Here is a 70980-nt window from a genome sequence, read left to right as displayed (position 1 = left end):
TGCCCTTGTTCATGTTTGCTGTTTCCTTACATGATATTGCCTCTTCTTTTGTTTCCATCCAGGGTTCCAGCGGCTTCCACATTTATCTACCCATGTGCCTGATAGGTGCCTTTTTATTGTGGTGGGCTTGATGTTCGGGGGACTCTTTAGGGCCGGTGGACAGGAAGTCCCACAAATCGTCCAAAAATTATTCTTTCTCTGCCTGCTTCCACCCATCGTCTTGGATGCTGGCTACTTCCTGCCCATCGAACCCTTACTAGAGAACCTGGGCAGAGTTCTGTTATTTGGCTTTGTGGGTTCCATTTGGAATGCCCTCTTTGTTGGGGGCATTCTTTATGGAGTGTGTAAGATTGGCAAAGGCAGTACAGTACTTACCAACACAGGTCTACTGCAGTGCCTGCTCTTTGGATCCATCACATCAGCAGTGGATTCTGCTGCTGTATTTGAGAAGATCCAAATGAAAGAAATCTTGCACATCCTGCTGTTCGGCGAGTCAATCCTGAGCGATGCTGTAGCTGTGGTGAGTGACCGAACTGGAGTCTAAGTAGCACACCAGACTGATATATATGTATGAGAAGCAGACATTTTTCTGGCTAAAGTGACACTGGCACAAGTCAAAAATATATACCACACTCACACATTGTGCATGCTTATTTTTTTTCCAACCTATGTAACCATACATAGGTAGTACTTACCAACACAGGTCTACTGCAGTGCCTGCTCTTTGGATCCATCACATCAGCAGTGGATTCTGCTGCTGTATTTGAGAAGATCCAAATGAAAGAAATCTTGCACATCCTGCTGTTCGGCGAGTCAATCCTGAGCGATGCTGTAGCTGTGGTGAGTGACCGAACTGGAGTCTAAGTAGCACACCAGACTGATATATATGTATGAGAAGCAGACATTTTTCTGGCTAAAGTGACACTGGCACAAGTCAAAAATATATACCACACTCACACATTGTGCATGCTTATTTTTTTTCCAACCTATGTAACCATACTAATCTTGACATTTAAATAATGTGATATACTTTGTGAACTGTGGTCTTGGATTTCTGATTTGCTGTAATATTTGCATTTTAATTCATACAATATGTAACCAGCCCAGAGTTCAAATTTATTTTCATTATATTTCATGAAAGAAGTGCTTCACAGTGAGCAATACATTCTGTGCTTATCCCTTGACTGGATTTTAACTGCACCTTGACTGGTTGATTAAGACATTAGTTCATGTCCTTATCACCTGCCAGTCTCCTGTTTCTTAAACTATTTGACCAATATCCATTAGTTCATATCTTTTTTTGTTATTCAGTTTTTCTTCCCTCTTTCACTTTCCCTCTCATAGGTATTGTATCATCTTTATCATGAATTCTATGTTACTGCCTCAGTGACATTCCTGAAGATCTTCCTGGGAGTCATCGCTTTCAGTTTAGCTGGACTGGGTGTCATCCTAGTGGGATCTTGCTACGGCATCCTCACTGCCTACACCACACGCTTCACCTCCAATACGGGCATCGTTGAGCCTCTTGTGGTTTTTTTGTATTGCAACATGGCCTACCTGTCAGCTGAGATGTTCAACCTCTCTGGCATCATTGCGTAAGTTTGTTCAAGTCAGCTATATAACAGCCCACAGAAACGCCAAAGAAATAACACATTTTCAGATTGTGTTCTACATACAGAGTAGGGCTGGGCGATATGGACTAAACTCCATATTGCAGTATAATTTGAAGCATGTGTGGTAACGCTATATATTGTGCTATATTCTTTTCTTCTCTGTGTGTGTGTGTACATGTATATATATCAGGCCTAGGTGGCACTGGTGCGTCTAACATTTTTTTCTTTGGTGCACCAGCACAAAACTTAGGTGCACCCCAATTTTTCAACCGCATTGCTTAAAACATGTGTTTTACATGTGCACTTTTTAAAAAATTACTGTCCATACAGACAATATTGATTTGTAAATGATTAACTAACTAACTCCACCGTGCCCGCTTCATACTCTGGGGGGGAGGGCTGTGGCTCCCCACACCCTTTAGCAGATCGTTACATGGAGAAACCTTTTGAACTTAAGCGTGCTCACACACACAGGCGTACACATGGGTCCTTACGGTGGCCCCTAGAGACAAAGCATGTACAAACTCCAAAACACTTACAAATTCCAAAACACATGCAAAATACAAAACACGTACAAAATACAAAACACATGCAAAATACAAAACACGTACAAAATACAAAACACATGCAAACTCCAAAACACGTGCAAACTCCAAAACACGTGCAAAATACAAAACACGTGCAAAATACAAAACACATGCAAAATACAAAACACGTACAAACTCCAAAACACACGCAAACTCCAAAACACTTGGAATTTGTAAGTGTTTTGGAGTTTGTACATGCTTTGTCTCTAGGGGGCCACCGTAGGTCCTCGCTTACACAAACTATATCTACCTTGGCTGCTACCTTAAAGCATATTGTGCACTGTCGGTCCTGCGTGCTGCTCAATAACACTCAATATTTAGTATTTACTGTTACTTATACGTATCTAGGTTGTTCTCTCTATGTTGTCTTATTTTCTTGTTGTTTGTTTTTTCTTTTCTTCTTTTAACAGGTGATCCAACGGATTTTCTCTGTATCTTCTTTTTTTTTTTTTCTTTGCCTGTCCCATTTGGTTCTTTAGCCGTCAGAATTGTTGTCTGAAGACCAACAAGGATACCAAATGGATTTATTTTGCCAAATGGATCATCATGGCATTGCCGTATTGGTCCATTTGATCAAACTTTGTTGTTATTATTTATTTTATTTTCAGTTGTTACAGATGGGACCAACATGACTGGGGGATAGGAAAGGGAGAAAGAAAGAGAGGAAGGAAAAGAAAAACAGAAGGGAAAAGGGACAGTGAGAAAGGGCACTTACAAAGACAAAGAGAAAAAAAAAAATCTCCTGGATCACCTGTTGAGAGAAAAAGAAGAGAAAACAAGCAAAAAAAACAAAGCAACATACTAAACACAACACCATCACGTTAATCTAGCTAAGTGTGAACAGCAGTAAATACTAAATATTGAATGTTGGACAGACAACGTAGGACAGACAGCGCACAATGTGCTTTGAAGTAGCAGCTAAGAAAGGTGTAGTTTATGTCTACGAACAGTGAGCACCCGTGTGCACACCTGTGTGGATCAGCGCGCTTGTATACAAAAGGTTTCCCCATGTAACGGTCTGCTAGAGGATGTGGAGGGCCATAGCCCCGTCCCCCAGGGCATGAAGCAGGTATGGAGGAGATCCAGGCTCCAGACATCCAGAGGCCCCAGAGTGCGAGAGCCCAAGGAGGACCACCGGAGGGGCATCCGTGCCACCCTCCTGGGAAGGGCTGAGGAGATCCCCAGACGAGGGGTCACCCAGTAGCCACGGAGCAGAAGCCAGAGGGGGCTGCACCGGCGTGCCTGCCGGCTCTGCCGGCAGCCAGCTGTATCTTCTTTTACTGTTCCCCTTCCCCTCTGTTTTCTCTCTCCCTTTCTTTCTTTCTCTTTCTCCCTTTAAGTATAATTGCCTGTCCAGTTTTTAATAACTTAAAATAAGATAAAATAAAAAACAATGATAATATAGAATAATCAAGTGGAACAATATGGGATTGGCATATTTTCTCCACTTGAAAAATTAAATCAGTAAAAAAAAGAAAAGAAAAAAAGACAATTATGTTTTGCATATACATTTAGGGAAATTATATTCTATAAATTCCCAGTAGTTTGCGAAACTAATCTAATCTAACGGCACCTGAACCAATCCGGGATTTAGTGGCATGTATAGCATTTTCTGACACTATTTCATCAGCTCTTGTAGTATGTAGCAATCCATTTACTGTTTACTTTCAGGCTGTTTAAGATTGCGGGTATTATTGATGTTCCTAACAGAGGTGCTGATGCAGTTAGTCAGGAATGATGGATATGTAGCTTCAAGGACAATCCCTTGAAGCTCCTGGTGTAGGTGTCCTGAAGTGGGGGGAGAGCAATCCTGCAGCAGCGTTCTGCTGTACAGATCACTCTCTGGAGAGCTTTTTGGTCCTTCACACAGCTGTTCCCGAACCACGCTGTCATGTTCTGTGTGAGGATACTCTCCACAGCGCCTGTATAGAAGATCCTGAGGATCTTTGGAGAGACCCTGAACTTCCTTAGTTGTCGGAGGTGATACAGGCGCTGCCTAGCCTTCTTGGTCTGGACCTGAATGTGGGCAGCCCATGTCAGGTCTGAGGAGATGTGGACACCAAGATATTTGAAGGACTGCACCCTCTCCACTGGAGCTCCATTGATGAAAATGGGCTTGTAGTCTCTGTGCTGACTCCTTCTGAAGTCCACCACCAGCTCCTTGGTCTTGCTGACGTTCAGCTGGAGGTGGTTGTCCTGGCACCATGATGCCAAATTCTTCACTTCGTCCATGTAGGCCGCCTCATCGCTGTTGGAGATGGCACCCAACACCACTGTGTTCTGTATATTATATTACTATATATAATAATATTATTATATAATATATTTTTAAAAAATTCTATTTATTACCATTTCTCTTTCCAGGTTAATAGCATGCTGTTTTGTGATGCGACCCTTTGTCCAGGCTAACATTTCCTGCGAGTCCGAAATGACTATAAAATATTTTTTGAATATGTGGAGCAGGTTTAATGAAAGCCTCATTTTTATTTTTGTGGGAGTGGTCACGGTTGCCGGACCTCAAGTCTGGAACTGGACCTTCATCACACTCACAGTAATTCTGTGTGTTGTTGCACGGGTCATAGGTCAGTCCTCTTGTATTTTTGCATGATTTTTTCAGATGTATGCATACTTACATACAATTACATACATACATACATACAAGTATTCACATACTTGTTAACCAAAAACTAGAACAGCTCTGAAGATTAAGTTTGTTATTTCCCTGAAATCTTATGAGATTTTTTAAAGCTAAATTAAAGACCCACTGTTCACCCTATCCTATGTGTCTTAATTCTGTGCTTGTTAGTTTAGTTTTTAAATTGTATTGCTTTTATTTATTTATCTTTTTTTTAATCTCAAATAACTGTTCAGCACCTTGTTTGAAAGTGTTTTACAGATAATGTTGTTATTATTATTGTTATTATTATTATTAGTAGTAGTATTAAAATACTTTTTTTTCTTGCAATCTAAATACACTAGACCAGGGGTCTGCAACCTTTAACACCCAAAGAGCCACTTGGACCCGGTTTCCACGCAAAAGAAAACACTGGGAGCCACAAATACTTTTTGAAATCTAAAATGAAGATAACACTGTATATATTGTTTTTTTTTTTTACCTTTATGCTTTGTGTGAACAACTAATGTAAGTAAGTAAAGTTTATTTATTACGCACTTTTCACAGACAGGCAGTCACAAAGTGCTGTACACAAATATTAAAATAAACAATACAATCAATAGACATTATACACAATGTAAAAGATCAAATGTAAATAGCGTAAAGAATATAAAATACGTAGATCAACAAAAGGCTTGTTTGAACAGAAAAGTTTTTAACTGCTTTTTAAAAGAATCCACAGAGCAACTAAGGTGTGTTGCTTATGAAATCCATGAAGTGCTACAGAGAAAATTACATTTTATTTATGCAATTAACGCATTTTGAACTCTTAAAGAAATATAACAAAAGGAAAGACACCCAGCTGAACTAAAATGATCCATGTAGCAAACAAAAACTGTTGTGAGCCGCCTCCCTTATATCGCCTTTGGGCTTTTGGAGCCTTGACCTGACTTTTAAAAAATAATTGGAAAAAAGCTCTATGCTGCTAAAAGATGAATAATAGATATTTGCAAAATTCTGCCTAAATATGTATTTTACCACGTTAATGTGTGTGGCGGGGCGTGGTTTGCAGCGCCGCTGCAGGGAGGCGGACGCACCTGAGCGGCACCTGCAATCACGCCTCGCCGCCTTAAAGTCTGTGCTCTCTCTGCTGTTGTGTTGTGGGCTGTGAGCTGAAAAGTTACAGCCGGCTGTATGCGTACAGCAACCGTGTGTGAAAAGCGGTCAATAAAGAGATGCTGAAAAGCATGTTCATGCAAACATCGTCGGGTCTGCCGTGATATGTTTACAATAAGACTTATGATCCCGAACTTTTGCGCACAGCATCTGCAAATCGGGGCGTTCATCTTCATGCAGGACTGTAAGCTGTCATCTGTGAGGCGTGAGCGGTGTTTGTTTTTAACATAGTTCACGGTGGAGAACAGCTGCCGACATAATGTGGATCCAGATCCATAATTGGCCTACCTGGGGTTGAAAGTCTCGATAAATGCACCGCGTTTCGGCGGGTATACCGGCTTAAGTGACTGTGACTCTTATTTTGAGCGTTGAAAAAAATAAGAGAATATAATTTTATTTTTATATTTCAAAATCACAATAATCTTCCAATTTAGAACTACAAGTTAAAAAAAGAACTAAACACAAATAAAATACACTTCAGCTAAATGCTTCTAATTTATTTTCCCAAACCACGCGGAGCCGCAAAATAAAGACTAAAGAGCCGCATGCGGCTCCGGAGCCGCGGGTTGCCAACCCCTGCACTAGACAGATTGCATTTAATCCCTTGTTTGTTGACACTTACAACATCACTGACATACAAAACCTGACTCATTTGTACACTGTTCTTTCCAGCTGTTGTTGGTGTTACCTTTATGACCAACAAATTTCATACTGTCAATCAGACCAAAGAGGATCAGTTTCTAGTTGCCTGCAGTGGCCTGCGAGGTGCCGTTGCCTTCTCTCTCGCTTTCCTGGATGATTAACACATTAGTTCATGTCCTTATCACGCGCCATGATCAGTCTCCTATTTCTTAAACTGTTTGACTACCAGTTCATATTCATTAGTTCGTACCTTTTTATTTGTTATTCAGTTTTTCTTCCCTCTTTCACAGCAGATGCCTTTGTGTCCAATTAACTGAGAATAAAACATGAAGGAGATTTTCCTGGCCTGGCTTTTTATAGCAGATAACCGCCTTAAAAATATGTGTTTTTTAATTTGACATACTTAAAAAAAAGTATTAAACAGCAAAAATTAAGCTTTGTTGTTGGAGGTCATTTTGGGGGAAGAGAAAAAAACAGCGGCTGACACTGTTGTATACAATGGTAGACTAGTGCGTAATAAGCAGACAAATAATGCAGAAAACAGAGATGTGAGATGGGAAACTGTTCTTAAAGTACATTTTGGTCGGAGAGGGACAAACCCTGCAGCTCAGATTCAGTGAGCTGTTGACTTTAAATCCAAACGGCGTGTCCATGTTCATGCCGTTGGGTGAGGCTGCGTCCACACGAACACGGGTATTTTTGAAAACGTAGATTTTTCTGTGTTTGGGCCTTTTGTCCACACGTAAATGCCGTTTGGGGTGTCTAAAAATTGAGATTGTTTAAAACTCCTGCCAGGGTCGAGATTTTCGAAAAAATCGTTTATTTATGGATGAGAAAAACAGATTTAGTCATGCAACATCAAAGGTGTGTGCCGTTTTTGAGGTTAAAAATCTGATAAAAAATAATAAAAATAATAACAAATGTCAGTTAAATAAATCATATAGGAGACACACACAGTGATATTTGAGAAGTGAAATGAAGTTGATTGGATTTACAGAAAGTGTGCAATAACTGTTTAAACAAAATCAAGCAGGTGCATAAATTGGCAACACACAAAAAAAGAAATGATATATTTAGTGTATATCAATGTGTGTCTCCTATATAATATATGTGACTGACATTTTTAATTGTAACAGCGATTCATACAGGAAAATAATGACTATTAATAAGGTTGCCCAAACTTTTGCATCCCACTGTATATAGGAACATAGTGAAGACAAGTTATTTAAGAGAATAAAGAGAGGTTAGTTTATTTTGGAGTAGAGCTCTATTTATTAAGAGAATTTTAAAAAGGCAGGAACACTCTTTAGTGGTTTGTGGGTGGCTCTTAAAAGAGCCGTTGTGGGGAAGTCACTCGGACTTCAAACAGGCTATTCCTTTGTATGCCAAGACACAGCTCCCTCCGCCAAGAAGTGGGCCATGAACTTCTCCCTCACCAGGTCAGCCTCTCTGGAGGAGTTGTTTGCTGCTACACGACCCTTATCGCGAGCCGTGGGGTTTTTTTTGTTTTTCTTTCTCTCACCCTCTCTCTCTTGCACTTGTTTCCCGCTTCACTTCGCATACGAGCCTTGTGCTTTGCGCTGGGAAGAGGGGGGAGGGGCGGTAGTTACACTCGCAGTAGCACAGGAACAGAGCCGGAGGGAGAGAGAGGAAGAGAACCAGGGACAACAACGTCACATTAGAAAGGCATAGTAATCATCCACAAGTTATTTTCAGTTGCAGATGATAAAGGATTCAGAAAGTTTATTAATGCAAGCCCATATGACAGAGAATATGCATGTTCTTTTTGTTTTCATATTTTAATTTATATTTAATTGTGTTGTGGTTTGCAGTGTTTTGTGTTGTTTCACTTTAAATTTGTTTAAAAGGAAAAAACTGAAAATTTAAATAGTTAAAAGTTGAAATGTGAATAGTTGGTTTTTGTATTATATGATTTATTTATTACATTTTATGTGGAGTGAATAAATAAAAGTATATTTACGGTGGCCCCTAGAGACAAAGCACGTACAAACTCCGAAACACGTAAAAACTCCAAAACACGTAAAAACTCAATAGCACGTACAAACCCTGAAGCACGTACAAACTCCAAAACACGTAAAAACTCCAAAACACGTAAAAACTCCAAAACATGTACAAAAGACAACAGAAGTGCTCCAAGATGCTAGGCGCAGTGTTGAGCTTTTGTTACCTAGTGGCTACACAAGCCAGGAAGTACCAACGACCAGATTTGGTGTGTGGTAGTAACAGGTAAATGAACTTTTTTTTTTTTTGCATAATTTTATATTATTCTTAATAATTAATTAAAGCAACAAAACAACCTGAAGAGCCGGGTCGGAGCCGAAAGAGCCGGCTCCTTACAGCTCGGCTCACTAAAAAGAGCTGGATGTCTCATCACTATCTGGTATGTGAGTATGCTGAATAATTAAACACACTTCAAAAAAGTATAGAGTGCCATTTTAACCCTTGTGCTCCCCTTCGGGGCAGCCCCAGACCCCGGGGGTCCCAGAGTACCCCACCCTCAGTAGAGACCGGTGAATGAAAATGTAAAAAAAACCAGAACGATCATTTGGGGTCGAGCAGTGCCCCAGAGCGAGTCGAATCCTTCTGCTCCCCTTCGGGGCAGCCCCAGACCCCGGGGGTCCCAGAGTACCCCACCCTCAGTAGAGTCAGGTGAATGAAAATGTAAAAAAAAAACCCAGAACGATCATTTGGGGTCAAAGAGTGCCCCAGAGCGATTCTAACCCTTCTGCTCCCCTTCGGGGCAGCCCCAGACCCCGGGGGTCCCAGAGTACCCCACCCTCAGTAGAGTCAGGTGAATGAAAATGTAAAAAAAAAAACAGCGATCATTTGGGGTCGAAGAGTGCCCCAGAGCGATTCTACTGGGTTCGTCAGGGGATCGGGAAAGAAAACGTAGCACTTGGGGACCATGCACAGAAGCTGCTGCGGCAGCATGGGGGTCATTGATACCCCAGTATATGAAAATGAAGCATAATCACAATAATGATAATAATCATAATAATAATAATAAGAAGAAGAAGAATACAACACACAGACAGTTTTATTTTATTTTATTTGAAATTACACTCACGATACAACTGAGGCAATCTGGAAGGCAAAATAAATGTCAACAACGGGGTTGAATCAGTTTTTCAAGACAAACGAATCTCAGTAGATATGTCAAAAACAGGTTTACATGAAAAAAAAAAGGTTTACATAAAAAAATATCAACAAACTGTCCGTGTTTCAGGCGCTCGGTGCTGTACAGCGCCTCCGGTGGCTGTGAATACATGATAAAAATATCACCGTAGGATGCATGCATTGAAGGAATCAGCCTTTTGTGACAAACGAATCTCAGTAATCTCCTTTGTAACACTCTGTGACCAGCCGCAGCTGGCCGATTTTCACCACATCCTCTCCCACCACTTAGTCCCCCTCTGCCTGTTTTCTGAGACAGCTGTCGGTGACAGACTCGGGCGAAACGTCCTCTTTGAAAGCGTACGCATGGATGGTGTTTCCGGACGCACTCTTTCCCGATCCTGTTTTACCGACCAGAAGGAGTCTCAGTTCTTCACGGGTCGCAGAGCCTGCGGGGTTGGGGAAATGATGGTAACATTTGAATCATTCTAGAAAAAAATAAAAAATAAAACACTACCTTACACTAGGCTATTCTTTTGTTATTTTTGTATCGAGGTTGACAGCAAGCAGTTTGTCCACATAAAGCGAGTACCACAAGCAGCACACAACCCTGGGATTGCACTTTACCTTTGTATCGACGTTGACATTGAGCAGTTTGCCCACATAACGCGAGTAGCACAACCGGCACACATCCCTGGATCCGGCCTTTGGTCGGCAACATTTTCGGTAAGCTAAGAAAAGGAGAAAGAAAAAAGAAGTTAAATTAAGGGACATTCAAGGAAAGTCTTTCATGTCAGATTAGCAAGTTAAACCAAACTGAAAATACACGTTGAATAAATCATGGCCCCAAACTGGTTGGTTGTCCCATGTGTTTCCACATAGCTGAACCCGAGGTCCTCACCAAAGGGGGTGTTCGCGAAACCCACCCTCCACAGAGCTAAGTGTATGCTAGCGAGGCGCTTGAGAACGATGTAGAGAGAGCAAGGATGAGGAGGAGGCAAGGAGTATCTGAAGTCCAACTGGAGGGCGGTGTTCACATAATAGGCAGGCCAAGCAGCTGCTCTTTCACTAGCGAGGCACATGAGAACGATGGAGAGGGAGCGAGAAGGACGAGGAGCAACGGAGAGCCCGAGGTCCAACTAGAGGGCGGTGTTCGTGAAACCCGCCCTCCGCGGACCTAAACATACGCTAGCGAGGAGCATAAACGGAGGGCCGTGTTCGCGTAATGGGCAGGCCAAACGGCTGCTCTTTCACTAGCGAGGCACTTGGGAATGATAGAGAGGGAGCAAGGAGGACGAGGAGGCACGTAGAGCCCGAGGTCCAACTGGAGGGCGGTGTTCGCGTAATAGCCAGGCCACACAGCTGCTCTTTCACTAGCGAGGCACATGAGAGCGAAGGAGAGGGATCGAGAAGGACGAGGAGCAACGGAGAGCCCGAGGGCCTCACCGAAGGGGGTGTTCGCGAAACCGGCCCTCCGCAGACCTAAGCCTACGCTTGCGAGGAACATAAACCGAGGGCCGTGTTTGCGTAATAGGCAGGCCAAACAGCTGCGCTTTCACTAGCGAGGCTGTTGAGAACAATGTAGAGGGAGCAAGGATGAGGAGGACGCAAGCAGTGTCTGAAGTCCAAACGGAGGGCGGTGTTCGCGTAATAGGCAGGCCAAGCAGCTGCTCTTTCAATAGCGAGGCGCAGGAGAAAGACTGAGAAGGAGCAAGGAGGACGAGGAGCAACGGAGACCTTGATGTCCTCACCAACGGGGGTTTTCGCGAAACCCAACCTCTGCCAATCTAAGCGTACTCTAGCGAGGAGCATGACAAGGATGTAGAGGGAGCAAGGATGACGAGGAGCAATGGAGAACCCGAGGTCCTCACCAAAGGGGGTGTTCACGAAACCCGCCCTCCGCAGACCTAAGCGTACGCTAGCAAGGAGCATGAGAACAATGTAGAGTGAGCAAGGATGAGGAGGAGGCAAGGAGTGTCTGAAGTCCAAACGGAGGGCGGTGTTCGTGTAGTAGGCAGGCCAAGCAGCTGCACTTTCACTAGCGAGGCGCAGGAGAACGATGGAGAAGGAGCAAGGAAGGTAGGGAGCAACGGAGAGCCCGAGGTCCTCACTTAGGCCCATTTACGCGTAACCCAGGCCCATTTACGCGTAACCCGGGCCCATCCGCCTAAGCGCTCACCTGCGAGGAGCAGGAGAACAGAGCAGAAGGAGGAAGGAGGACAGGGAGGCAGGGAGAGTCCGAAGTCCAACTGAGGCCGGTTTACGCGAACACTGCGAAGAAGGAGACATTGATGATGATGATGATGATGACAATGATGATGTAAAGTTGATAGTTGTTTCCTCCAGCGGATCCTCCAGTGGTTGCCATCGTAACTTACGAATGTGCGTTGGGGTTGCGAATTACCCCATCGCGATTACAAAGGGGTCACAGTGTACCCACGGAGCAGAGAGCAACCCCGGTCCTCATGAAGGCCGGTTTACGCGTAACCCGGTGTCCATCCGCCTAAGCGCTCGCCTGTGCGGAGCAGGAGAACGGAGCAGAAGGAGCAAGGAGAACTAGGAGGCTGTGAGAGTCCGAGGTCCTCACTTAGGCCGGTTTACGCGTAAGCCGGGGCCCGTCCGGCTAAGCCGTCCCCTGCGAGGAGCAGGAGAACCGAGGAGCAGGAGGTAGGAGGACTGGGATGTAGGAGGTGTCCGAGGTCCTCATGGAGGCAAGTTTACGCGAACACTGCCCTCTGCAAAGCTAAGCGTCCGACAGCGAGGCACAGGAGAACCGAGGAGAAGGAGGAAGGAGGACGGGGACTCAGGGACAGTCCGAGTTCCTCACTTAGGCTGGTTGATGCAAACACTCTCGAGAAGGAGACGACGATGATGATGATGATGATGATGTGAAGTTGACAGTTGTTGCTGTAGTGCTTGGGGGTCCCTCCAGACCCCAGTGTTTGCCATTGTAACTTACAAATGTGCATTGGGGTTGCGAAATACCCCATTGTGGGTACACTTTGACCCCATAGTAATCGTGGAGTAGAGAGCACCCCCGGTCCTCGCGAAGGCCGGTTTACGCGTAACCCGAGGCCCATAAGGCCAAGTGCTCACCTGTGAGGAGCAGGAGAACAGAGCAGAAGGAGGACTAGGAGGCAGGGAGAGTCCGAGGTCCTCACTTAGGCCGGTTTACGCGAACACTGCTGAGAAGGAGACGACGATGATGATGATGATGTAAAGTTGAGAGTTGTTTCCTCCGGCGGTTCGGCTTCCCTCCATACCCCATTGTTTGCCATCGTAACTTACGAATGTGCATTGGGGATGCGAAATACCCTATCGTGGGTACACTTTGACCCCTTAGTAATCGCAGAGTAGAGAGCACCCCCGGTCGTCGCGAAGGCCAGTTTACGCGTAACTCGGGGCCCATCCGGCTAAGTGCTCACCTGCAAGGCGCAAGTGAACGGAGCAGAAGGAGGAAAGAGGACAGGGCATCAGAGAGAGTCCAAGGTCCTCACTTAGAACGGTTTACGCGTAACCCGGGGCCCACCCGGCTAAGCGGTAGCCTGCGAGGAGCAGGAGAAAGGAACAGAAGGAGGTAGGAGGACTAGAAGACAGGGGGAGTCCGTGGTCCTCACGGAGGCCTGTTTTCGCGAATTCTGGGGCCCATCCGGCTAAGCGCTCGTCTGCGAGGAGCAGGAGAACGGAGCAGAAGAGGAAGGAGGACGCTGAGGCAGGGAGAGTTGTGGTCCTCACTGAGGCCTGTTTACGCGAACACTGCCGAAAAGGAGACGATGATGATGATGATGATGATGATGTGAAGTTGAGAGTTGTTTCCTCCAGCGGTTCGGTGTCCCTCCAGACCCAAGTGTTTGCCATTGTAACTTACGAATGTGCATTGGGGATGCGAAATACCCTATCGTGGGTACACTTTGACCCCTTAGTAATCGCGGAGTAGACAGCACCCCCCGGACCTCACTTAGGCCCGTTTACGTGAACACTGCCGAGAGGGAGACGATGGTGATGATGATGATGATGATGTGAAGTTGAGAGTTGTTTCCTTCGACGTTTCGGGGTCCCTCCAGATCGCCCAGTGTTTGCCATCGTAACTTACGAATGTGCATTGGGGTTGAGAAATACCCCATCGCAATTATTAGGGGTCACAGTGTACCCACAGAGTAGAGAGCACCCCCAGTCCTCGCGAAGGCCGGTTTACGCGTAACCCGGGGCCCATCTGCCTAAGCGCTTGCCTGCGAGGAGCAGGAGAACGGAATAGAAGGATGTAGGAGAACTAGAAGGCAGGGAGAGTTTGAGTTCCCCGCTTAGGCCGGTTTACACGTAACCCGGCGCCCATCCAGCTAAGTGCTCGCAGGAGCAGGAGAACAGAGCAGAAGGAGGTAGGAGGACAAGGATGCAGGGGGAGTCTGAGGTCCTCATGGAGGCCAGTTTACGCGAACACTGCCCTCTGCAAAGCTAAGCGTCCGACAGCGAGGCGCAGGTGAACAGAGGAGAAGGAGGAAAGAGGACAGGGAAGCAGAGAGAGTCCGAGGTCCTTGCCAAGGCCGGTTTACGCGTAACCCGAGGCCCATCTGGCAAGGTCCTCGCCTTCGAAGAGCAGGAGAACGGAGCAGAAGGAGGAAGGAGGACTAGGAGGCAGGGAGAGTCCGAGGTCCTCACTTAGGCCGGTTTACGCGAACACTGCTGAGAAGTAGACGATGATGATGATGATGATGATGTGAAGTTGAGAGTTGTTTCCTCCGGCGGTTCGGGGTCCCTCCAGACCCCAGTGTTTGTCATCGTAACTTACGAATGTCGGTTGGGGTGGCGAAATACCCCATCATGATCACTAAGGGGTCACAGAGTAGCCACGGAACACAGAGCGCCCGAGGTCCTCACTTAGGCCAGTTTACGCGAACACTGCCAAGAAGGAGACGATGATGATTATGATGATGATGATGATGTGAAGTTGAGAGTTGTTTCCTCCGACGTTTCGGGGTCCCTCCAGAACCCAGTGTTTGCCATCGTAACTTACGAATGTGCATTGGGATTGCAAATTACCCCATCGCCATTACTAAGAGGTCATAGAGTTTCCACTGAACACAGAGCGCCCGAGGTCCCCTCTTAGGCTTGTTTACACGTAACTCGGGGCCATCCACCTAAGGGCTCGCTTGCGAGGAGCAGGAGAACGGAACAGAAGGAGGTAGGAGGAGTAGGAGGCAGAGATAGTCCGAGGTCCTCACGGAAGCCGGTTTACGCGAACACTGCCCTCTGCAAAGCTAAGCCTCCGACAGCGAGGCGCAGGAGAACAGAGGAGAAGGAGGAAAGAGGACAGGGAGGCAGAGAGTGTCTGAGGGCCTTACTTTGGCCGGTTTACGCGAACACTGCTCTCTGTAAAGTTGAGCGTTCGCAAGTGCAGGGCAGAAACATCAAGGAGATGGAGACGTTGATGATGATGATGATGATGTGAAGTTGAGAGTTTGTTCGGGGTCCCTCCACACCCCAGTGTTTGTCATTGTAACTTACGAATGTGGATTGGGGTGGCAAAATACCCCATCGCAATTCCTAAGGAGTCACAGACTACCCACGGAACACAGAGGACCTGTGGTCCTCACTTAGGCCAGTTTACACGTAATCCGGGGCCCATTCAGCTAAGCGCTCGCCTGCAAGGAGCAGGAGAATGGAGCAGAAGGATGTAGGAGGACTAGTAGTCACGGAGAGTTTGAGGTCCCCGCTTAGGCCGGTGTACGCGTAACCCGGTGCCCATCCAGCTCAGTGCTCGCCTTTGAGGAGCAGGAGAACAGCGCAGAAGGAGATAGGAGGACAAGGATGCAGGGGGAGTCCGAGGTCCCCGCTTAGGCCGGTTTACGCGTAACCCAGGGCCCATCCAGCTAAGTGCTCGCAGGAGCAGGAGAACAGAGCAGAAGGAGGTAGGAGAACAAGGATGGAGGGGGAGTCCGAGGTCCTCATGGAGGCCGGTTTACGCGAACACTGCCCTCTGCAAAGCTAAGCGTCCGACAGCGAGGCGCAGGAGAACCGAGGAGAAGGAGAAAGGAGGATGCTGAGGCAGAGAGAGTCCGAGGTCCTCACTTACGACGGTTTACGCGTAACCCGAGGCCCATTCGGCTAAGTGCTCGTCTGCGAGGAGCAGGAGAACGGAGCAGAAGGAGGAAGGAGGACGGGGAGGCAGGGAGAGTCTGAGGTCCTCACTTAGGCTGGTTTACGCGAACACTCTCGAGAAGGAGACGATGATGATGATGATGATGATGTGAAGTTGAGAGATGTTGCCATGGTGCTTAGGGGTCCGCCAGACCCAAAGGTTTGCCATCGTAACTTACGAATGTGCATTGGGGTTGTGAAATACCCCATCGTGGGAACACTTTGACCCCTTAGTAATCGCGGAGTAGAGAGCACCCCCGGTCCTCACCTAGGTCCGTTTACGCGAACACTGCCGAGAAGGAGACGATAATGATGATGATGATGATGTGAAGTTGAGAGTTGTTTCCTCCGACGTTTCGGGGTCCCTCCAGACCCCAGTGTTTCCCATTGTAACTTACGAACGTGCATTGGGGTTGCGAAATACCTAACTCGGGGCCCATCCGGCTAAGCGCTACCCTGCGAGGAGCAGGAGAACCGAGGAGCAGGAGATAGGAGGACTGGGATGCAGGAGGCGTCCGAGGTCCTGTTTTACGCGAACACTGCCCTCTGCAAAGCTAAGCGTCTGACAGCGAGGCGCAGGAGAACCGAGAGGAAGGAGGAAGGAGGACTAGGAGGCAGGGAGAGTCCCAGGTCCTCACTTAGGCCGGTTTACGCGAACACTGCCAAGAAGGAGACGATGATGATGATGATGATCTGAAGTTGAGAGATGTTTCCTCCGACGTTTCGGGGTCCCTCCAGACCCCAGTGTTTGTAATCGTAACTTGCAAATGTGCATTGGGGTTGCGAAATACCCCATCGCCATTACTAAGGGGTCACAGAGTACCCACGGAACACAGAGCGCCCGAGGTCCCCACTTAGGCCTGTTTACGCGTAACTCGGGGCCCATCTGCCTAAGCGCTCGCCTGCGAGGAGCAGGAGAACCGAGCAGAAGGAGGTAGGAGGACTAGGAGGCAGAGATAGTCCGAGGTCCTCACGGAAGCCGGTTTACGCGAACACTGGCCTCTGCAAAGCTAAGCGTCCGACAGCGAGGCGCAGGAGAGCAGAGGAGAAGGAGGAAAGAGGACAGGGAGGCAGAGAGAGTCCGAAGTCCTCGCTTAGGCTGGTTTACGTGTAACCCGAGGCCCATCCGGCAAGGTCCTCGCCTTCGAAGAGCAGGAGAACGGAGCAGAAGGAGGAAGGAGGACTAGGAGGCAGGGAGAGTCCGAGGTCCTCACTTAGGCCGGTTTACGTGAACACTGCTGAGAAGGAGACGACGATGATGATGATGATGATGATGATGATGTGAAGTTGAGAGTTGTTTCCTCCGGCGGTTCGGGGTCCCTCCAGACCCCAGTGTTTGTCATCGTAACTTACGAATGTCGGTTGGGGTGGCGAAATACCCCATCATGATCACTAAGGGGTCACAGAGTAGCCACGGAACACAGAGCGCCCGAGGTACCCACTTCGACCTGTTTACGCGTAACTCGGGGCCCATCCGGCAAAGTGCTCGCCTTCGAGGAGCAGGAGAACGGAACAGAAGCAGGTAGGAGGACTAGGAGGCAGGGAGAGTCTGAGGTCCTCACTTTGGCCGGTTTACGTGAACTCTACCCTCTGTAAAGTTGAGCGTTCGCAAGGGCAGGGCAGAAGGACCAAGGAGAAGGAGACGACGATGATGATGATGTTGATGATGATTATGTGAAGTTGAGAGTTGGTTCGGGGTCCCTCCAGACCCCAGTGTTTGCCATCGGAACTTACGAATGTGGATTGGGGTGGCGAAATACCCCATCGCCATTCCTAAGGGGTCACAGACTACCCACGGAACACAGAGGACCCGTGGTGCTCACTTAGGCCGGTTTACGCGTAATCTGGGGAACATTCAGCTAAGCGCTCGCCTGCGAGGAGCAGGAGAATGGAGCAGAAGGAGGTAGGAGGACTAGGAGTCAGGGAGAGTCCGAGGTCCTCACTTTGGCTGGTTTACACGAACACTGCCAAGAAGGAGACGATGATGATGATGATGGTGTGAAGTTGAGAGTTGTTTCCTCCGGCCGTTCGGGGTCCATCCAGACCCCAGTGTTTGCCATCGTAACTTGCAAATGTACATTGGGGTTGCAAAATACCCCATCGCGATTACTACGGGGTCACAGAGTACCCAAGGAACACAGAGCGCCCGAGGTCCCCACTTAGGCCTGTTTACGCGTAACCCGGGGCCCACCCAGCTAAGCGCTTGCCTACGAGGAGCAGGAGAACGGAGCAGAAGGAGGAAGGATGACTAGGAGGCAGGGAGAGTCCGAGGTCCTCACTTAGGCCAGTTTACGTGAAGACTGCCCTCTGTAAAGCTGAGCGTTTGCAAGCGCAGGTTAGAAGGACCGAGGAGGTAGAGGAAGGAGACGATGATGACGATAATGATGATGACGATTTGAAGTTGAGAGTTGTTTGCTCCGGTGGTTCGGGGTCCCTCCAGACGCCATTATTTGTCAACGTAACTTACGAATGTCGGTTGGGGTGGCGAAATACCCCATCATGACCACTAAGGGGTCACGGAGTACCCACGAAGCACGGAGCACCCGAGGTCCTCACTGAGGCCGGTTTACACTCTCGAGAAGGAGACGATGATGATGATGATGATGATGATGTGAAGTTGAGAGTTTTTGCCGTGGCACTTGGGGGTCCCTCCAGACCCCAAGGTTTGCCATTGTAACTTACCCGATCGATGGAGGGTTACAGCCGATTAGGTACCTTTGTCCAACGCTGTGACGAGACCCGCTATAGCCGGGGGTCCGCCTGACCCCCATCCGCCCCCACCCCGAGCCGCAGCCCTGTTTCGCGACGAGATCTGGATCCGTGCTGCTGGGGTTTGCGTGACCCCCCCCCCATTTTGGTTTTTTTTTTTGGTCCAGGCTGCACAAGGGTTAAGGGATCGAGCGCCTGAAACACGGACAGTTTGTTGATATTGTAAAAAAATTTCAGCCACAGGGGGGCGTTTTAAAAACGCACTCCCCTATTGCGCATGTCCCTAATGGTATGCCCCCCGTACACCCACGTTTCCCTCTGTGGATGCCACGCCCATTTCAATTTTTCTCCTAGTTTCAGGCAGGCTCTATCACGTTCGTCCACACGAGGCGCTGTACAGCACCGAGCGCCTGAAACACAGACAGTTTGTTGATATTGTAATAAAAAATACAGCCACAGGGGGGCATTTTAAAAACGCACTACCCTATTGCGCATGTCACTAATGGCTGGCCCCAAATGTAACCACATGTCGCCTGCTTTCCAATCAACTACCTGAAAGTGTACGAATATACGCAGGGATACTTTCCTGATACCTTGTTTGCGTGAGTGTGAGAGTATGTATCCTTATGATTATAACCACGAATGTTTGTAACGTCTTACAGAAAGTGGCCTATGTAGGTGATATGTTCAGCACAACACACCCTTTAAGGGTAATCTCTTTCAATGCATGGAATAGTTTGCATGTATCAAAGAATCTATGCGTAGTGTTGTACAGCACTGGTGATTATGAAGAACATGCATTCTTAACCTTGTTTGCTTGCGTGACCATATGTATTCTTAGGAGTATAACCACAAATGTAACCATATGTATTCTTACGATTATAACCACAAATGTAACCACATGTCGCCTGCTTTCAAATAAACTATCTGAAAGTGTACGAATATACACAGGAATACCTTCCTGATAACTTGTTTGCGTGCTTTGAGAGTATGTATTCTTATGTTTGTAACGTCTTACAGAAAGTGGCCTATGTAGCTAATATGTTGAGCACAACACAATACAAATACAGTGGTTATTGTAGCAGTGTAAGCCTTTATTTGAACCCTGTAATAAATTTCAGAAGCAAAGAATCTCAGTCTCATGATTTCATTTGGAAAGGTCTACTTCTGCAAATGCGTCGCTAGATTACAAGAAAAAAAACAAGCAAGCGGAGCTGTTGTCAGTCCAAAACACAGACCGATCCTCCCTCTGTTCAACGTCTCTGATGTTTTCTCCAGTTCAGAGCAATCTCTCGCAGCTGCAGAGAATCAACAAAACAAGAAAAATGAATAACCTCTAAGTATCTGGTTGTGTTTCATGAAGTACATAGGCTTTCTTTATCCAACCAACTTTTCCCTATCCCTTACCAATCATTGTCGGTCATGCCTTTGAAAGCCTGCCCTTCGTAATAAGTCTTGGATCACAGATGCTTTATTCCCTGAAATAGTAGCTGCTTGAAACTCAAAGTCACTAAATGAAGCTCCTCTTCCTCACAACCATACACATGTATATACACATGCGGTTAAGATATTACGAGCATCAGAATAAGGCATATCCAAAGTCATCGACATGGTTTCGTGGCGAGCACCTTACTTTGTGTGCCTGTGGAAGCACCGGCTCGTCCTAACTCACATACACTTGAACCCAGAGGTGGTGCTGTCAAAAGCGAACGGTCATTTCTTGTTAAGTTGTTGGTTATTGTCACGATTTGCAACACTCTTCACTTTCTCTGAATGTATTCTCTACAAATTAATGAACGTTGCATCCAATGATTGTACAGTTTATTGTATTTTTGGAAAAAACACCACACATGCACAAAGAAAGACATTTTTATCACGAGTTTTATTGACAACAATAAAAGCGTACAAACAATATGTATCACTCATATTGTTTTTACACTTGCAGAAATCAGGGTTAAAGTGTCGTGTAACGTTGATTTCGTCTGCATTTTGAGGACTTTTCGTGTTCTCAGGTGCAATACGCTGGTGTCTTCGCTCTCGGAGGTGTCGTCGTTCTCGGAGGTATCCTCGTTCTCTGTGGTTTCTTCGCTCTCGGAGGTGTCCACGTTCTCGGAGTTATCAGTCCTCTCACCGTTGTCGCCCCTCTCAGCTGTGTCGGCGCTCACAGCCGTGTCGGCCCTCCCAGTGTTGTCAGTGCTCTCACCATTGTCTGAGATCTCAGCGGCATCGGGCCTCTCTGCTGTATCGGCCCTCTCAGCGGCCTTTTGAGCGGCCTCCAGGGCGCCTAGGCAGATGTAGCCTGTTATCTCTTTCATCATCTTCCACACAGGTTCTATATCCACAACACCTTCTCTCAAGACACGGGCGGTCTCGCTAGGACACTTAGCTGTAGGCTCGACCTTGGTCCTCACCGTGAAATCATAGTCCATTTCATAGGTGAACCACAGTTCGTATCCGTCCTCGGCTAATTCCACGTTGTCAGCATTTGCATATGATTTCGGATAAAGCGGATCACCTGAAGCTTTGCATAACTTATCACGAAAGTCTACGATTGTATTAGCGGTGATATAAAGATCCTTAGCATTATCGCAGTGGTCCTGAGGGTATTTGTGCACATAATGAAGCATAGCCAGACACCAACTGCTTCTGCCGCCAGTCATCAACTGTCTATACAGAAACCTGTTAGACATAATGACCTTGAAAGTCACAGTGAACGGATCGGCCGTCTTGGTGAATTCTGCTGGGCTCATTTTTATATATTTTTTAACATGAGTGGGGTTTCGGCTGAGGCTCTATTTCGTGAAAGAAAACGAGTCAAGTGTACAGAAAACAGAAAAAGTACCTTTCTAAGGAATAAGGTTTGGTATGCACATAACTTGGGTTTCGCGACCCATGAGCCAACCAACTTTTCCACCGCAACCATCAGTTTGAGACCCAGGTCCTGTCATTGGAATGGTCCATGTACGGACGCAGCTGAAGGTATACGAGGGTGTGATTCTCTCTGTAGAACGGGTCACTCTTCATGTGTAAGTTTCGCTCCGGGTTTGTGTGCAGATCGACAATTATACTGTCATCCAGCACCGTCTTCCGGAAAAGAGGTATCGCGGAGTATGCTACGAGCAACATCAAGTTTTCTCCCGTGGAGATGCAGGGTTTGCATCTTTTTCCCCGGGCCTCGGCGATGAGCTCTGCTGTTTCGTAGGCCTTTCCGTGTAATAGCCTCTGAACCCTTACGGAAAACGCCGGCGTGGTCATCTATCACTTTTGCCAGTTGCGGATCCAGGCTGTCTAGATCGAAGTGGGAGTGTGTGAACAGATGGCAGAGTTTATGCCACGAACACATACTGTGCTTGGCATACACTACAGGAACCTTGTTGGCCCTGAACACAACATCCATGTCGGCGTACATGATCGCGTTCCCCTCGTTGGTGTCCAGTGACGTCGTGTACTGTTCTTTACCGTCTTGGCACGCTTTACGCCAAAGTTCTCATATTACCCCCGGGGCATGATTAATCACAGCTATACGCAAATGATCCATCAGGTTCAGATCCGCCGTGTAAAGGTGTTTGTAGCTGGCAGGAGGTATGGCGTCTGGTATGTCCTCCAAGCACAACATGACGACATTACTTTCGTCTTTGAAGTTGAACACCATCTTCGTCTCCTCGGTACAGGGTAGGTTCAGGTGAGAGTACGTGATCATGACAGGGATTCTCTGCACCTCCAACTCTGCAGCCTGAGCTTTGAGTTTGGATATATAAAGGTAAACTCCACCGAGCAGGATAGTTCCGTCTGGGATTCCTGTCTTCCGTGAAGACCTGATGAAGGCCACAAGCCGAAACGCGTTGGTCAATTATTAAAGTTGTTCATCTTCCCTCAAGTGTTGCTGGAGTTCCTGCTTTGTGTCTTCCGTACAGCAACCCACGTGTGACACACGAGGTTCGTAGTCAGCTTTCGATAGCTGTTGTCCAACCGAAACCCTGGAAAATTACGATGAAGAAATTCTTTAACCTGCTCAAAGTAAGAGGTATACGAAGTTGCCATTTCAGCTTTAATGTTTAGGGGTTTTTTTGTAGGTTTTGTGTGCGTGTGCACACCCAGAAAGGTACCGGAGAATAGAAACGCTGAGTGCACTGTTTATGGCGAGATGTTAGATAGTATTGCAAATAATACTAATATTTACGTTGCCTAGAATGCGGGTGTGCGTGCAGTGCCAATATATGTAGAGTTACACGGGACTTATTACTCGTTTATGACTATCTCTGCAGGCACAACTTCACAGAGGATGAACCGCACAACCGACGAGCGCGAGCGCATCTGTGCCATGTCCGAGGATTACAAACCAGAGCTCAGGTGGAAGATTACTGCGGAAACAACTATAGATGACGGTCACGAGGAACGATCGTCGTTCACAGTTAACGTGAAGCCACTGTGCCGCACGGAGGAAGACTGTGATCGGCAGAAGATAGCTATCTCTCTAACCCAGCGTCACGCCTGCTTCGAATACAGATGGAGGGAAACCTGCGCTAAGATAGAAGATTTACTCGATCGACTACATGCCCTTTTGAAAGAGGCAGCGGATACCTATCATGACCACATGTCTGGTCACAAAAGCGTTCACAGCACATGATACCCGAGAGACTATAGACACTGGAGAGCGCAACTGGGACCCATTGTGTATTTTCAACCGCATCATTGCGAATGGCCGATACACTGTGTCATATGTTCAATCCGATCGAGATACTCACTATATATAATATCATGTGAATACCTTAGTTTGTACCAGGATTACATGTAACTGTTGTGGTGAAAAGACTAATGTCGATGATTAAAGACTTATACAAAAGACACACTTGTTGTTCACATGTATTATATGGTGGCTGGTTTGGTGAACTGGGTCTCGGAAGTAAACTAAGGGAATCGTAAAAATCTCTCAAGCGAAAGACATCCTATCGGATGTGGTCTTGGGCAGTACGAGCGTTATTCGAATACATTTATGTTTTATTGGTATAGGATTCCACAGAAGTGTTGGTATGACCTACCTAGTGTCAAGATCAAGGTCTTTTTAGGAATACAACTGTGGGTTCGCCTGAACTCATTTTCATGTTTCCTGTACCACATAGGTTGCATTTTGCCTTGAGGCGACTTTTGTTGTGATTTGGCGCTATATATATAAAATTGAATTGAATTGAATTGAATTTCAGGAAATACCAGTATTTACAGCGTCGGACATCTGTATTGTCGTGTGTATCACTCGGTAGTCATAACAGTTAGGCGAATGGCTTCCCCGTTCAACTCTGGAACTCACAGCGGTCGAGACTCAGACATGCTCCAGCATGTGGGTAACTCAGTTGGTCCTGCTTTCAAATTCAATCCCATGTGCGAGCTTTACCGAGAATTCGCTTGCAAGAGGGTAAAGGTGCCCTATTTAGAGGATAATTCCAAGCGCCGCCTAACCGATATAGTAGATTTGGGTCCACCTTGTAAACTCAAGACAGTAAAACCAGATGGAAACTGTTTCTTCTGGCCCTTTGCCACAATGAGGACAGTCACGCTAAAATTAGGGAAGCAATTGTGTCATTTTTGAAAAGTAGGATGGACTCGAAACATGGCCACATTGCACCTGAGGGCATATCCAGCTCCGACTACATCAACACCAAGCGTATGGATCGATTGGGCGTTTGGGCGACCGAGGTTGAGATACAAGCATTGTCAGACATGTTACAGTTACCGGTATACACGTACTATAAAAACCGATGGTTGCGCTTTACTTCCCGAGACGTGATATGGGAAAAGGGTATATATATATCTCAATAACAACGGTGCACACTTGGTGTTGTGCGTGAAATCGAAAAATGGTTGCGCTGCATGTCGCGACTCCTACGAAGGCGATGCAACACCTGACTACAACGACGGGGCGGCCGAGCCGTATCGCTATCCTACGTCTCGACCACCCGACAAAAGTGTAACATTTCACTTCTATCTTCACGTGTCTTCACAAACACTAATACAATGGGTGCGGGAGAATCAAGAGTCCGTGTCACAGCTGTGTTCTTACTCGTAGGGCTCACGATCGTTAACGCTACCCTTAGCTTTAGGGGTCCAGTAACGTATCTGACGGATTCCGGATCCTACAGGTGCTCCGTCTTCGAGGCGGTTGCGTTTGACTGGATCTTGGTTCACTTCGGACTGTTGTTCCACGTTTTTCCCGTAGTTATAATAAGCTGCCAGCAAAGTGTAACCCTCCCCGAATCCGACAGGGTCCTTCTCAGATGAGCTGGTGTTTCAACAGGCAGAGGCCGGGGTGTCGCTTCGGCGAAGAGTGTGGGACTGTCATTATTCGGCTTCAAGTTTCTGTGAACGACAGGTGGATTGTCTGACGCCGATCTCGGGAACACTGTGTCTTTATTGCACGTCCTGGGATTTAGATCCCTGTCAACAGGTGGTGCTCTGAAATCTGTAGGTTGTACAGCCCCGCTTCTGTGAACAACAGGCGGATTGTCCGACGCCAGCCTCGGGAACACTGTGTCTGTATTACGCATTCTAGGTTTTAGATTCCTGTGAACGACAGGTGGCCCTCTGAGGTCTGTACGCCGGTCTCTTACCTCGCAATTCGGATCTGATCTCAGTTTTAAGCCTTCGAGCTTATCACAGAACTTGATCTGATCGGCGCTTTGAGTCTGGTGACATTGCAGTTCTCTGATCATGTCGTAGTCTTCTTTGCCATCTGAAAGCTTGCTCACATTCTTCATACAATAACGTACGAGCGATTGCATGTCTGGGAACATAAGCTGGTGAGGCGACTGCGCTTTAGACAATAGGATGTATCGTGTGTACGTGTCGTCTGCACCGATTGCGTATTTCAATGTGGTTCCCTTGCCTCTGATCAACAACTAGAATGTATCGACATGTATCAAGAAGTCGAATGCAAATCCTTGTGAACCAACTGTACTTGACACGTAAGGAAGTTATCGCTTCGTTGCGATCTTGATCGACTAACCACCAGGCAGAGCATCTCCACTCGATCTCTTAGTTCAACCGAGGTTTTTTCAACCGCAAGTATGCCCTGCTGCGCAGATCTCCAGCTTCTTAAGAAAAGCAAGTGCCTCACGCCAAAAAACTAGCTCATGTACACGAGTGTCACTTCGGGAAATGTAAAGTGTTGTTCACTCGGATGTCTTCTCAACTGCACGCAACTGCACGCAATTGTATCTGTATGTTGTTAGACGCTGCAATAAACAGATGCCTTTGCAGACACAGAGACTGTGTGGTTAATGATTGTGCCCATCACATACCCTTTGCGTTTAGTTTATGCTCTTCTTAACTGTGTACAATTGTATCTGTATGTTCTTAAACACTGCAATAAACCGATGCCTTTGCAGACACAGAGACTGTGTGGTTAATGATTGTGCCCATCACATTTGAATCTGTATGTTGTTACACAGTACAATAAATGAATGTTATACAGAATGTAACTGACATTCACCATTTTAGAATAGTTTTTATTATACACAAATATAACACTTGTAGTAGAAATACTTGTGGTTCTTTATTATACACAAATATGTTGGATGCAGTAGCCAAACTCATAATGGCAATACTTGTAATGGCAATACATGTACTATACTTGTAGTAGGTTTTTTTATGTATCATACACACAGATAAGCTGTTAGTTTGTCAATCCATTCACAGAAACTTCTCACGGTATGTTTGGTGTTACATTCTGAACAAGCTTTGTTCACACACGCGCAGGTCGCGTGACCGCATAGCATCATGTACACTCTGCGCTGGTTACAGTCAACGCAGGTAACATCTGACACGCTGCTGGTGTGCACCGGTCGATAAAATGCCCATTCTACCTTACACATAAAACACATTCGTGACACATAATCAGGTAAATCCTTGAAAATTATATTTCCACAAACACATAATATTTATATATAAGCTAACTGCAAAACTAATGTCTCTCTTCCCATCTGGCAGGAGAAGAGGTCTCGCACTGAAACTGCTCAAAATTCTCCAAGTGCACAGGCCTCTGGGGGAAAGGCAAAGAAGACTCTTGGTAGTCTTTTAAAAACCAGTGCGGCCTCTTCAGCTTTGCCTCTGCCACTTGAAGATGTCGTGGAGGCAGAGTTGAATAGTTACCTGTTGACCCCTGTCATTGACGGAGAGGATGATCCCTTAGCCTGGTGGAAGGTGCACACCATTCACTTTCCACGACTGTGCAAGATGGCCCGCAAATATCTGTGTGTGCCAGCCACAAGTGCCCCCTCAGAGCGTCTGTTCAGCACTGGAGGGAATATAGTGACCTGCACTCGCTCATCCTTAAAGCCAGCAAAAGTAGATATGCTGGTCTTCCTAGCAAAAAACCTGTGAGCTAGGATGATTATGGCTAGCTGAGCCATACTCATTGTGCACTTTAGTTTGTGCTGTGTTGCTGTTACTTACTGCAGATAATCAAGATGTTCAGCCAGTTTTAATTTAAAGGCGTGTTTGTGTGTGTGTTTATACAATTGCTATTATGTTTGTACTTTATGTGTAATGTTACTGACTGCAGAGATCAGTAAGATGTGTGTATTTTTTATTTATTAGTTTTATTTATTTAATATTATTTTTTAATTTAATGACTGTCTAGTAGTTCACAGATGTCGAAAAACTGAGTGTGGTAAAGCCACTGATTTTTTTTATGTATATTTCTGCAATCTGCACATTGTACTGACTTTCATTTTAATGTTTACACCAGGGTTCCTTGTCAGCACTTTATGCTCAGATGTTTGTAAGCTAAAAATAAACTATTGTGTATGTTCAAATATACTGTTGTGATTGAAGAAGTTAAATAAAAATGTCAGTCATCAATTCATGCATCACCTCATGTCATCATAACAGAGGTCTGTCTTCCAGGAAAGAACAGTTTAAAATTAATGTAATATAGTATTGGCCATACTATATGATGTATTGCTTGTCTTTGTTTAATAATACAGAAGACAAAGACCTTAAAAAATAATCGCATATCGCATCGCAATCGCAATATTGGGGCAAAAAATCGCAATTAGATTATTTTCCATAATCGTTCAGCCCTACCATGGGCTGGAGGAGAGGGGTCGTGTTGGGAGGGAGGAAGAGAACCTTGATGAACGAGAACTCCTCCAGGATGACGTCCTCGTCACCAGAGGGGTGGGCGGGGGCGTTATCGATGATCAGCAGGCACTTCATGGCGAGATCGTTCTCCTCGAGGAACTTCTTGACAGCAGGGCCAAAGACCAAGTTGACCCATTCGACAAAGAACTGTCGGGGCACCCAGGCCTTGGGGTTGGACCTCCACATAACCTCGAGCCTGTCCTTTAAAATTTTGTGTTTCTTGAAGGCACGCGGATTTTCTGAGTGGTACACTAGGAGTGGCTTGACCTTACAGTCCCCACTGGCATTAGCACACAGGGCGAGGGTAAGACGGTCCTTCATGGTCTTGTGGCCTGGCATCTTTATTTCCTCCATGGTGATGTATGTACGCCGTGGCATTTTTTTCCAGAAGAGGCCAGTCTCGTCACAGTTGAATACCTGCTGGGGGATGTAGCCTTCTTGATTTATAAGTTCCTCAAATTTTTTAACAAATTCTTCTGCAGCCTTGTGATTGGAACTTGCTGCCTCGCCGTGACGCACAACAGAGTGGTTGCCAGTCCTCTTCTTGAACCGATAAAACCACCCATGTGATGCCCTGAACTCTGGGGAGGTTAGGGGTGCCTCCTGCGAGGACGTTGATGCCGTTGGCTGCTCATTGGAAGCTGCCTTACTTACTAAATCATTATAAATTGAGGACGCCTTCTCGCAAATGATAGTCTCTGTGAGGGTATTGCCAGTCTTTTCCTTGTCTTTAATCCAAACAAGGAGAAGCCTTTCCATCTCGTCGTGTATGGGGGTCCTCCTTTTGGACATGATGGTGGTGCCCATTGAAGGTTTACCTGCTTTGATGACTTCTTTTTGTTTTAGAATTGTTCCTGTGGTCGAAGGATTTCAGCCATACTCACATGCAATAGCACTAAGTTTCACACCTCGCTCATATTTATTAATAATTTCTCTCTTTGTTTTCATCGAGAGCACTTTACGCTTCATCTTCAATTGCTAGCTGCGTGGTTCAAGTGGAACAGCGAAGTGCAAGTACGGAAGCGAAGGGGTCACATGATTCGGAAGGCATTGTGGGCATTGAAGGCTCAGCCAATCAGAGCCAGCGGATTTCGTTACGCGGGCATTTTGCCGTAACACGGGCAGAAATATTGCCGTTCAGTGCCTTCGTAACTTGAATTTTTCGTAAGTCGGGGTTCCACTGTATTCTGCATTAGCCAAGTCAGCTAGCATTAGCATCGATCCACCTGCAGCCTGAACCCACAATGTACACACAATGACCCGCATCCTTTACCGAGATGTGCGAATGACCGAACAACATCCTGTGCTGTGAGGTGTGCCGTGCACATTCATTGTAATGCGTGTTTACTAACCTGAGGCAGTGAACCTGCTGTCAGCCTGGGTAACAAGTAGACAAAAACACAATAATCTTCTTTAGACCGTGAACACAAAAGACACACATGCTGTGCTGGCGTTAGCTTCACAACAGGAAGTTCTTTCTGTGAAATTCTTCTTCTGCGCTCCAAAACACTGCTCGGTACCACCATCGCGCTCTGCGCCCTCTAGTGTCCGGATGTAGAATTACATTTTAAGACCTGAAACTCACAATCCAACAAGCGGCGACAGGTTTTTGCAACGTTTTTAAATTACCGTAACTTTTGAACCGTTCGCTCAATTGAAACTAATCCAGTTGTTTCTGAAAGCAGAGACTCTGCGTTTTCTCTGTATTTAACTTTAGCGTGAATATGCATAAACAGTTTGTTCAGCTGATAGAGAAGTCACATATGAAATTACCTGATACTTGTAAAAACACCAAGGTTAGCCGCTTTACTGTCGCTGTAGTTTCTCCGTAGCGTTATAACGTTATAACGATAACACAGCCCCCCACTTCCCACTTCCTCTATGGACCACCACTGTGCAATACCAATTCCATGTGCAATAACTCAACTGTATATACATAACACTATTTATTACATATTACTTTCCTTTTCTTTCTTAAAACTACGGCTTGTATATTGTACATTTTATATATATATATAGATATATATATATATATATATCTTTTTCCCTATGTTAATACTGCCCATATGTACATAGCGCTGCAGAACTGTACCCCCCCCAGCATGTTTACACTGAGTAGGAGATGCTCTGTATCTCATTGTACAACTGTATAGTGACAATAAAGGCATTGTATTCTATTCTATTCTATTCTATTCTATTCTATTCTATTCACATCTGCTTTTCACGAGCTGCTGTCTTCCAAGGAAAAGCATTTACAATTCCTTATCAGCTGTCAAAGGGTTTCCTACAGCTCGCCTCCTGCCTCTTCACAGCCAGGGAGCTTCTAACGACCTCTGACCTCCTGTAGTTTGGAGGTATCAAAGTAACCCATGACAGTAATGTTTATGCTGAGAGATGGCTTAATATGATGGAGTTGGTTCATGAGGAGATTTACTTGTTTGAGAGGAATCAGTAAATATGGTGAAACTTGAGTGAATGAAACTAGGTCACCGGGTTTTTTATACTTTTTGTTTCTTGTGGTTATTAGTGACTCCAGGACTCGTGCAGCTGTTAGTAATCACAGCAAGTTTCACAATCCCAGTTTTAGTTTTCCACTCACCCTTTATTTACAGACAGACATCAGGAACATTGTCAGCTCTGTTTTGCCTGTTGATGTTTTTGTTTTCGCATTTTTGGGTTTAATCCTTTTAAATAAACTATAAAAAACAATCCATGTGTCAGAGCCTTGTTTGTGGTGATTATTGTAGATTCAAGATTCTTTATTTGTCACATGCACAGTTATACAAGTACAACACGCAGTGAAATCTATCCTGACACGCTCCTCCACTGTGCAAAAGGGACAGAAGAACATTATATTATATACATTAAGTATACAAAATATACTTTGATGTATATATTATATACACTGTAGGTGTTGGAGCTGTTATCGATGAAACACTGTCCTTCTCCCTGCCGTCTCTTGTCATGAGATCCTCCACCGATGGGCCAAAGTAGGCTGTCATTCCCAGAATAGTCCCAGGTCTCTATCTTACAATAAAACACAGACCTATCTCTCCTTCCTCCTCCTCCTCCTTCATCCCCTCTGAAGATCCAGAAAAGGGCATCAAAGAGTCTCCACTCCCTGTCAAAATTAGGGCTAAAAAGTTTTCTCCCCCAATAAAGATTAAACCATAAGCTGGGAGGACTGGGTTTGATTGCTCTCGCTGGTCTGATCGAGCATCCCTGATGTTTCACACTGGTTACCAGTTCTTCAGAGGGAAAAACACAGGTGGGAACAGGAGAGGAACAAGGCACAAGTCCACACTCCCCACTCTGAATGGCACACACAAGATTCTTTGAATCCAAAGAGAGCTTGCCTGCAGTTGGCCACATCGTTCCTCTACGTGGATTAGATGCCATGCATCTATGCACTAAGTAACACACCAGTTTCTCGGAGGGCATTTTGACCTTCCCCTCCAATTTTGCTCTCATTAAAATGACACACAAACTGGGATTTTTCACCCAGAGAGCTTTAAAATGTAAAATCTATGGCTTAATTATGCTGCAGAATGTGTGAGGCAATCAATGTCCCTGTGTGAGACCTTTTTGGGGTCTTTTTTTGCATGTCTAGGTATGTGTTCAAAATAAAATGGGCCTTGGAGAACTAATATAAAAATTTAAATGTCCCTTCCTATAAAAAAGCCCCTGATCTATACTGTGGTCTCCAACAACCCCACATGCCATACGTGTCACATCAGGAATACCAAGAGTGGACAACAGAAAGTTGTCCACAGGAACCTGCTCTTGCAGGCTAATTTCCTGCCTGTTGAATTTGAGGGTGAACCAGAGATGTCTTTTGTCAGTGAATCAGAACTTGGCCAGGAGCAGAGTGAATCTGATGTCGCTCATCCTCAGGTTGATTGTACTCAGCGCACAGCTCACTGGATACCTGAGATGACCAGTGATGGTGTCCCAGCTCTTAGAGGGCCCCAAGACAGTGACAGTGTTGGAGACAGTATCTGTGTGCAGCTTGATGCTGAGGAACATCAGGACAGTCACAGTGCTGACGATGAAGTAGCTGTTCATCCTGAAGTAGACGATGAGCAGCAAAGTTTGCAGTAAGCCAGCTGAGGAAAAATCACAACCAATATCTAAATAATCTACAGCCTGTGATCTGAACACAGCACATCCTGATCGTGTTTCACAAAGTTTTGCTGAATGAAAGTGTCATCATTTTTGTTTTCTTGCAGATTATCATTGTACAGGTGAGCTCTGCTGATCTCTCCACCTTCTTCCACTTCTTGACACCTTTAAGTGACATCATCCAGGTGTGTTTGTGCTGATGCCTACAGGTGTGTGTGTGTGTGTGTGTGTGTGTGTGTGTGTGTGTGTGTGTGTGCAGGTAATTCCCTGGAGGCACTAAAGCTGAACATGATGAATGTTTCAGGCTGCTGTGATGTTGGTGTGTAACATGTTCTAATCAGGCCCAGATACAGAAACCATTTTAAAAGACAAATTTATATTTTACAGTCTTCTTCTAAATCTTTGTAAACAAACTGAATCATTTTTTAAAATAAAGTTTGTTTTATTTTGAAAATCATCAGAGTGCAAACTGATGACGATAAACATTATTTTGAAGAGTCTTTAAATACTGACGACACTGATGACATCATGGGGTGTGACCTCTGTGATTGGGTACTCTGTGTTAGCGCTCAGCTGCTGCTACACTTTCAGTCAGTTTACTCTCTCTCTCTCACTCTCTCTCTCTCTCACACACACACACACACACACACAGTTTAACGGTCAGAGAGCTGCTGATGAAGATGAAGGAGCTGCTCCTCTTCCTCTCCTGTGTCCTCTGTGTCTCTGCCTATGGTGAGTTTGTCTCGGTAAACTCTGGCAGGCAGGCAGCAGCTTATTGATCGGTGTTTCATTTCAGGTCTGCACGGTGACGTTCATATAAACGGCTGTTCAGACTTTGATGCAGAGGACATGTATGGACTGGATGGGGAGGAGGTTGCCTACGCAGACTTTAACAACCACACGGAAGTCTACATTCTGCCTCCTTTTGCTGAGCCTATGATTTACCCCGGAGCTTATAAACAAGCTGTGACTGAGCTGAAGGTCTGCAGACACAACCTGAAGGCTCTCCGCGCGGTGATGAAGGACTACCCTTCCAATAACCGTAAATACAAACATTTAATGTCTGTCTCATCTCACCTGTGTTTATCTGAAATGATCAGCCATGAAGTAATCAGTCCAATCAAACACAAACTGATTAAATATATGAAATCATTCCACCTTAAACACATTCAGAAACCCAACACTGACATGTTTCTATTTGTGTTTCTATTAAAGATCACATTTTATTTTTCTTCATTAGTTTCTCTGAAGCTGAACAGAGTTCTGTCTGTGCTCGTGTTTCTCTAGTTTACCTTCATGATTCTGACGTCAGGCTAGTTTCTCTCACACAGACAATGATGACATCATCTCAGTGAATAACTGAACAAGTTATTGATGTTTATTATTATCACCTGCTGATGAAAACCAGCTGAAGCTCCGATCCTCCTCTGCCTGATGTTTGTGTGCACAGATGCTCCTTCAGCTGTGATGATCTACACCAGAGATGAGGTGGAGTTTGGAGAGGAGAACACTCTGATCTGTCATGTGACTGGTTTCTATCCTGCTCCTGTCAACGTCTCCTGGACCAAGAACGGACAGAAGGTCACAGAAGGATCCAGCACCAACGTTCCCTATCCCAATAAAGATGGACCCTTCACCCAGATCTCCAGACTGCAGTTCACCCCACAGCTGGGAGACATCTACAGCTGCACAGTGCAACATCTGGCCCTGACTGAACCACTGACCAAGATCTATAGTAAGAAAACTTTATTTAAACAAAAATCACTGACAGAGGTACACGTGTGAAGACTGAGCCCAGTGTTCATCAGAGCAGCTGGATCTGATGTGATAGTTTGACACGATGATTTTTGTGTCGGGTCACACATTTTGAAGCCAATATGATCATCTTCTCCCACCAACGATGTGGAAATCCAGCTTTTTAGAACCAATTTAGATAAATTCACTCAAAAATAAAAGAGTAGAGTTTTTGGAACAGAGTTTAATACACAGTCAACGCCACATATTTATCCTAGTTGTTAAATCTCACAACAAGCAGAATGCATCAACAGGTGCTCTTACAGCAAGTAGCATAATCTGATGATAAACATGTTAATAATACTTGAACTAATTATATAGGTTATATAGTATTGTAATGATCGTTAAGGTGACTTTATTGTGATGTGTTCAGTATCTCTGTTACAATGTTACCACCTTAATAACCCACGGTGAGGCAAAAAGTCTAGTGCTTAAGAGTCTACTAGAAAGCTACAGTATATATGTTCACTGCACATAGATATATAGTGCATATAGTTATATATGTATACCAGAGGTGTGGACTCGAGTCACATGACTTGGACTCGAGTCATTAATTTTATGACTTTAGACTTGACTTGAAAAAATGTTCTAAGACTTGTGACTTGACTTGGACTTTTACACCAATGACCTGGGACTTGAATTGGACTTGAACTGGTTTACTTGAAAAGACTTGATATTTCACCCCAAATCTAAAATTTAACACGCATATTATATAGAAAGTGTGCACCATTAATTCAATTCATTCATTCATTTATTCAAACCACACTCCGTAAGTATGTGTGCGTGAGCTGTAGCACAGCCAATCAAATTAACCAGATATTTTCAAAAAAAAAAAAAAAAAACGCTCAAAAATGCTGCGAGTAGTTATTTTTTTTCAGGTACATAAACTATGAAGTAGTCAACAAAAAACTGAAATGCAATATGCAAAACATGCAAGAAGAGAATCACAGACAGAGATGGAACAACTTCCAACTTTGTCCGACAGTTGAAGTTGCATAAAGAATGGTGGTGCTTCTCTTTTGCTACGATGAGATAACTGACTTCATCTAACTAGCAAATGTTGTCCAGGCTACGTTGGTGATACTGTTTTTTTTAATGTGTATGATATTTTTGTCATGCGATTTTAAAGCCGGTCCTACAAGCGCATCCAAGAATAACATGCAGCTTATCTCAGAACTGTCAGTGAAAATTATTCTTGGAGCCAAGTTTAATTGAGCTGCATTTTATAGAGGTGCAATTTCACAATTTGTGTATATTTTCTAAGTTCAGTATTTCATCATGTGTTGAGAAAAACAGATTTAAAAATTACATGGTCTAATATTTACATTTAGCATATAACTGCAACATTCTTTTTTTTTTTTTAAAGACTCGAAAGGACTTGAAATTCAAAGTTTCAGACTTGTGACTTTACTCGGACTTTTACACCAGTGACTTGAGACTCGACTCTGACTTGCCTGACATTACTTGAGACTTGACTTGTGACTTAACGATAAAGACTTGAGACTTACTTGAGACTTGCAAAACAATGACTTGGTCCCACCTCTGATGTATACCTTCCCAACATTCCCCTGGTCAACCAATTTAAGACAAATGAATTCCTGTTCGTTTGCAAAGCATACGACACAGCATCCCTAAAAGAATTCTCAAGAAACTTAAAACGAGCCTAATTATAGGAAAATGAAAATAAGGCATGAAACATACCAGTAGACACATATTACATACATGGATTATATGACACCATGTGTGAAATTGAAATTGATATAATTAAACAATTAATTGCCAGTTTTGGGTTTCATCTTGGTCAGGTGCAGCTTCTTTTTCTGAACAAAGGTCTCAGTGTGAGCTGTGAAATGTCCTTTGATAGCTTCAAGGTTAATTCTGGAGTTCCACAGGGTTCAGTGCTAGGACCAGTTCTGTTTACATTACACATGCGTCCTTTAGGTAACACCACAATAGGCACAACATACCTCCGCCATGCAGATGACACCCTCCTCCATGTATCCATCCATGAAACCAGACAACACACACCAGTCAGTCAACCTGCAGGAATGCCTCCAGAAAACAAAGACCTGGATGACCTCTAACATTTTGCTCCTAAATTTAGATAAGACTGAGTTTACTGTACTCTGTGCTAAAAAACCTTAGACATATATGGTATCTAACCAGATACTTAGTCTGGATTTTTAACCAGGATCTGTCCTTCAATGCACATATTGAAAACTGCTTTCTCCCATTTTTGCACCCATGTTTTTATCTCTAAAATTAGAAATATCCTGTCTCACAGTGACTGAAAAATGAGTTCATGCATTTATTACTTCCAGGCTGGACTACTGTAATTCATTATTATCAGGATGTCCTAAAAACTCCCTGAAAAGCCTTCAAGCATGAATACTGACAGGGACTAGATGACAGAGTATATCTCTGTCATTAGCTCTTTATTAAATCTCTCTCCATTACAACACTTCGCTCTCAAACCTCAGACTAACTAGAATATTTAAATTAGAATGGGAAGCCTGGCTTCCAGTTTCCAGGAGTAATTATTAGTTATTAGTTATGATCAATCTCTCTCTTCCACAGCATGGTCGGGGGCAGGGATAGGTCAGTAGGTAGTGTGGACGCCCCCACTGAACGGCTACCCTGAGGTACTCCTGAGGTACCGTCCCTGCACACTGCTCCCCGGGCGCCTGATTTTTCTGCTGCCCACTGTTACACTGAGTTAAATGCAGAGTGAGTAATTTCCCCATGGAGATCAATAAAGTATACGTTATTATGTGTTTTGTCCTGTCGCCTTCTCCTCACCCCAACTGGTCACAGATGACCACTCTCCCCTGTGCCTCGTTCTGCTGGATGTTTCCCCCTGTTCAAAGGGAGTTCCTCCTCTCCCTCACTCCAAAGTTCTTGCTAAAAGAGGGTCAGATAAATTATGTTTTGTTAAGGTTTTATTATTATAATTTACCATTACATTATAAATGCCTTGAGATGACTGGTGTCATGATTTCGTGCTGTTTAACCTTGAGCTGAATACACTACAGCATGACAGCCTTTGTTCTTACAGTAAAGGAGCCATTGAAAAGCTAAAGTAGCTGTATTAGACTAATCATACAAATTTTCACAGACATGCATGAATTTCAGTTTACAGACAATCATACAAAGTTCACTAATTGGACCTTGTTACATATTTGGGTGGTTGACTCTGAGGCAGACAATTTACCCTATAGATTGAACTAAGACCTTACAAATTTAAGAAGCACAATGACAACATTCAACAATTAGACTTAACAACCCCATTTTCCTTAATTTGAAAAAATACATGTAATTGAAATCCTTCTGATTTGCACCGTAATATATCAGCACAGACAGGAGCTCTGAGTCAGCAAAACTTTAAATGAGACAGTGAGAGTGAGGAGGTCCGACAGATATTTGAGGATGCAGCTGATGCAACATCAATGAACTCTGTCATTGGATATATTGGAAAATACATGGACGATATCATCACTAAAACCACCGTCTGCAAATATCCAAATCAGAAACCCTGGTAGATAAGGACATTCCTGCTAAGCTCAAAGTGCAGACCTCTGCCTTTAACTCAGGGCATTCTGATGCATATACAGCAGCCAGGTATGACCTCTGAAAAGGGGCCACAAAGGACTACAGGGACAAAGTGGAGTCCAGCTACCACAGCTTTGACGCCAGGTGACTGTGGAATGGACTACGCTGCATCACTGACGACAAGATGGAAAACACGGGCAGTGTTCAGCCCACAGCGTCTCTCGCAGACGAGCTCAACAACTTCTATGATCATTTTGATGCAGACAACGAGGAGCCGCTCCTCTATCCTCAGGAGGACAGTGAGGCTGTAACTTTAACTCTTAAAACAGAAGCTGTGAGATGGTCTTTCAAAAAGGTCAATCCTCACAAAGCTCCGGGACCAGACGACATCCCAGGCCATTCTCGTTCCTAAGAAATCAGTGGTCTCCTGTCTGAAATACTACCGCCCTGTTGCACTGACATCCGTCATCATGAAGTGCCTTGAGTGGCTGGTCAAAGGTCACATCTGCTCCTCCCTCCATGTTACATATCTGCAAAGTTTGGCATGAACGCCAACATCCCTTCTAATTTCTACAATCTAAGACCGAGAGCTTGCTGACGAGCTGCATTACAGTTTGGAACAGAAGCTGCTCTGCAGCAGCAGGAAATCACAGAGCATCACTGGCATGAGGCTTCCTGCCAGTCAGGATGTTTATCTCCAGCAGTGTCTCTGCAAAGCACACAGCATCATCAAGGACCACAGCCACTCAGCACATCAGCTGTTCTCCTTGTTACCATCTGGCAGACGTTACAGGAGTCGGTCTGCTCGGACTACAAGACTCAGAAACTCTTTTTACCATCAAGCCATTCGGCACCACAACACATAATCCCTAAATGATGTAACGTTTATGTAAATCCCTCTGTGTAGGTCTCATCCCTTCAATAATGTGATGCTCATTGGGGCCATTGTCTTAGCTTCTTTAAATAAAGTTAGTACAGCCATATAAACCAATCTGTCCCAGGTGTAACTGGGGTTCTGATCCAGTCTGTGTATTTTGTTAGTGTCAATAAGAGTCGTGTCTGCACCCTTTATCTATTAAACTTTGACTAAACCTTCAATAATATTCTAATGTAAGAGTGTTAATAATGAATATGTCTTTAATGATCTCCTGTTAATGCTTACATGTGGCCTAATTCCTGTTATTTGTCTTCTTTTAGGATTAGGAGTTAACTTTATTGTCATTGTTGTCATAAACATATAAATACAGAGTAATGAAATACAGTAACACCAGGGCTGGAGCTCTGGGCTTTAATCTTAGGAGTTTGTTGGGAGAATCACTGATGCAGCTGCTTCATGTGGTCCACTGCAGATGTGATGGATAGTTAGGTGATAGTTGTTCCCCTCCTACGCCTGCCGACCCTTAGACGTCGTCCTCCGTCTGACTCCTCCACTCCACCTTTGTGCAGGCCCCATCGGTGACCCAGGCCTGCGTACTGCCGGTGTTGCTCTCCTCCACAGGCTCTTGGCCTGCTGATCTGTGTTGTACCCTTCAGTTGGTGAGCTCCTTCATCTGTGAGCAGTTATCTGTTTTCCTCCATGTCAGGAGAGTCATTATTGCGAGTGTGTGCAAACATCAGTTAGTAAGTAACTGTTTTCATTTGCTCCACTTTTTCTCTTCCTGTGAGCTCGACCTCTTCTTACTCTCCCTTTTCTTTCTCTTGTTTCTGAATTCTCCTTTTTAACTTCCTTTTCCTCTCACTTACATGTTTCCTCTTTCACAAACTGTCTAATCACTCTCTCCAGTGTGTGTGTGATTTCCTACATCTCTTACTTTCTCATTCTCAGTTTATTCCTTAAACATATGAAGTGCAATTTGCTTCTTTTGTTGGGCAGTAAAAATCCCTCTGATGTTGTGGGACTCTCAAAAACTTCAATAATTCCTGGTTGAAGCCTGACACTCTGGGCTTTACAGGGTGAAGGCCTCGTATTTCATGCTCCTCTGATGCTCTTTGAAATGTTGTTTCTATTTTAGCTATAGAAGAAGGATTACACACAGTCTGAGCAGCATCAAGGCAAGTGTTTCAGATACCACTGATCTCTTTATTAATTCTCTCCCACACAACACCTAACTGTGCTCTTTCTGTCCCTCCTAAGACCCTCTCTCTCTCTCTTTCATGACATTTTTAATCTCTCTTTGCTATTTGGGCTGATTGGGACCTGATGAGTGTAGAAACAAAGAATTACCTGATTGTTGTTTCTGAGAAAAATGAGATCCACATATGAGGACATTTGTTTTAAATGTTGATCAAACAGTGACAGTATAATGTCTATAATGGTCCAGACAACCTAAAATGTGATGTCCACATATGTGGAGGTTAATCAGCTGTTCTAGTGATTCAATAACTTGATCAGTTCTGCATCACACAACTGTTATTTCTGTTTTTCTTTTCCCAGACAGATATTTTTGTTCTTTGACTTTAAATGTTTCTTTTCCCTCTAAAATGCTCAAGTGTAGCTACTTTGCCTTCATTCCTACTTGTTTGGGAAGAGCTGTGATCCAGCTTTTTGACTGTATTTTAATTTCTTATATTATATTTGGAGATGTGTTGTTTCCACTTGCCCTGATCACCTCCTGTGTGTATTTAGTGTGTTTCATTCACTCTTTGTCAGGTCGTCTGTGTATTTTCCCTCCATGTCATGTCATAGTGCTCATCATCATCATCATAGTCGTCTTAGTTACCTCATTCTTGGGGCTCTTCTGTTTTTTTTTTTGTTGCTTTAACTAATTTATTATCAACACCCATATGAAATTATGCATAAAATGAATGACTAATGTAAAAATTTGTTTTTTCTTTATATATGTTTATTATGTAAATATGCTTTTATTTATTAACTCCACATAAAATGTAAAAAATAGTTGTTTTTTGTCTATTTACAATTCAAATTTTAACTATTTAATTTTTTTTGCATTTTCCTTTTAAACAAATTTAAAGTGAAACAACACAAAACACTGCAAACCACAACACAATAAAATATGGATTAAAATATGCAAAATAAAAAGCAGATGCACGTTCTCTGTCATGTAGGCCTGGGATGATTTTTTGGGAGAGTGTTTTCCTTGCTGGGGTCACAGACTTTTGCAAAAATTGTCTCATAGAGCTCTGGGTTGGTTCAGGTGGATGTGGTGGTGTACTGCATGCTGCTGTAGATGCAGCAGCAACAGTTGCAGACACACTGGCACCTTCATTAATATCACACTCAACTGACTGTGTTTGATCTTCCCATTGCACTGATGGGTGGACAGTTCTCAGGAGTCTGTGCAGGTTGTTAGTGGAGCCGGCTCTATATGATATCCTCTACACTCTGCCTTTGTGTTTCAACAACATTAAAATGCTTCCAGATTTGGCTTCTTTTCTTGGTGTCACTTAATAACCCAGGATGATTAAAAACATGTTCAAGAGTCTGCGTGAAAGTTACAGCACACATGTTCAGTGCAGATAGATGTAGAGTGTATATAGTTACATAGACATACATGTCATCCTGTGTGTCCTGTTTGGAGGTGGAGGTTCATGTTTCTGTCTGTGTGTTTGTGTCTCCAGAGGTGGAGGCGTCTGCTCAACCTGATCCAGGTGTTGGACCCTCTGTGTTCTGTGGAGTGGGTCTGACTCTCAGTCTGTTCGGTGTGGCTGTTGGAACCTTCTTCCTCATCAAAGGAAACGAGTGCAGCTGATTGGCTCACGGTGATGATGTCATTCTATGACGAGCTCCTAATCAGTGTGACTGTGCTGTAGGTGAGTGTGCAGAGTTCGCCTGTAATGAGCATCAGATCCTTTGTTCTGTCTGGTTCCTGTTTACCTGCCTCACCCGACGTGCTTAATAATGGAACATCTGTATGAACTGTGCCGTCAGCCGTTGGTGTCAATAAAGTTTAACTCTGGAATTCAAAGCAAAGCTATTTTCAGCTGCTCTCGCACCACCAGCAGATTTACCTGGACTCTGTTCCTGCCACAAAAGTAAAGATGAGACTGAGATCAGTTTGATGTGACCTCAGTGTGTTCATAAACTGCTATAATGTATCTTTGTTCATCAAACCGTATTTCAGATTTTCATATATCAATAAAGTTTAATGACGGATTCTGTGTGTGTGTTGAGTCAGACTTTGAGCTCTAACAGAATGAACATTAATGATGTCTGAATTTGTCTTTGCAAAAACAAAGATGTCAAACTAAATCCTGATGAAGACTCTGCTGATAAAAGCAGCTGAAAGAAAAATCAATGAGTGTTTATAGAAATGAATCTAACATGTTTATATTCCAGATGTTTTAATATCTGGCATTTAAATTGACTCTGAATATTGATAAAATCTCATTATGATTTAATTCAGTTAAGTTTAATTTCTACAGCACAAAATCACAACAACAGTCAGCTGAAGCAGCTTCATATTGTGATGTAAATACTCTACAGGGTGGGCCATTTATATGGATACACCGTAATAACATGGGAATGTTTGGTGATATCAAAGTCCTGTTTGTGGCACATTAGTATATGTGAGGGGGCAAACTCCTCAAGATGGGTGGTGACCATGGTGGCCAATCAGAAGTCGGCCATCTTGGATACAACTTTTGTTTTTTCAATAGGAAGAGGGTCATGTGACACATCAAACTTATTTGTAATGTCCCAAGAAAAACAATGGTGTGCTTGGTTTCAACGTAACTTTATTCTTTCATGAGTTATTTACAAGTTTCTCTTTGTTCACAGCCATTGACATGTCGAAGAGGTTAACACGTGAGGAGCGGATCGAAATTGTGTTGATATCTGGTGAATGCAGTAACCGGGTCATTGCAGCAGATTTCAATGCAAGACACCCTACGAGACCACCCATCTCCCATGCTACAGTTAGCAAACTGCTTGCTAAGTTTCGTGAAACTGGTTCAGTGTTGGATTTGCCAAAATGTGGACGCAAGAAAACTGTCACTAATGAAGAAACATCAGTGGCTGTCCTAGCTTCATTCAGCAAGAGCCCACAGCGTAGCGCTCGCCACATGTCACTGGAGAGTGGCATTAGTCGAACATCCCTTTGGCGGATATTAGCTACTCACAAATGGCACCCTTACAAACTCCAGCTACTGCAGCATCTCAACGAGGATGATCCAGATCGGCGCACAGAATTTGCAGAATGGGCAAAACAAAAATTGGAACAGGACCCTCAGTTCACGCAGAAGATTTTGTTCAGTGATGAGGCAAACTTTTATGTGAATGGTGAAGTTAACAAACAAAACCACCACTATTGATCTGACAATAACCCACATTGGCTGGATCCCTCCAAGACTGTTGGAACAACAAAAGTGATGGTTTGGTGTGGTATGTGGGGTACAACGATAGTGGGTCCATTCTTCATCAATGGAAACCTCAAGGCCACTGGATATTTGAAATTGCTACATGATGATGTGTTTCCCTCTTTATGCACTGAAGCTGGCACGTTCCCTGAGTTTTTCCAGCAAGATGGTGCACCACCACATTATGGGTGCCAGGTCCGAGCATTCCTAGATGAACAGTTTCCTGGAAAGTGGATTGGTCGTCGTGGGCCAGTTGAATGGCCCCCAAGGTCTCCCGATCTGACCCCCTTAGACTTTTATCTTTGGGGTCATCTGAAGGCAATTGTCTATGGTGTGAAGATACGAGATGTGCAGCACCTGAAACTACGGATACTGGATGCCTGTGCTGGCATTTCTCCTGCAGTGTTGCTAACAGTGTGTGAAGAGTGGGAGAAGAGGGTTGCATTGACAATCCAACACAATGGGCAGCACATTGAACACATGTTATAAGTGGTCAGAAACTTGTAAATAACTCATGAAAGAATAAAGTTATGTTGAAACCAAGCACAGCATTGTTTTTCTTGTGACATTACCAATAAGTTTGATGTGTCACATGGCCCTCTTCCTATTGAAAAAACAAAAGTTGTATCCAAGATGGCCGACTTCTAAATGGCCACCATGGTCACCACCCATCTTGAGGAGTTTGCCCCCTCACATATACTAATGTGCCACAAACAGGACTTTGATATCACCAACCATTCCCATTTTATTATGGTGTATCCATATAAATGGCCCACCCTGTACAATAATACAACATAGTAATAATTTAATATGAGCTGAAGTTCATCTGCTGCAGTCTGACTGTTAATGCTTTATAAATGTGAATCTGAATTTCTGTGCTTGAATATTTAAATGCAAATTAAATGTTAATGTAACAGTGAAATGTGATCCAGCTGCTCTGAAGATCTCCCCATGATGACATCACACTGTGGCGTCCACACAGGAACATCAGCCAGACACGAGTCCCACACACCCACAGAGCTGATTGTAAATCTGATCACTGTCACTGTTACAGGTTCTTATCATTGTTACAGCAGGTCTGACATCAGTGTTTGGTGCAGATAATTATTAGACATGAATATGTTTCCATGACTGCAGACTGTGACTGAAATGTAAATGAAAACAGGTTTTCAGTTTGCTCTGCGTTCAGAGCTTTAATGGACTTTAACAGAAACACATGTGGTGATGAAGGGTGTGAACTATGAGCTGAGCCCACAGTAACAGATGATGCTGTGGTCATGTGACCTGACTTCCTGTTTTTCGAGCAGCTCTCCGTCAGACTGAGTCAGTTTGTCTGGAGAACTTAGAAACATGGCTTCATCCTTCCTCTGCCTCCTCTTCATCAGCCTCAGCACAGCAGGTACCATCAATCCGCTCACCAGTGATCATTAATACACTGATCAATGCCATGATTCGCCCTCAGTCTGAAGTTCTGTTTGTTCTCAGATGGATTCATGACTTACAGACTGTCTCGCTGTGACTTTAACTCCACTGAGCTGAAGGACATCCAGTTCACCGACTCTTACTATTACAACATGATAGAGATCATCAGGTTTGACAGCAATGTGGGGAAGTTTGTTGGATTCACTGACTTTGGAGTGAAGACCGCAGAGACCTGGAACAATATTCCTGCAAGGCTGGCTAGTATGAGGGCTCAGAAGGGGACGTACTGCAAACCAAACATTGATGTTAGATACCACAAACTTACGTCTAAATCAGGTGAGCGTGCGGTGGTCTGTGTGACATCATCAGGCGTTCCTGTTGACCTCACTCTGAATCATTTATGATGGACTCACAGCTGCAGCTAATTTTGATGATTAATAACTTTAATAAATCATCGATCACGGAACATAAAACGCCAGAGAACGAATCTAACCTGTGGCGCCCCCTGCTGGTGACACAGGCAAACTGCAGCTGTTCCTCATAACACACTGATTATGATATTAATTTTTTTATACTCTTTGAGCTGAAAAATCATCCACAATTGTTTTTAATATTTCCATATAAATATTTTAACAGCATGAAGCAGCATGACAGGTTAATTATTTCCTTCTTTTCTTCTTATTCATTTATTTTGAATATGATAAATATGAAACACTGATGTCTGCAGTTTATTTATTGATTGTGACCTTCACAGCTTGTTTAGCAGCTTCACACCTGCAAACATTTACAGCTCAGATCTATGACTCAGTGTAACAGTGGAGTTATTCAATATGAGGCAACAATTATAAAGTTATCATCATAACACACACATATAAATGTGACTGCTGTTATTTAATCTGTGTGTGTGAAGTGTTTCACTCTCTACAGCATCTCTGCAGTAAAGTGAGCTAAAGTGCTGAAACAGCTGCTGTGCTGACAGGCTGACCTGACTGATCAGTGAAATATAAACACACTCAACCTGTGACTGTGTAACATCAGAAACAGAGACAAACATGAGGAGAACCAGCTCAAGACTCCTGTGCAGGGGAAGCTGTCTGATAGTGCGAAGTCATCCTGTGTGTTCTGCTTTTGGGTTATAGATGTTTAGATCTACGAGTGCACCTAAACACAGCATGAATGTTGAACCACACGAGCAGGCTGTTTACAACACTAACTTCCTCTCCAGAGTGAGACGGTGTGAGCTCAGAGAAAGAAACGTGTGAGAAGTTTCCTCCATCAGGCTGCAGCTCTTATCTGACCCATCTGTGTGTGACTGGTTACAAATATGATCAATTAAACAGACAAAGCGCCCCCTGCAGGCCCCTCTTTCGGTACTAACTTTCTTTTGTGGTATTTATTTGCGACACCTTAAAGGCCGGTCCGTGAAAACATTGTCAGGCATAAACGGGTCCGTGGCGCAGAAAAGGTTAAGGGACCGCTGTCATAGAGATTTCTGGATTGGAGCATGTCATCCTTCAGGACTCACATCTGCTTTACAGTTTACTTTTTGACCATGGGCCCGCTGATACAAGCGCTCTTTAAATGACTGTGACTCCATCATTGTTTGTGCTAGTGAGAACATGTGAATGGCTTTGAAAAGATGAGAAGCTGTTCTTTACGGGATATTTGGTGTATTACGGTAGCACAAAGCGTTCACAGGCTACTGCCTGAACTGTCTGAACACAGAAAAGTCAACTCTGCTTAGGTTTTACCATCAGTGTTTTGCAATGCCGTAACTCCTCCACCAACTGGGCTGGAGAGACATTTCAAAGACGAGCTTTACGAAACTTTACTGTGCATCATTAGAAAGCACAAGCAGCCGCAGTCCAATCACAGAGAAGAAATGACAATTGATGATGATGATGATGATGCACGGAGCAGAGAGGCAGGAATGGAGAAGTGGCAACGCACAAAAAAAGACCAGGAGATTTAAAAAACTCCAGTGTGGCCCAGGCTGAAAAACCTTTTTATACATATTTAAAGTTGATGTTGTGTTACATTTTGTTCATGTTGAATATCAGGTTCCACTTAAGTATAAAGCTGAAAAAACTGTCTGTTTTGTTTCTTTCTAAATGTCTGTCTATAGTCTGGCCAGCAAAATACTAAAAATGAAAAGAGCTACAGTGGCTTGCAAAAGTATTCTGCCCCCTTGAACTTTCCCACATTTTGTCACATTACAACCACAAACATGAATCAATGTTATTGGAATTCCAGGTGAAAGACCAACACAAAGTGGTGAACATGTGAGAAGTGGAACGAAAGTCATGCATGATTCCAAACATTTTTTACAAATAAATAACTGCAAAGTGGTGTGTGTGTAATTATTCAGCTTGAACATGTGACTGCTGCATCAGTGCACACAAAAGTCTTTGACAGGTTTTTAAGATCATGTCAGCATCAGAGCGATCCAGCGATATTGATCAGTACAGGCAGCGTTATGTTTATATTCTCAAAAATCAACAGACTCATATTTATGTTTCTGTCCATGTGCACCTCTGCTGTCATATTTGGATTTTAGAAACTTCCTCTTTCTGCTTGTTGGACAGTCCAGTGTTTCTTCTTTCCAGAGCTTAATGTAAATGAATCCCTATGTAACTGATATGTACACTGTGTCTTTGAGTCAGGGGGAAAAACTATTTGTTCATATTCAAATACTGAGTACAGAGTGTGTGTTAGTACAGATGGTTATTCACTGCAGAGCTGTCTGAACACCAGAGAAGAACCAGATTCAAACCTGCAGGCTCATTTCATGTCTGTGTACAGAGGTGCTGTGTGGACCACATTTGAACTACTGCTTTTGTCTTCATGGACAATTTTAAACAGATGATCATTAATTAATTGCAATCATATGTTTATTATATCAGTGTGTGATAAACTAGATATCTGTGTTTAATATAAAGTGCTGCGTGTCCATCAAACAGTGAAGAGCTGCTGGATTCATTGTTTCCTCCAAATGAAAGAAAAGTCATTTTCATGTGACAGAGCGACGATGCAGTGGAGTCTGTTTCTGCTTCTTCTGATGGGTGAGTGATCATTTTACCAGGGCTCCTGATTGTTTCCACCTAAAATCCTTTAGTTTGATCAGGACTCATTAAACAAATGAACTCTGACTGAGAAAATCAAGGATTCACCTGTAAACTGGACAGTTTGATGGGAACATGAGTTTCCTGCTTGTATCAGCAGATATTCAACAGTATTTCTTCTGTTTTAGGTCAGTGTGTCTTCATCACATGTCAGCTGTATGAGTACCACTTTATTAAAGAACAGATGAGCTGGGATGAAGCACGGGCATACTGCAGAGAGAACTACACAGACCTGGCCAAAGTGTTTGACCTGACAGACATGAGAAGACTTCAAGACTCTGCACAGAGTCAAACAGAAGCCTGGATTGGACTGTACAGCGAGCCAGGAAGAGACAACAGGAGGTGGCACTGGTCTCTGCCGGGGGAGGAATACACTGAAAATAAGACCTGTTGGGGAACTGGAGAGCCAAATGATCGACCATATCCTGAGAACTGTGTGAGGAAAAAAGACAAGTGGGCAGATGCTCCATGTACTCACACATTTCCATTCATCTGCTATGACGGTGAGAATATGTGGACAGTGATATAATAATACAATATTTAATAATGTTATAATCTAGTTTATAATCTGTGTTATATCGCATGTTCCTGGTAAATGGTGCATGGTGAAGATATTGTGTTTTTCTGTTGATTCGACAGAAACAATGAAAGACAACAAAACCTTTCATTTGATTGGGGAGATGAAGACCTGGACTCAGGCTCAGAGCTACTGCAGACAGCATCACACCGACCTGGCCAGTGGACTCGATCAGATATACAGTGAAGAGTTTAAGGAGCTGCTGAACTCTAAAGCCTCTAAGGTGAACTTGTGGATCGGCCTGTTCAGAGACACCTGGAGGTGGTCAGATGGGAGTAACTTCTCTTTCAGATACTGGGACATGGACTCATTTAATGATGGACTAAACAACAGGACATGTGCTACGACTCTGTTAGAGAGATCAGGAAGATGGAGCTCTGCTGGATGTGACCAAAGAAAGCCTTTCTTCTGCTATGATGGTGAGTTTACACAGATTTATCTCAGCTGTTTGTCCAATAGATGAACCGCTGGAATCACTGAGAGGATTTAGGTCAGTATGTTTCTTCAGCCACTTATTTCTGCATGTATGTTGAACTTCTGTCAGAGGTGAAGATGTTTAGCTGATGGTTGGAACAGAGATTTCTCTGTAGAGCGACTGATTCATCTCAAGAATCACTGAAATGTTTTCTCTTGTTCTTCCAGTGAAACTGGACCAAACATCCGGATTAATTTGTTCTTAGATAAACTGATTCTGATCAGGGAAAACAAAACCTGGGAGGAAGCCTTGAATTACTGCAGACAGAAACACGATGACCAGGTTTCAATCAGCAACCCTGAGGAGCAGGGATGGGTCCAGGAAAGAGCCAAAAACGCCTCGACTCCTTTCGTGTGGCTGGGACTGCGCTACTCCTGCGCTGGACGTTTGTGGCTTTGGGTCACTGATTATGTAGTGTGCTATGAGAGGTGGGCTTCAGGGGGAAGGACTGAAGACTGTGACATGTCTGCAGCTATGACCACAGGAGGGCAGCACGAGTGGGTCAGTCAGAGGGACAATGAGACATTTAATTTTATTTGTATAAAACACTGAGGTTTAAACCTAAAGTCACTTCTTAGCTGCACATGTAGATTTTCTGGAGTGAACTCTGTGTTTCTGCTCAGTGTTTACAGTCTCTGGGTTTGAAATGGGAGAAAAATGTCCAACAGATTATTATCTGCAGGTTAGATATGTGCAGAGAGCAGTCTGTGTTTCATTTCCTCTCCTTTACCAGAGTCAGGAACATCTTGGTTTCTTCCTTCATTGTTGCTGGATTGGTTCATTATTAAACTGTAGCAGGATATTTGTTTTATTTAGTTCAGATATGGTGATGGTTTGAATGTTTCTGCTTCATGTGCTGTAAATCTTTGTATCACATCATTGTATCCTCAGCTTGAATTACAAAGCCTGTCACTAAAAGAATGTAAAACAATGTTTGTGTCATGACTCCATATGAGCTCTAATCTGATCATGTTTGTTCATGAAGACAAATAAACCTTCATTTAACCAAGTCTGTCACTGTTTCAGCTTTCACAGGAACTAATACAAACAGCGCCACCTAAAGGTAAAACCAGTTAACATCAAACTAACATGTAGCTCTGTGACATTTCCACAAATGAAGATATGCAGGAGCTGTAAATGAGTCTTTCACATCACTGTGGAGGAGTTTTGGTCGTGTTTATTTTGCAGAATTGTTTGAATTCAGCCACGTTGGATTCATTGGGTTGTCCAGGTGTGGAAGTGTCATTTTTGTCTGAGCAGCAGACAAACAGAGTGAGTCTTATATCCGAGTCCCAATTAACCCTTTTTTAATCAGACACTTGAACACATCATGTGACTCTGCACATTTCTTTCTAAAATATTGAAATGAGGACTGTGTGAACCAATCAGTAACAGTGATCAGAGCTGCAGCCAGTTATGTTAACAGTTTTTACCATTTTGGTAAAATGTTTTTTTCAAAGTCTTGATTAAATATAATGATGTTGTCAGGCTACTCTGCAGCTCTTCACTCCTTTTTAAGTAACTTATTCTGGACAAAGCAGCACAGACCTCTCCCCATCTCTGTGCGACCTCTGTAAACCTGGTCCTGTTTATCTTGCTGATTTTTTCCACTCTCATTCACGTGGACCTTCATCTGTTCAGGTTCAGTGAGTCTCCAATCCACTATGATGTCCTAACAAATATCAGATTTGGTTATAAGTGGCAGCATGTCAGACTCCTCACTCTCTGTCTCCTCCACCATCTGAACCTCAGGAACTGAGAGGAGAACATGAGACATACAGACAGATGTCAGTGATGCTGATCCTCCATCATCTACAGTTACTGTTGCTGGGTCATTTCCTGTTTTATTTTGATAGTTCTACTCTGAGTTCCCTGATCTTCACTCCTGTTTTCAGTTACTGTGGACAAACAGCTGTAACACTCACCTCTGACACTGAGAGTCACTGATTTCTGTAGCAGCATGTGTCCATCCTTGTTGTAGACGGTGCAGGTGTAGACTCCACTGTCAGTGAGGTGGAGGTCTTTCAGGGTCAGACTGAGGTCTTTAGTTGTCAGTGGGTCTTTCTTCATCTCAGTGTGCCCTTGTATGTGAGACTGACTCTGGCCTCTCTGATACGTGTGGACCGTCACATTCTCACGTCTCCACAGCAGAGTTACATCCACAGGCAGGTTGTCTTTGATTCTGAAGGGCAGAAGGACAGACTTTTCCCCCTGGGTCACCTCCACCATCTCCACCTGCAGAACTGACAGCAGAACATGAAACAGACAGACATCAGTGAGGTTGATCCTCCATCATGTCCTCTGCTGTGCAACCAGCAGCTCCTGTTTTCAGTGTTTCTCTGACTTGGAGCTGAACTGATGTGTGTTGATGTGTGAAGCTGCAAAAACAGCTGTGCAGCTTTTATTCTCAATCAGCTGGAAACAGCTGGAAACACACACAGGTTTACACATCTGGGATTCAGAATATTTTTCTCACCTGTGACATTTAGTAACGCTACTTTGTGTAGCAGGATGTATCCACCCTTGTTGTAGACGGTGCAGGTATAGCCACCATGGTCACTAAGTTGGGGGTCTTTCAGTTTCAGACTGAAGTCTTTATTTCTCAGAGGATCTTCATTCATCTCTGTGTGGTCTCTGTAATCCTGGTCCTGTAAGAGATGCTGGTGTTCATTGCTCTGATACACATGGACCGTCGTATTTCGGTGTTTCCAGTCCACTTTGACGTCCTGAGGAACATCATCTTTGTTTTTTCTTTGTCTGTTTTCTGTTTTCAGGGTCAGACTGAGGTCTCTGCTTCTCGTGGGTCTTTTCTGTATTTCTGCTCCTTTAACACAACTGTTCTAACACCTCAGATACACCTGGACCAAATCTCCTCAGGTGAGTAAACGCTTTAAACGCTGTGAGCTGAAGAAACATTCTGAGCTCTTGTCTTGATGCTCAATCATCCAGGTGAGTAAATCCCCAAAAGTGGATTCTGTTCATCTGGAGCGTTTTCAGTGGGAGGAACATTTCTTCACTCTGATGAAATGACAAAATGTTTCTTCCACTGAAAATGTTACGTCCAGATGGACAAAATCCACTTTTTCAGGATTCTGAGATCTTCATTAACCAAAGGATCCTCCTGTCAGAGCTCTGCTCTATCTATATTTCAGGAAGTACAGGATTTCCTTTCCATCTTTCAAAATGAGGAAAAATCCTGTGCTTTCTTAGGCACAGGCCATGTTTTGAGGTAACTTAGCTTTGCCAAACATCCAGGGATTATATAGGAAAGGACACTAAGGAAGAAATGTCTACAACCAGATCGAACCAACACTGTAGCCAATTCCCTGCATTTCTATTGGGCATGCAATGTAGAGAATTGGCTGGAAAGACAGCTGTAGCTGCAAAGGAGCTTCAGTATTTTATGTTGTGTGCAGGGCCTGTGCTTAGGAACAGCATACCAGTAGATTTCTATGATAACGTTGTTTTCTGTTGCATCTGCTGTTTAAATCTAAATCCTCCACCTGTCACCTTGACCCTCTGTTATGACCCTCTGAGGCTGAAGCATCATTAATGTGCATGATCCACAAGCTTCAACTAGGATGTATAAATGTGTGCAGTGATGTGTGTGAAGCCTTTGAGGACTCACGGTGTTATTAGCTGTTAATGAAACACAGCTTCAGACGTTCAGTTATACGAAGCTGTGAAGGGCTGTCAGCAGGTGATGGCTCAGGTCACAGCCCACCTGTGTGATGTCACTGAACACCTGTGTACCAGTGTGAGCGCTGCTTCAGCCTCTGCAGTCGTGATGTGTCAGACAATCCTGCGTCCATGGACAGAAGTCAAACAGTGTTTAGTCTTGGTCACAGGTCCTCTGATGTTCACACAGAGTCACACGCTCAGTCTGAGGAAACTTTGTGTTAACATGTTTCTGTTCTTATAAAAACAGCTGATGATTTTACAGAAACATGATGCAAACATGAGAATGAACAAATGATTTTTATTAACAGACACTGTTTATTTTTCACTTTGCATGACGTCATCAACACTGTGACACCAGGGGGCGCTCATCACCAGCTGAAGAAGTGTGCAGTGATAATGGGGGGAGACGCAGTATTGTGTGTACTACAGTTGTACTGTGGGTACTGCAGTAATGACACCTGGTCACGTCAATCAGAGGTCACTAAAATCAATATTGAATCAGTAACTTTGCTTTTCTCTGGTCCCTCCCCAGTCGGACCAGGACTGACATGTTTAGCTGCATGTTCTCCTCTCAGGGTACCAGGTGGGGATAGTGGAGGTGACAGAGGGGGAGGAGTCTGTCCTGTGGCCCTTTAAAACCACACCTGGCCTTCCTCAGGACGTCACAGTGGAGTGGACTCTCACTGAACCCAAACCCATGAAGGTCCATGAGAGTGGAAACAATCAGCCAGATAAACAGGACCAGGATTACAGAGGTCGCACAGAGACCACTTCAGTCTGACCCTGAAAGACCTCCACCTCACTGACAGTGGAGTCTACACCTGCACCGTCAGCAGTAAGGATGGATACGTCCTGCTGCAGAAAGTGGTGACTCTCAATGTTAAAGGTCAGTAAACACATCACAGGTCTCAGTGAATGCTGCATCAACAGCAGCTCCACCCTCCTCCTCCTCCTCTACAGGAGAAACTTTCTGTTTTTCCACATAATCTATGATTATTGTTCCCACGGCGACACACACAGCATCATGACCTGAACAACATGATCCCTGATCTGATGTTATAATCCTGTTTTTTACACGTGTGTCAGTTTTTAAGAAAGCAAATAAGTTGTTGTTCTAAAGAATCTGATTGTTTGCTTGCAGGACACCAGGAGAGATGAGTCCTCTGTCACAGAAGTATTTATATATTTTCTATTTCTATTGTATATATTAATCAGCATCTGTGGGTGGACAGCAAAAAATTTCATTGCACAGAGAAATGCCTGTGTCTTGTGACACATGACAATAAACACTTTGAATCTTGAATCTTTGAATCTTGAAGACGGTCACCTGCAGGTCAAAGGTCATTGCATCTCCAACCCACATCCACTGCCACTAAGTTAAAGACTTTCTTCTGCACTTACATTTGGATCACCTCGATCCATGACAGTCATTCAGGCAGTGATGCCTGGACTGGAAACAAGCATCCTTACTAAGCATACTGTTTTGCATTTCAAAATAAAAGTTGGGCTTATTTTGATGCCATTACAGGAACTGCTGTGAATTCTTCTTTTTGAATCATAATCAGGTTTCCACTAATTGCTTTTTAATTTAGTGAAAGTTGAAATGTTTGTCAGTGGATACACAGTTAGTCCTGCACAGTCAGAAACATCAACTTATTCTTAGTACTGTGTGCTTGCACTGAACAAGTTGTCCTAACAGAGTCACCTTCAGTCAGCTTTACTTAGTTTTTTAAGTTGTGGAAACTAATGAGGTTTTACGTTCATGTTGGGAGAAGAGAGCCAGAATAATCTTATTGTCACAGTATATAAGCTGTACGACTGTTTCAGGCTGATCCTTGGTGTGAGGCAGACTGTTGTCACACTGGGATCCTGTAAACTTGTCATTTCAACTGCCGAAGGAAATCTTTTTAAATCTTTTTCTCCTGAATTCCTTCTGAAAACATTTGAACACAACAAATCGGTGACCCGACGTGATTTTTCGGTTGGAAAGGAGAAAAGGAGGATTGGAGAGGCTCCTGACGGAGCTGCTGTCAGACGCCAGAAGTGGAGGAAACTGATTCAACCTCACAGAAGGCCTTCAAAATAAAGGTAAGCAGAGCCTGTTATATCAAAAGCTGCAAAATTGGCCATAAACCAAATTAAAAAGTGAGCGGTGAGTGGTTACAGTTCTCTGTCACACTGATCGAGTGTTTATATGATAAGATACATGTTTAATACATAAAGTTGGAATTACAAGTTAGTAAGAAGGTTTTTAACAAAGGTTTAAATTAAGCCTGAAGTTTAAAGGTGACAGAAATTTCAAGGTTTGTCAAGGCTAACAAGGAAATAGGTCAAAGGTCAGATTAAGGATTAAGATGAATCAGAAAATTATGTAATGAAATGAAAATATGAGATAAAGGACTAAATAGGTCAAAGGTCACATTAAACCGGTTAAACAGGATCGGCAAAGGTTAAACAAAGAAATAAATTAAAACTATGACTTTAAACAAGTTTAAATCAGGTTAAGAGTGAAATTTTAAGCTTTTGTTAGTTAAACTAGATAAACTAGATAAAATAGTGATTGATAATCACAGCATCAATCAGCTGATGTCTTTTCAGGCCTTTCACTGTCAGATGAGGCTCCAGGTGAGTCTGACAGTAGGAGGTCTGACACACCAGGCAGGACTTCAGGGCCTTCAGTCTGGTTCCAGTGCAGACGTCACAGGGAACTTCTCCTGGTTTGGCAGCTTGTTGCTCTGAGCTGCTGCTGCTGGCTTTCTGCTGAGCTTCACGTCTGAACTGAGCAACCATCTCAGAGATGAAGGTGTTGACCCTCAGCTGAGGTCTAGTGTAGAAAGTCTCTTTACACATGGGACACTGACAGCTCTGATTCATGTCCCAGTGCTGACTGATGCAGGTTTAGCAGAAGTTGTGTCCACATGATGTAGTGACTGGATCAGTGAACACATCCAGACAGATGCAGCACAGAAACTGATCTTCAGATCGCAGATTGCTGGCAGCAGACATGTCTGCACTCTGAGGGGGAAAGAAAAGAAACACATTTGATTCAAAATTCACTTTAAATTTCATTTTTAAAAAGAGAGAAACAAGCGTCAGTAATCTGAGGAGCTTGGAAAGAAAAGTGTCTGGACTTCTTTAAGTTTCTTTTCATCACAGAAGCTTCTTCACCTCATCCTCAACACAGACAAGACCAAGGAATTAATTCTGGACTTTTGGAAGAACCCCCTCCCCTGCAGCCTCTTATCGTCAAAGGGACGGAGGTGGAGAGGGCAAACAGCCACAGATTCCTGGGACTGCAGGTTACATCAGACCTGAGCTGGACTCTCAACACCACAGCAACTGTGAAAAAAGCCCAGCAAAGGCTTTATTTCATTAGGCTGCTCAGGAAAGCTGGCATGAACCACCACCCTCTCACCCAGGTCTACAGAGGACTGATAGAGAGCATCCTCACCGCAGGCATCACTGTCTGGTATGGAAACACTACACAGACAGAGAGGAAGGCTCTGCAAAGAGTCAGAAAGTCTGTGGAGAGGATTACGGGAACAAAACTTGCCTCCATGGACCTGCAAATACAATCTCAGACACAACAGAGCGGACAGCATCACACACAGAACAAGATTCTTCAATAGCTTCTTCGACTGTTAGACACTGAGAGGTTGATGGCTCCGTGTCAGAACACTGGCCTTAACGAAAAAGTTATCAATCGTTCTTTTCATCTTTTCTCATTACCCACAGCTACATCCACTCCTATCAGGCTGCTCACCTCCTGCACTTTCAAACGCACACACGTAGGCCTGCAGGAATATCTGGACCACGGCCAATCAGAGAGGTCCTGCCCTCTCTCTGATTGGTTTAGCCAACGATATGGGCATAATGTGTTGTTGACCACACGGAGACTTTCAGAGTTGCAGGGTTTTTCTTTTTGTTTTTACTCGAATGGCTGGTCGTACCGGTGTGACCTAACATTTGTTTAGGCTACGTCCACACTAATGCGTTTTCGTTTGAAAAAGCACTGTTTTCGCTCCGTTTTGGCCTCCCGTCCACACTGAGACGGCGTTTTCTCCAAGGAAAACATTTTGAAAACAAAACATTTGGAGACGGTGCGTTTGTGTCACAGTGTGAACAGTGAAAACAGAGACTTTCTAAAACGATGATGCATGTTAGTCATGTGATGCAGTCATGTGACCAATTAAACAAAGATAGTGGAGAGCATTATACAGCAGCAGTGTTGACAGTCCTATTAAAGATTAATATCAGTCTGTAAATGCTCCACATAGCTTTTCTCAAATTCTTTAATTCTGTCTCGCTTTTGCAACTTTGTACTTTTGTGTTACTTGCAGCAACAACTCCACCTCATTGTTAGTCCATTTAAAAAACTCTGTGCTTTTCCTCCACCTTTTGCCGCAACGTTTCAAAGAGCCGGAAAGTAAATAAACGGCAGACAGAAATGAGACAGGTCGAATCTGTTGTGTTATTCAATTATACGCGGGTCCACTGTACGATTCATAACCACCTTTATTTTTGTGTTCTTGCTCTGCTCCCCACATAACATAACATTCTATTCAAAAACACACCGGTCTCGCCCTCTAGCTGCCGTCAGCCTAACTACACTGACCGGCTGCATTAACATCTACTGTACAATGTGATTACACCACATCTCCCCTTTCTAGAATCAATGGGTCCTCAAAATGCAACAAAATGCAAAACAAAATGCAACACATGCACCTGCAATTTCTTTTTTTTTTACGTGCGCTCAGTAGTAGCACAAAAATAATGCCATACAATTCAAGCTCACTGGGTGTGGTGCATGTTATTTTAAAATTTTCCACAGCACTTTTGTGGAAAGTTGTGCTGCACACACTCAGACAAGTCCCCCTCTATGAGGAAGGGGCTTCATAGACGGGGACTTGTCTGAGTGTGTGGGCTCATGTTTCATTTGTCAAGCTTCAATAAACTTCAGGCTTCTGGAGGAGGAATCAGTGTGCTCCCTTATGGAGCACCACTTATGGTCCACTCATTGTTTGGACACAAACAGAGAAAATGTAATGGAACAGCCACAGCACATTTAATAGCTCGACTTAACAAAAAATTAGCTGTTAAAACAAATGTATGAAAACGCTTTTGCACAGTCGAGTTGGCGTAACAGAAACAGAAGGAGGAGGTGTAGCAGGCAGAGGTTTTTACAGCGTGCTCTAATCGCTCTAATAGGATATTATGGTCAACAGTATCGAACGCTGCACTGACCTGGGGGACCTGGAATAGCAAAAACAAACAGTCAAAATCTGTCTGGGAGAATTTTAGTTAAATAAATTTAATCTAAATACATTTAGAATGTATTAATAGAATATAATAATTTTAAATTAATTAGTACGTTCTTTTTAAATACCGTACCTTATCTCAGAGTACACTACATTCATAATTTTAGTTGTGCAAATTGTTTTAGCCTTTCAGTTTCAGCGTTACTATAAAAGATTTCAAAGATGTAAAGTTTAAAGTTTATTTTTTCGTACATAGTTAAAGATTTGACACTGTGCTCACAGCTGTTAGGTAAAAATATATAAATATATCATTCACATATTTCAGTCATAAAATAGACAGTGTTCCTCTTTAATAAATCCTGCAGCTTTCCAATATCAACAAACGGTATTATGCTTCCACGTCAGTAAATCTGTTCCCGTATATGCAATTCCAACCTGTGTATTGTTGTATTTCACAGGTTGTTGTACTTTATATGCCGTGCATAAATCAACAGGGTCAGAATGCATTATGGTGAAGTAATATGCTCGTTTTGTAATTCATCTCCTGCACTTTCAGCATCTGCAAATAATTGCAGGCTTCGCCACAAGGAGGAACCAGTTCTGAGTGTAGTAAGCTGCTTCAAGTCTACCATTACGTCAGACAAGAAAGAGCCTGCAGACCGATCACATCTACTGTCCCCAGTTTCTTTTATTGAAACAGGTTAGTGTGTTTTCTGATCTCAACACATTTATAAGGACATAAAACCCGTATTTGTGCTAATATGAGAGTTGAAATGTTATTATTATTATTATTATTATTATTATTGTTATTATTATTTCTTTATTATTTTTACTTTGTCTCAAATGTAGAACAAGTAAAAATAATAAAGACAGGGTGCCATGTATTTTGATTTTGGGAGATGGCTTAATGTGTTTTTGTGTTATTGATTTCTATTGGAGGGCATCACAGTGGAGCAGTGGTTAACACTGTTGCCTCACAGAAAGAATGAGTTCCTGAGTTTGACTCCATGACTTGGCTAAGGGCTTTTCCGTGTGGAGTTTGCATGTTTTCCCTGTTACTGTGTGGGTTCTCTCCAGGTACCCCACTGGTTAATTGCAGTGCAAGTGTTACTGTACAGATATATTTTTGAAGTGGGACAGAAGCAGAGTTAAGTTCCAAGTTGGAACATATTTAAAAGAGACTTTAATATGGACATTATATTACAAGGGAAATTATTTAAAGCTATAACTTTGAGTAGTCATACACATTTATTTAATTGAAATTTTAATTCCCCCAGACAGATATTGTCTAACTGAAAATAAATACCAAACATTACAAAGCAAAAAAGTCTCAGGCCATGTGATGTTTCTTGTGATAAATGTATTTTCTGAAGTGAAATGGACATTTTTCAGTGACCTTATATAATTGAGTGATGATCTTTCCATTTCTTGATCTCATTACATCGGTAATTGAACAAAGTGTAAATTCTTTCATAATTAATTCACTGCAGTTAATTTTATTCATGCAGCGCCAAAAACAACACTCAACCCCCACACGTCATGATGTTAAGATCAGTTGGAATGACTGATTAAATCGCTATAAAACAATAGAGAACAGGCTTGTTCAGGCAGTCACGTTTAACTCTTACCTACTTTAGGGTGGATGGCTGTGTTGAGATTTTATTAGTTTCAGTAGGTAATTTCAGAGCTATGTCAGAAATGTCCTGGTGGAGTAATTGCTATGTCATTTTGAAGTATATGCGCTGCACATAGCAAATAGGCATAAAAGTCAAAACGTAACTGGTCTGCACCACTAAGAAAAATATAGCATCATAGAGACAATATTTTAACACAGATGCAACAAAAGACAAAATGGCACACAGGCAAGGCACACACAAGTGAGAAACTTTTAAAAAATTATGCCAGTGTTGCAACAATGAGCTTTCTTGAGACAGTCAACATAAATGATAAACCTTTTTCACATAGCAGACCAGAACCTATCTAAATATGGATAATATTTTACCTGGCCCAAAAGCGTACAATTTACACAGCATACAACATACTCATGCACCCATTTGCAGGAGAGGTAGCACTGTGGAATTACTGTTTATTTATAATGCTAAAATGCTCGAAAGCGGCTCATAATAATAATAATAATAATCATAATAATAATAATAATAATAATAATAATAACATAGATTTGTATAGCACCTTTCAAGAAATCCAAGGACGGTTTACAAAAGAGTATAAATATATAAATAAACAAAAACAAGGCTAGAAGTTGACAGCTTTGTTGAAGAGGTGAATTTTGTTGGTTTTTTGAAGGACTCCAGTTATGGGGCATTGTAAAGCTCATATGGAAGAAAGTTCCAGAGGGTGGCCGCCATAGCTGGACTGGCCATCAGGCATACCGGGCATTTGCCCGGTGGGCCGATGGTGATTTTTCGTTTTTATGGGCCGATGTGTTTTGTTTTGTTTTTTTGTAACCGTTTAAACAATGAAAGGTGTGACCAGATGCTGGCCAATGTGTAAAAATAACTCATTTGTTTGGCGGTGGCTATATGGCGGAGCTTCCACAGAGGCCAGGAGGTGGATGAGGGAAAGGGGAGGCAGGAGGAGAAGAGACGAGGAGGTCCAAATGTCAGGTGAATTGGACTTTAGGTAAGAAGTTATGACCTGCAGTCTATCTGGGTCAGATATAAACCAAGTTTAGGTGTAGTTTATTTTCATTGTGCTGACTTTTTCCAGTCAGTTACAATAACTCATACTGCGTTCTAGCGAGCATGACGGAGTTTCTATACAGCTGGGTGGGTGCTGTGATGTTACTGATAGTGAACTTTATTTTATTCCTAAGGTTAGTTAGTAGAGTTGCCAACTGTCCCGTAAAAAGTTTATCGCCCACTTGCGCAGCAGCAGCACATTAATTTCTAGTATCAGCTGATGTTTGCTGGAGCCACAGCTGTAAAAGCTGCTGGTTATGATATCAGTTTGTATATGTGGTGAGAGGGAAACATGAAGATGAAACCAGGAGATGTCCTTACTGAATCATCAGAGCTGAACAGGTGATGTAGAAACAGGTTTACCTTTTAGGTGACATGAATGAGTTGAAGGGAAGTTATGAACTGTTTCTGAGAGACAAATAACACCAGGATCCTTTTCTGTGTAGCTGACAGCTGGTAACTGTGCAGGGGCGGGTCTAGCAAAGTTTTGCCAGGGGGCCAGGTAGGGCATTAACAGGGAAAGGGGGGCACAAAGAAATACTTTTCTTTCTTATTCTCATTTCAAATGTCTAGCTGTTAATAAATAATTATCTGAATCTCACAACCAAAGTCATTAGCTGATGTAAAATGTATAGAAATCATACATATACCAACAAGACAGGGTACATCACTGTCACAACAGCATTTGTTTTCATTCAAAGGCTTTATGGCTTTTCCTATAATACCTGGTGGGCCGGTCTCTAGTCAAAATGTCCGGGCCGATTTTTTGTCCCAGTCCAGCCCTAGTGGCGGCCACCCCAGAGTTATAGAGCTGATGCAAGGGACAGAAAGCAGACTGATGGCTGAGGATCATAGCATCTGAGACTGTGTGTGTGGGTGCACCAGGTCAGAGAGTCACATCATGATGGTCCATAACCATGTTTTTAATTGTAAGTTGGAGAATGATACCGAGATAAGGCCAACACAAGGACAATTACCCTCAAAAATTGCATCTGAAGCAGATGTTCTTCTGTTGTTCTTTTTATAACACTATAGTTAAAATAAAATAAAATCAGAAAATGAGATTTTCACAACATTGTGATAGCTTGTGATAGGTACTGGCTGATAGAAGTATTTTAGTTTTCAAATGAGCTATCTACTGCTGTCTAGTATATAATGTTATTTGACGATAATGCTTTACAGGAGGCAAAACGTGGGGTTAGTGCTCTGTATTCAAGTATTAAGCTTAATAAACTTGCAACATATATGCAATTCAATCACAATTCAGTCAAAATATTTTTAAAAGGAGATGCTGATATGATTTTTTTAAAATCGTATTTTCATAAACCAAAATTTAGTGGTAAGTTAATATGTTTGTTTTGTTTTTAATTTCTACCATAGTGATGCCAAAGCCTGTGTGATGGAAAGATTTAGGTTACTGCATTAAATGAAGATACATGGTGGCAGCAACATCTTTTTACAATTTGGAAAATTATGTTTGGCAAATTAACTATCAACAGCCAGGTCATTCCTACTACTCTGTGTTATTTTGAGATAATAATATTGTAAAAAAAAAAAAAAAAAAAAAAAGAGAAAGAGAGAAAAAGAAAAAGAAAGGAGAGAGTTCAAAAAGTTGCATATTAAACTATTAGAAAAATATACTGGTCAAGTTAAGACCATATGCTCATGCCATAACAATTTTATCCACACTTTCCACACATGATGTATGCCAAATGTGCCATCTCCATTAGTAAGTGTTTTCTACATGCAGTTACTTTCATATTTACATTCTAGTCTCCGTCTTTACTCATATTTACACATGTATTTTAAGTCAGTGTTAATAAACAAGCATTATCCAATAAAAGCACAGTTTATTTTGAAGCACAATGTTATTTCAATTGATGTCCTTTAGTTTAAAAAGGAATTTTTATGAAAATGTAATAATTCAGTTTTGTCAGTTCATTATTTTTGATTTACCACAAAGATATATAAAAAGTTTTATGTTAAATTCATATTAAAATATTAACACACACACACACACACACACACACACACACACACACACACACACACACACACAGAGGAATAATGGAGAATTAGGGTTGACATAACATCAATAAAAGCTGGACCCAGCATACACTAAACCAACTGGAAGATGTAATTTTAATTTGATTTCATGGGGGCTAGTACAGTCTTTCACCTAAAATAAGTCCTTATACTGCTCTTATAATATAATATACTGCCTCTTCAACCGCATGTCTGAATCGTCTTTAATTCACCCTATTAATAGCTGTGGACACCATCTACACCATGTTATTACGCTATGCTATTGATGCAGGAAGAACAAATATTAATATTTTAGTAAATAAATGAAGAAGTTAATAAAAAAGTTAATAAAATGTGATATTAACTCCTTAAAGATTATTTCCCTCCAAAAACGTTCTAACTTACTCTAAGTCATGAACTAGAGGACTAATGAGGGGACCTGTTTAGAAAGATTTCCACAAGAGTAACAGGAGGGAAAGGCAATTCAGGGGCACTTACTTCACACTTATTTCAAACACTTTAAAACAATAGAAATAAAAATAGAATCAATAGAAATGAACAACTGAATATAATGAGTAAATGAAGAAAAAGATCAGTAAAAAAAACCCCCAAAAAACAACCTTTACAACTAATAATTTCACCCGAACTTGATGATTGGGGCCATAGCATTATAGGGTACTGCTAAGTCATAATTTGGTGTTTGTGTGTTCTGAAACCTCTGCAATCCTGTCCCACTCGTCTATTGTACACTATCCCATACCTTTTGAAATGAAAAACAAAAAAAACAAAAAACTCATAACAAGAATAAGGAAAGAAAGTGTCCATCAGCTATAACTTTGGCCAAAAGTTATAAATGCATGGAGACACATACACATGCCAATGAAAAGTTATTCAGTCTACAGCAAACACATCTATTACACCATTACCGGTGTCCTTCAAAATGAACCTTCTTTGGGTTTTAAGACTTTTCAGTATCAAAGTGAAACCAGTGATAAATCAGTACATCCATGATAGAAATAACAACTATAGTTTAACTGGCCAACTTAATTTTCAAAACAAATCCTTCAGACATCAAGTTACTTGTGTAGCACAGATCAGTGCCTTAAAGAATGTTTTTTTCATAAAAACATATAATGGCAAATGTTGTATTTTGATTTTGATTTAAAGCTTTAAACCTATTTAGTATAATTAGATTAACCCAAAACCCAGCTAATACATTATGGTGTGGTTTAGCTACAATGCATTACCTCCAGCTATGGTGTTTAATGAGTCAGCAATTACTGTTCTTCCATCCATCCATCCGTCCATCCAATCTCTTCCACTTATCCTTCTCATTGTCAAGGGGATAGCCCTATTTGGATAGGCTCCAATTAGGGCTAACACAGAGAGTCAGGCAACAATTTGCACTCACTTTCACACCTATGGGCAATTTAAATTCATCAGTTAACCTAACCCCACTAACTGCATGTCTTTGGACTGTGGGAGTAAGCCGGAGTACGTGAAGAGAACCCACGCCAACATGGGGAAAACTCCACACAGAAAGGCCCTTACCTGGTGGTAGAGTCAAACTCAGCATTTTCTCACTGTGAGGCATCAGGTATTGTTACTTACATGAACTAATAATGTAGAAGCAGGTTGTTGCTGGTGAATGATATCTATGCATGTACCACGTAAATCCAACAGGATGACACAAACTGTAAATAATTTCATTGAACAGTGATCATTTCAGTTACCGTTTTGTTTTAGGCTTGTCATATTTTCCACATTTATGTATTTGCTCATTTTAATAGTCCACCATTCATTGTATCCACAGATTGGACCTGTTCTTCATTAAAACTGCCAAGATGGTTTTCAGACTGAGAAAATCCAGGCTTCAAATTTTACAACTAATGAGAATAACGGCAATTGCTTTGGTCTCCATCCTTTTATGGAATTTATCAGGATTTTCCTTCTGTCGTCAAGAGTCAAGCCTTTGTGCCTGTCTCAAATGTCTAACAGACAGTGATCCTTGGTTTAATTACATTATCAGTGAAGCTCCTAAACCCTTTATGTCATGGAAACATAAACCTTCAGAGGAAGATTTCAACTGGTGGAAGGTAAGCAATGAAATATCAACTACACATCACAATAAACTTTTTGGGCTACTTAGGCCATCTTAAAGTTATACATATTAAAACCCTTTAGTGTTCCCTGTCAAAATGGACCGGTCATTGTTAACTGCTCTTAAATAAGCACAAAAACCATTTTTCCCCACCAAATTTTTACTCAACATTCTTTAGCTGTGAACAATGTTTCAAAGTAGTGTTTAACATGATTAAAAAGAATTAGACATAAAATAACTGCAGTGAAAATACAAATAGGCACTGTAAATGTATTACAAAATGAACATGTAAAAAATAAATTGAAGTGTGTGTGTGTTAGTCCCCGAAGGGAAATTTCTCCTCTGCATTTAACCCATTCACCCAGTGAAGCAGTGGGCAGCCACCAATGCAGCGCCCGGGGAGCAGTGTGTAGGGACGGTACCTTGCTCAGGGGTACCTCAGGGTAGCCGTTCAGTGGAGTCGAACCCCCGACCTTCCGATCATGGGGCAGACACTCTACCTACTGAGCTATCCCTGCCCTGAAAAACCAAAAATTGAAAAATTGAAAAAAATTGAAAACCAAAGACCAAACTGTATGTGTGTGTGTGTTATTATTTCAATACTTTATCAATGTACTTACCATTTACCCACAATGACATAAAGTAAAAACACTATGAAAACACCTCACTACACATAAAACTGCATTACTGGTGAATTTTACAGTATTTAAGAATCAAAAGTAATTATTCAGCGAAAAAAAGAAAATGTTTCACCATCAATGTTATATTGAGCAGTATAAATGCTGTAGATGTTTAAGGTTGGACTTAAATATTTCATTTTCTATTTAATCTCCAGAGCATCATGTTCTATACAATCCCTTTATTAAGTGAGGACCATGTATCTCCAGAAAAAAAGAAAAAAAAAAGATTTAATGAGCTCACAAAAAAAGGTCTACACCCTGAGTGATGTTATAATTAATAAAATTGCAGCTGATTTAAAAGACTTAAATGTGACACGGTTAATTGTCTACAGTGGGTTTTTTTTTTTTTTTAAAAGAAAAATGTGGGTGTTTTAGCAAAACAGCAGTTGTTTATGATGAAATGATATCTTTTAGTGCAGAAACTGAAAATAAAATAAATAAGAATAAAAGTAGGAATACATTACTCCAATTAAAAGAAAATTTGCAACTCCAATTAACAAAAACTCCAACACAAAAACACATAGCAATTGAGAGAATGTGACCAGGAACCAAGGAAAACTGAGGGCTTAAATACATACATGAAGTAGTTAGGGAGAGAGGATAAAGGTGAACAGAATCTATCTAACAAAACAAAGGGAAGTACAACTTAAGACGAAGCACACAAGACAAGAGACTGGCAAAATAAGAAGAGAAGTAACAGAACATGGGAAGAGAAACACAGACTTGATACAAAGACAGAAAGGGTAACAAACACAAAGACAAGACTTCATACAAGAGATGCTAGGGACAAAGGCACAGGGACAGGCAAGACTAGGGCAGACTGCACATGAAAGCAAACTAACAAAACTAAGAAATAAGAACTAGAAGCAAAGATTTCAAAACTCAGAAGCACAGAGAAAGATTACTATAGTCCAAAAGACTAAATAAAATAAAACTAGAATTTAAATCATTTCAAAATCCCCCAAAACACGTTGATTGTTGCCATTGTAACTAGAGAAGCTACAGTCTCGATGTAGTTCAAAGGTAACAGATCCATACATTTTTAGTAAAGGTCACTGTGTGGAATTTTTAAGAGGTCAAAAAAAAAAGGAAACCATTTGAACTTCAAATGGCAAAAAATGGGAGACTAGGATGCTAAGGAGCAGCAGCAGGAATTTATCTGGATAACGCAGATGGCTGATTGATTAGATGACTTTAACACTATTGCATGATTTTAAGCTTTGAAATGGAGATGTGATCTCAGCCTGCAAAACTTTCTTCTTCTTTGTCAGGCGTTACAGGGGGAAAAAGAAAACTTCACTGTCTACAATAAAACACTACAAAGTGTGTTTGAGACGATAACACTAATTGCAGATATTGAAGAACCTCGCCCTGATCGCTGCAGGAGCTGCGCTGTGGTGGGGAATTCAGGAAATTTGAGAGGATCACATTATGGACCAATGATAGATGCCCATGATATCGTAATAAGGTACTAATTATTTAACAGCATTATAAGCATTTTAGAAAAAAAAAAATCTACTTATAACAATGTTGTTGACACAAAGACAAAATCTAAAGAAAAATGTAAATTGACATCACACAGTCAAGTCGAATGTAAATAATGTTTAATGTGATTTAAATTATTATCATAGTATGCATAAGTATGTATACTAATTATGTATCCTTCTGTACTATTTAGAATCAATCGAGGGCGTACCAAAGGCTATGAAACAGACGCTGGAACCAAAACAACTCATCATGTCATGTATCCAGAAAGTGCTACTAGATTGGACAATACCACTAATCTTTTGTTTTTTCCCTTCAAAACACCTGACTTTTTGTGGCTTCTCAAGGCCTTAAATCCCAGGTAGGCCAAATGTGACACTTTGAAATTTCTGATTTCAACAGCTTTGCAACATAGTCTTTACTAACTGTAACAAAGAGTACAGTCTAGTTGTATCTGTTTGAACAAGCAAACTTAACAACGAACAAAACTTTTGTTAAAACCTAAAGGGCTCAGCTCAATGCTGGATGGTGTGTATGGCAATGAAATTGCAGTGTTTTGTTCAGTTTCACTACTTATTGCTAGTGTTTGTCAGTGAACAAGACAATAAACTATTAGTATAGGAGAAGTATTAGATAATTATTAGCATTTATTTTGCTAAAAAAATCAGTTCTGCCAAACATGATACATTTTCTTTTCAACAGGAAAAATGGTGCCCCAAACTCTAGCAAGATAGCTAACAAGGATTTGGTGAGTATTTTAAGTTTAGCTAAACAAAACAGTGCTCTAATGACATGTAAGCAGTTCAGTAATAAATTTGCGCTAACATTAGATCAGGGAGCCTACAAAATAAACTAATGGCTAGAGTTTGTCACTAGCCATTAGTTTGTTACACACTGAACTGGCAAATCTCATACACAGTAGCTTGTACTATTAACTTGCCTTAGTCTACCCACCATTGCTGCAGATGTGCGAGGCATTTTGCAAACCACCTCTTCCTCAGCTTTTCCTTTGTTTCAGTATTTGTTGCTTGCTCTTTTATTGGTTGGGCCGTAATGGTGTTTTCCCAGTTGCTCATACTTGCTGTGTAGAAGGCCCTTGGAAATGAACTAGTGTAAATTTCTATGATCCCACAATCAGAAAGAGACCCTCAAAAAGATTTGAGGGTGGTCTGAGGGCCCGAAGTCTTCTAAGGTGCTCTGTACTCACTGCCCAGGACTGTGGAGTCCGACTGGCATTTCCCAGAATCCTGGAATTGGCAAACCCACTGGCACTCTGTGGTTTACACTGATAAGAGCAGACCCTGAGCCTATGTGACACATGTGAAAGGGTCTGGGGAATTCAGGGAGAATGTTATGCTGCCTGTAATATCATTCATCATGACTAGGGTCATAGGTCAAATGATATCATTTGAATCTATGCTGGTGCAGTGGGTTCTGGGTTCCACCTGCGACAATGCCTGGACTTATATGTCGTGTTTTTTCAGGCAGTATATGGAGGATGAAGGAACTGATACCACTGACTGGCCTCCCCGCTTGCTTTACTTTGATCAAATAGAACACTTTGGTGACATTGTTCCCTCACATCCGATGCTGCTAGGTTGCACCTCAGATTGTCCAGGAGCTCAGGGATGCCCTGGTCCAGTTCTGGGAGGAGATACACCATAACACCATCATTAGGAGCGTGCCCAGACATTCGCAGGCATGCATACAAAAATGCAAGTTCACACAAACTATCAAGTGCTGTTATGAATTGCTAAAAATCAAATTTTGGCAAAATGGACTAGCCTGCCGCATGATTTTTTTTCACTGTGATTTTCAGGATGTCTTTGATGGCAGCTGTCTGGAATTTGATCATTTTCATTTCCATAAAATGATGTTACATCCTTTAATTTCAAACACATTACCCAGTATATATCGGTACAGATATCCAGCATGGTTTTTTTTCCCCATTGAGATCTGATATGTTTTCAAAGTCTTCCATTACTTATTTGAGTAGTATACTTTATTGTGCATTAATTGCAGCAAGGAATGATAAATAAAACTCAGATTTAAGGCTCTGTCTGATTCATAACAGGTGATGATCCTTCATCCAGCTTTCATGAAATATGTTCATGAAGTCTGGCTGAGAAAGAGGGGAGCTTATCCATCCACTGGCTTTCTTACTGTTGTTCTCAGCTTACTGATGTGTGATGAGGTATGTATTTATACATTATGTATCTGACTGACAGTAGTGGTACTCAGACTCCAAGAAACATCGATTAACCAGCAAAATCAAGAATGTGATCTGTTACAAATGATTATATCTAAGTAGCCAGCTTCAAAAAAATCTTTCACAAGGACAGAAATGTATTTATGGTTATTACTTGACTCTTTGATAGTACACCTCTGCTTGGGTCGTGTGCTAACTCATTGGCTTGGTAAGCAAAGAGTTGCTGGTTTGATTTTAGCTGGGGCACACATTGCCCGGATCTTGACACAATGGTGCCAGAGAGGAGCTGATTTACTGGAGATATGCTCAAGACATTCAAAAGTAATTTCCCAACATAACAAGGCTTCTAGATAGATAACTGCAAGGGGAAAAGAAAAGGCAAGTAAGTGAGTAAGGACAGACAGAAAAGGCCTGATTGTTACCATGATTGAGGAGGCAGTTTGGCAGAGAACTGAGGCACCACCTGTCCTTGATAAACTTGTCTACTAGACGACATAATTGCCAACAGGTGTCGCGTGTACGACTCACCCCAGGAACTCCACCGAGGAGTGGAGACCACACAGGGCCAATTTATTTATTTAAAACTTACTTTAATAATGCATTTAGTGGTAACATTACTTTAACATTAAAGACTTAACTTTGATGTAAAAAATCTTGTTTCCCCAGGTCAATGTCTTTGGGTTCGGAGCAGACAGCGAAGGAAACTGGAGCCATTACTTTGAAATCCTCCGAAACAAAAAATTAAAAACAGGAGGCCATCCGGGACAAGAAGAATATAAAATGATTGATAGATTACACAAGAGGAAGAAAATATTTTTTTTTAAAGGATGGTAGTTTTTTCTGTTTGCATTTCTCACTTTATCAGTTGCAAATCAGTTTTAAATAAGAATATATAAAATGCATTATTTTCTCCCAAGTCATGGCAGTCAGTTATTTTGACTGACTGCATCAAAAACTATTTACATATTTTCCAAAAACAAAGTACTTTTTGCTTGACTCTAAAATATAGGGTTAGGGTTTGCATTCAGAGCAAGGGTTGTCAGCGATCAAGTCTTAGACCAAGAAACAAAGAATAGATGCTTGTTGCTAAAGGGTTATTTTATTATTTTATCTTTGATTGGATACACGGTGTGCGTGTGTATTATCCAATCACACACCAGCAGACAAATTTAATGTCCAAATTATAGTACTGGTTGCCAGATTCAATAAAGAATTTACTGATGCATTTAAGGTCTCAATTAGTTTAATATCATATTGATTACAAAATTATGCTTGTATTATACAATATGTCAAAGAATCTTTTTTTTTTTTTTTTTTTACATGACATCTGAAATAAGTGTTTAAAACAAACACTGGCAGAATCAGGCAGCCCGCTGCTGTGACCAGTTGGGGGTGAAGGGAAAGAGCAATGTGCAGTTGAAATTTTGAAATGCTACATGGGACAAAGTTTGTGGAAACTGACATAATCATTGTACCATAAATTAACATTAAAAAGTGTCTTACTTGGAAACTTAGAAGTTGTCACGCATGTTAATCACATTTCTTCAGTGTGAATGCTGGACTTGGTATGGACTGGATGCCACGGTAACACCAAACAACAACAAATATTCAAACATCATGCAAGGCATTATATTTCAGTAATGACAGCCACCATAGCAACAACAGAAAAAAAAACCTCTCTTGTCTGAGGCCTCAACCCCTACACATCAAATCATGAACCTCTGATACATTTCTAGGGTTATCATAAGATTCATTTTACTTTTTGCTCTCATAGAAGTAAATATGATTGCCTTAATAGTTCAACATATTTATCCAACTCACTGACGTAATTAGTGTCAAGAGATTTATCAGGAAAAACCAGTATGTTGTAGCAAAGCACTTGGCTTGTCTCCATGAGTTCTAAAAGTATCAGACCTTACTGTTCAAATAAAGTGTTAAATTTCAACACTTCACCTTTTGATTCCTCATAGGCATCCGATGGAAGACAACACACTGCTCAGTAGACCATTTAACACTTTATTCTCTTACACAATACTTCTAGAAGGGAGATGTGTCCTGCATGACACGTTGCCGTGAATCTCAAAATGGTTACGCGCGCTAACAGTTTTTATTACCAGCTATCTCATTCTAGTCTAAACAGCAGTGTTACACAGGCATTCAGCAGTCACGTTGCATGGCGTGCTCGTAGGTTATTGTCTATTAGCTGCAACACATCTTTCTCAGCTCCGGCGAGGCTGCAACCTTGCCCTACTCCTTTCTAGTAGGTTTCCACTAGCAGATGTTTCCCTGTTATCAACTTATGCAGACAAGCGTGGGTGAGAGTCTCCTGCAAACTTACTTCTAAGAGACTGACACGCTATAAGAGCTTTTATTATTCAGGGCTGTGTCCACTTAATACTACGCTATATAACTTTATAACACTTATTAATAAAAACATAGCATTATTGAGGCACTTCAAATAATTTCATGTCAACCAAAAATAATTCAGAGAGTATTTTCATTAATATTATTATTAGTAGTAATACTATTGTTATTATCATTTTTATTATTATTATTATTATGATCATTTAAAAAGTTCTGCCTCTTTACTTAACATTAAGAATAAAAATTTAGCAAAGGAATGGGCTGGCCTTTATTGTAGAAGTTTCCTGTTTAGATCCCGAAATTGTGGATGGATTTTAAAAAGTGTGCCTGCTAGGAGGAAAATATTGGAGGAGTA

At 42.5% G+C, this 70980-nt stretch overlaps 5 protein-coding genes across 12 annotated transcripts in view; 4 read left to right on the top strand and 1 right to left on the bottom strand.

Annotated features, from left to right (window-relative positions):
• LOC109199919 (Na(+)/H(+) exchanger beta) overlaps positions 1-1944 on the top strand; it is a 3845-nt gene extending 1901 nt beyond the window's left edge. Inside the window, exons 2-5 of the mRNA XM_025904544.1 lie at positions 63-383; positions 704-840; positions 1345-1595; positions 1804-1944. Of these exons, the coding sequence (XP_025760329.1) occupies positions 63-383; positions 704-840; positions 1345-1595; positions 1804-1828 (734 nt within the window). The 3' untranslated portion in view covers positions 1829-1944. The remainder of the gene's footprint in view (positions 1-62; positions 384-703; positions 841-1344; positions 1596-1803) is intronic.
• Positions 1945-27131: 25187 nt separating this feature from the next.
• On the bottom strand, positions 27132-28652 carry LOC109199920 (tigger transposable element-derived protein 1-like). Its single transcript, XM_019355267.2, has one exon. The coding sequence runs from the start codon at positions 28551-28553 to the stop codon at positions 27663-27665; it is 891 nt and encodes a 296-aa protein (XP_019210812.1). The 5' UTR covers positions 28554-28652; the 3' UTR covers positions 27132-27662.
• Positions 28653-32527: 3875 nt separating this feature from the next.
• On the top strand, positions 32528-43631 carry LOC100693481 (H-2 class II histocompatibility antigen, A-U alpha chain). 5 transcript variants are annotated; one of them, XM_019355263.1, is made up of 5 exons: positions 32528-32600; positions 32665-32910; positions 33319-33603; positions 40791-40942; positions 43611-43631. In XM_019355263.1, exons 1-4 carry the CDS (start codon positions 32543-32545, stop codon positions 40919-40921), a joined length of 720 nt encoding a protein of 239 aa, XP_019210808.1. In that variant the 5' UTR covers positions 32528-32542; the 3' UTR covers positions 40922-40942; positions 43611-43631. The 5 variants fall into 5 exon arrangements, with proteins under 5 accessions (XP_019210808.1, XP_019210807.1, XP_019210809.1 ...); XM_019355262.2 differs by lacking the exon at positions 43611-43631 and having other exon boundaries at positions 40791-41289; XM_019355264.2 differs by lacking the exons at positions 40791-40942; positions 43611-43631 and adding an exon at positions 38658-38983.
• Positions 43632-43767: 136 nt separating this feature from the next.
• Positions 43768-49146, top strand: LOC102075706 (putative C-type lectin domain family 20 member A). Of its 4 annotated transcripts, none has more exons than XM_019355260.2 (6): positions 43768-43926; positions 44013-44285; positions 46910-47011; positions 47200-47574; positions 47711-48067; positions 48329-49126. In XM_019355260.2, exons 1-6 carry the CDS (start codon positions 43878-43880, stop codon positions 48673-48675), a joined length of 1503 nt encoding a protein of 500 aa, XP_019210805.1. In that variant the 5' UTR covers positions 43768-43877; the 3' UTR covers positions 48676-49126. The 4 variants fall into 4 exon arrangements, with proteins under 4 accessions (XP_019210805.1, XP_025760326.1, XP_025760328.1 ...); XM_025904541.1 differs by having other exon boundaries at positions 46889-47011; positions 48329-49125; XM_025904543.1 differs by having other exon boundaries at positions 46889-47011; positions 48291-48471.
• Positions 49147-65344: 16198 nt separating this feature from the next.
• On the top strand, positions 65345-69199 carry LOC100693206 (CMP-N-acetylneuraminate-beta-galactosamide-alpha-2,3-sialyltransferase 1). The gene is made up of 8 exons (XM_025904540.1): positions 65345-65371; positions 65839-66035; positions 66246-66413; positions 66755-66846; positions 67380-67414; positions 67650-67751; positions 68127-68246; positions 68928-69199. Exons 1-8 carry the CDS (start codon positions 65345-65347, stop codon positions 69093-69095), a joined length of 909 nt encoding a protein of 302 aa, XP_025760325.1. The 3' UTR covers positions 69096-69199.
• The last annotated feature ends 1781 nt before the right edge of the window (positions 69200-70980 follow it).

This window comes from Oreochromis niloticus, unplaced genomic scaffold (genome assembly GCF_001858045.2).
Source record: "Oreochromis niloticus isolate F11D_XX unplaced genomic scaffold, O_niloticus_UMD_NMBU tig00002428_pilon, whole genome shotgun sequence".
In the NCBI taxonomy this organism is placed as follows: domain Eukaryota; kingdom Metazoa; phylum Chordata; class Actinopteri; order Cichliformes; family Cichlidae; genus Oreochromis; species Oreochromis niloticus.
Note: the sequence above shows the minus strand (reverse complement) of the source record. Positions and strands in the feature narration are given on the sequence as shown.

Bases quoted from the DNA above. Each gene is read 5' to 3' on its own strand.
- LOC109199920 (XM_019355267.2), bottom strand. From the start codon at position 28,553: ATGGGCACCACCATCATGTCCAAAAGGAGGACCCCCATACACGACGAG.
- LOC100693481 (XM_019355263.1), top strand. From the start codon at position 32,543: ATGAAGATGAAGGAGCTGCTCCTCTTCCTCTCCTGTGTCCTCTGTGTC. The intron at 32,911-33,318 runs GTAAATACAAAC...TTGTGTGCACAG, and splicing joins GGACTACCCTTCCAATAACC to ATGCTCCTTCAGCTGTGATG. The intron at 33,604-40,790 runs GTAAGAAAACTT...TTGTGTCTCCAG, and splicing joins ACCACTGACCAAGATCTATA to AGGTGGAGGCGTCTGCTCAA.
- LOC102075706 (XM_025904541.1), top strand. From the start codon at position 43,878: ATGGCTTCATCCTTCCTCTGCCTCCTCTTCATCAGCCTCAGCACAGCA. The intron at 43,927-44,012 runs GTACCATCAATC...GTTTGTTCTCAG, and splicing joins CATCAGCCTCAGCACAGCAG to ATGGATTCATGACTTACAGA. The intron at 48,068-48,328 runs GTGAGTTTACAC...ATTTGTTCTTAG, and splicing joins GCCTTTCTTCTGCTATGATG to ATAAACTGATTCTGATCAGG.
- LOC100693206 (XM_025904540.1), top strand. From the start codon at position 65,345: ATGCTAGGGACAAAGGCACAGGGACAG. The intron at 65,372-65,838 runs GCAAGACTAGGG...CTTCTTTGTCAG, and splicing joins GGACAAAGGCACAGGGACAG to GCGTTACAGGGGGAAAAAGA. The intron at 68,247-68,927 runs GTATGTATTTAT...TTGTTTCCCCAG, and splicing joins GCTTACTGATGTGTGATGAG to GTCAATGTCTTTGGGTTCGG.